Source organism: Stomoxys calcitrans, chromosome 4 (assembly GCF_963082655.1).
Source record: "Stomoxys calcitrans chromosome 4, idStoCalc2.1, whole genome shotgun sequence".
Classification (NCBI taxonomy): domain Eukaryota; kingdom Metazoa; phylum Arthropoda; class Insecta; order Diptera; family Muscidae; genus Stomoxys; species Stomoxys calcitrans.
The window spans coordinates 65,420,126-65,492,214 of NC_081555.1; the positions used below are offsets into that span (position 1 = coordinate 65,420,126).

At 38.2% G+C, this 72,089-nt stretch overlaps 5 non-coding genes across 5 annotated transcripts; 4 read left to right on the top strand and 1 right to left on the bottom strand.

Moving 5' to 3' along the window:
• Window positions 1–10,406: 10,406 nt before the first annotated feature.
• On the bottom strand, window positions 10,407–10,488 carry Trnas-uga (transfer RNA serine (anticodon UGA)). The gene has a single exon. It is a non-coding gene; the product is annotated as a tRNA-Ser (tRNA).
• Window positions 10,489–23,950: 13,462 nt separating this feature from the next.
• Trnag-ucc (transfer RNA glycine (anticodon UCC)) lies at window positions 23,951–24,022 on the top strand. Its single transcript has one exon. It is a non-coding gene; the product is annotated as a tRNA-Gly (tRNA).
• A 504-nt stretch (window positions 24,023–24,526) lies between these two features.
• Window positions 24,527–24,598, top strand: Trnag-ucc (transfer RNA glycine (anticodon UCC)). Its single transcript has one exon. It is a non-coding gene; the product is annotated as a tRNA-Gly (tRNA).
• A 1,013-nt stretch (window positions 24,599–25,611) lies between these two features.
• On the top strand, window positions 25,612–25,683 carry Trnag-ucc (transfer RNA glycine (anticodon UCC)). Its single transcript has one exon. It is a non-coding gene; the product is annotated as a tRNA-Gly (tRNA).
• Window positions 25,684–25,996: 313 nt separating this feature from the next.
• Trnas-uga (transfer RNA serine (anticodon UGA)) lies at window positions 25,997–26,078 on the top strand. The gene has a single exon. It is a non-coding gene; the product is annotated as a tRNA-Ser (tRNA).
• The last annotated feature ends 46,011 nt before the right edge of the window (window positions 26,079–72,089 follow it).

Below are 72,089 nucleotides of genomic sequence, written 5' to 3' on the forward strand. Positions count from 1 at the left end.
ATAGGAAAAATAATCTTTATAAAAGTTTAAAAAAGTGGATCTTCTTACATAGTTTTTGCACCTTAATACATAGTTTTTGCTTTTTCATTTAATCTACAATTTGTGTATATTTTTATTGTATATATATTTAATTTATAATTAAATTAAATTAAGAAAAAAAAGATTTCCTTACGATAGAACCTAAATTGTGGCTACTCCAGTCTTCAAAGCGTATATCGGATGAATATATATAGAAATGGGAGCTATAATTAAATCTGGGACGATTTTCATGAAATTTTGCACGCACGTCATATAAAACACCTCAAGATACATTTTGTAAAGATATAACCAAAGTTGAGGCTTATACAACCTTTCAAGGCCATATCGGATGAAAGATATATACGGGAGCTATATCTAAATCTTGACCAATTCATATGAAATTTACCCGAAATATCAAAGGTTATAAGAGAATTCGTTGCCTCAAATTTTGTTAAAATCGGTTAGCAGTTGACCATTTTATTGTATTATTGCTGCAAATAACGCGAACATATATATGAGAGCTATATCCAAATCTGAACCGATTTTATAGCATTTCAAAAGGCTTTGTATCTACGCAAAAAAATGTATGTGCCAAATTCGAAGACAATCGGATGAATATTGCAAACTGCTCTTTATACACAAATTAACATGAACAGACAGACGGACATAGCTAAATCGAATCAGAAAGTGATTCTGAGCCCATCGCTATACTTATTATCTTCTTTTCCTTCTGGGTGTTACAAACAAATACAAACAAGTAATAAAACCCTGTACCACAGGTATAATTAGAAAGAGGCAGAGATCGTTACCAGTTCGCATTAAAAAGTCCAAGTCTGTAGTCTATAGTACTATACTGGTCGGACCATCTTCTCGATATGTCTAGTCTAAGTTGTTTAGAGTACACCCAAAGCACACCTGATCATCTAGTTTGGAACCATCTGCATAGAAGTGTATGTAACTTCTATTACCAGGGATATTGTAGTTTCAACGAGTTCTATCAGGAATAGTTTTCTGTACTTTTTATCTAAAAGCGGCTCGGGCAATGTGTAATCCATGCTGCCAAGGATATCAAGGATAGCATAGTGTCCGTAGCCACCGCAATGGCCACATCATCAGCATACGCAACCACTTTTACAACTTTTTCTTTCAGAGTCGATAATGTTTTGTTAATGGCTACTTTCCAAAGCAGAGGAGTCTGTACATCTCCTTGAGGTGTTCCTCTGCTGATCCATCTTTTCAGATTTACAGATCCCAAGCCTACCGTAATACATCTTTAAGTAAGTTATTAGTAAACTTTTTTTGCAGCAGTGTTGATGCGTAGAAGCGCCAGCTCCTTCATGACTGACGTCAGTTTTACATTATTGAAAACATCTTCAAATGCTACTATTGTATTGTATATTCCTTGACAGTAAAAGAGCCCTCTATGTAGCAAACTAAGTCGGGAAGGTCTGTTTCAGTGGAGTTGCCCTTGCTATATACATACACTAAGACACGTTTCTCTAGAAACTTCAGGATAAAGGTACGGTTTTCCTGCGTTTGGAATGAAAACTACCATTGTGTCCATCCATTCCACATGTAGATTCGACATGCTGATACAAGCAGAGTATATCTCCCGAAGCCATTCCGACGGGCACAGCTTTCAATTCAAGCGGTGAGACATCGCCAGGGCCGGACTACTTAAAGGAGTTGAAACTTTTTATCGCCCAAAGGAAATTTCGGCTCAGACACAATTTCCCCAATACACTCCGACGACTGCATACCATTGACAACCTCTTCTGGCGCCACGTTGTCCGTTGGAGAATTTCCGGGGAAATGTTTGCCAACGAGAAGTTCTAGTGTTTCCTCTCTAGACATTATCTCTGGCTTTTGAATATATTTCATAGAAAGTGGTCTCGCGGCTAGGATCTTCCCTAACCTAGAGGCCTCTGATGTATCCTCCACGGAGCTGCAGTGTTCCATCCAAAATTTGTTCTGAACCTTTCTCAGTTCGGCGTTGTATTTTCAAAGCCTAGCCTTATAGATGTCCAATCGTGTGGTGCCCTTACAACCATTACCAGGATTCAGAATTTGTATCACTGTTGCGTTAGCCTCGTCTTCTGAGTCCACCTGGAGTTCATCCTTACAAGTTTTGTTCGATCTTTTCATCATATGTTTTCTTGCGCATCCAGAGGCAGTTGAGGAGGCATTGGAAACACTCTTCCTCAGGACACTGGACTCTTGCGGTGTGGATGATTCCTCCTTAAATGCCTCATTAGCTGTTTCTGTCGAAGTGCCTTTTGAGTTCCGTCCTTCCCCGCTGGCGCACATCTTGATCCCACATCAGCCGGATGTTTCAACGCCTTCCCCTCCTGTTTTTATCGTGACAGGGGGAATTTCAGTCTCCTGCAATCCGCCAGTCTTCAGAGATGTGGTTGATAGTTCCTTAGACAAGTTGTCAGCAACAACTTCTGAGTCGTCTCTGGATTCCCCACCCACACCGCTTCTATACACCTTCAGTCTCAACTTGTTGAATCCGTAGGATACAACTCCTTCAGGTCGCCGTCAGCCTCATCCAATCTACCAATCGTCCAGTCAGTGGTTGAAGGATTGGGATTACAGTCCCTTGTGGATGCATGATCTGAGGGAAGCCTTGGTATCCAAGCGTGTGCCATTAGTCGAGAAGGAATATCTTTCTTTTTGACTAAATCCAGTGCTGCGCATGGCCAGATCTCGCCCATCTTTCTTAGGACACAATAATACATTTCAATTGAGCGTCTATGCCCAAAAACAATTAGTTTTTATCGGTCCGATACCAGCCTACATCGTCATAAACTGGAGGAGGCTCAGACAATTCCACAAGTAAAGACATCAGAGTAGACTCCAATTGTTCCTAGGTATGCAGCCTTGTTCTTCTCCCTTGCCGACAACTACCATCAACGACCTATCCTTAGGGACATCAGCAAAGGTTCATGAACCCATATTATTGTTGTTCGCGTTAGAACTTTTGGCCATGGAATGGCCTCCAAGTGACCGCAGTCTTTAGGCTGATTGCGGTGCCGTTTCCGAATCTAGACGAGTAGCATTTGGGTTAGCCTGTGCAGCAAATCTCCGATCCCAATAAAGGGAGCCTCTCTCCTTATCATTCGCACCAAGCCTCTTTACTGCGGCGGAAAGAGGTGCGCAGCAGGTTTTTTTAATAATATATATGGCGTGTCATAAGCGAACAGGACATAACCTTTCACTTCTACAATTAGCACTTACATAAGCCCTGTTAAAAGAGTGTATTAAGAATGCCTTCTAAAACACCGCTGAAAATAGGCCTTTTTTTCTTCACTTTTAGAATGTGTTAAAAAATCAAAAAAAAAACTTGTTTTGTGTTTATTTTATCTTTAATTGTTGTTGTTTTTATTAAACTCTTATTTTGTGGGGTTTGCTAGTCAGGTGCGGTACCAACTCGACCAACCACTTGTTCTTTATAATGTGCGAGACTAACGGTAAACAAATACAATTGGTCTATGTTCAGAACAAACAGCATCGTCTTTTGCTTCCGTCGATACTGCTTATTTCTTGCTTGCTCTTGGAAAGTAGTTATGAATTTGAGTTTTCTCTTACTCTTCGTGTTTGGGTTGCACTTACACTCAACATATCGTTCATATGTAGAGTGTTCAGCCCATAAAAGTAGAATTTTTTATCCAATTTCGATGAAACTTGAAACAGTGAGTTTTGGTAGCCCCTGTTCCTTAGTGGAATGTTCATGGTCAAAATTTGCAATTTTTGAGTTTTGGTAGACATAAATACCTTTTTGTTGAAAGTGGTTCAGATCGGATTATATTTGGATATAGCTGCTATATAGACCGATCTTCCGAAATAAAGTGGTGAGCCTATAAATGGATTCTAAATTTGGAATAGTGAGCTGCTTCAAACCTACCGTGATCCTACCCGAATATGGTCCAAATCGGACCATGATTAGATATAACTGCAATATCCATAATATCCTCTATTATTACCCGATTTCGAGAAAATTAAGAACAGTGAGTTAGACTTCAGATTGGGTCATTTTTACATATGGCTTCCATATAGGCCTATCTGGCGATTTAGGGTCTGAATGCTGCATTTATTATCAATTGAGTTGATATGGTACAGATCGCCCTTTATTTACCCATAACAGCCAAAGTGATTTTGTTTAAAGAAAGAATTTTAATTAAATTTATTCTAAACAAAAAATTCTGTAACATTTTTTAAAATGATAAAATATCATATTTTTAAGATTGAATTCAACTACATATTGCATAAACATTTTTAGCAATCTTTTTAAAAATTTTAAATTTTTGAAACAAAATCTTTTTATTTCCAATGACCCCACAACAAAATAATCATTTTTTTTATTTTTTATAACAATTTAGCTAAGAAAGCTGGATCTAACGATTTTGCCATAAAATTGCACCTGCTGTCAAAGGAAGTAGGTTTATTGCCATAAATATATTTTTTTATATAAACAATGCAACAAGACATTAAAACGGATTTCAGAAATCTCACTCCTACGAATATTGAGACATTTTTTCGTTTGATTTTTGGGATATAAAACATTGCCGACTTTCGCCAAGCCAATTCGCTCCCAAAACATGATGAGAAAAATTGTTGTAACTGGTTCCAATCGTCGATACCTCTTTCCTAGCTCGAGCTAGAATTTTTCCAAGGCAGCTCTATTATTGAGTATTTTCGTCGTTAATGAGTTAATGAATTTTTTTTAAAGACCAAATCGCAAAGTAATTTTTTCAAAAGATAAAATTTTTAAGATAGTTTTAAACGAAAATTTATAAAAAAAACCTTTTTTAAGCCAAAATCTGCAGGAATTTTCTTTCCAAAAAGATTTTTTAAAAAAATTGTACCGAAAGACAAACATTACACAAAAATTTGTCTAATTCTCTATAAATTTTCTCTTAATTCTCGTTGTATTATTTTAATTGAAATTTTATCCGTAGAGAAAATATTATTTAAAAAATGTCCTTAATGAAATATTTTGCTAGTCAGTCTGAAATACTTTTCCAACGAATAATTAGTCATATTTAATTACAAATTATTTGAAATACATCAGAAATGCAATGAGAAATTGTAGAGACTCGGAAATACAATTGTAAAACCTCGAAATGATCACCCAGATTAATTTACATTACAAATAAAAAAATTGTATAAAAAAATAAAACCATTTCGTTTTTTTCGTGGAATTCCACAATTCACAATACAGTATTTAAGATGATTGATACGGAGCTCATGGTGATTAAGGGACGAAAATTCTAGTAGAAATTTGTTGGCTTTGACCGTAGATTGGAGCACAGAAAAATATTATTTAAAATATTTTACAATTTACTTTTTGAATTTTTGATTTTCTTCCAAGAAACAAGAAAATCTTTTTGCATTGAAAAGATTTTGTGAAAAATGATTTTCTTATGTGCTATGCGTTGGTGTAGATAGGCCTCTGGGGGTTGGCTAAGCACCCCCCGCTAGGGTAAACAAAGTGAGTGGGTAAACAAAGAAAAAAGTTTACAACTGCCATAACGTAGAAATATCTTCTTATTTTTAATTCCGTTTCTTATTTTTAATTCCACCACCTCTTCTTATTTTATCACGAATATATTAGGAAAACTTTAGGACTTCTAAAGACAAGATAAAATTATAAGCATACTAGCTGAACCGGGCCCACTCCGCAGCGCCTTCTTTTACTTTATATGGAACAAAATTATCCTCCAAATATTTATTTTTGACAATTAAAGAGCTTTTAGTGAAATAATATGCTACGAAAATAGTATTTGGATGTATATCGCTTGGCGCACAGTTAAATCATTTAAATGCCTTTACCTGAATCCCATATGATTTTTACTGATTTATGACTTCACTCAACGGGTTTAGGTTCATTTGAGTTTGGATGTTAGATGTACTTCATTCTTAAGAGACTTTATTTGAGCCCGATATTCTCATGGGGATTTTGGGAATAAGAAGGCTCCCAGGGTGGCGGTTGGTGGGTTCAGGGGTTGTGTGGACCACCAGAAACGTGGTTCCGAAAGTGGGTATGAATTTCGTGATCTACTCCCAAATACCATTTATTTGAGTCCCATATTGCATGGATCCGGACATATGTATGTCCGATTTATGGGTGTTTTTGGGGTGAATATCAGATTCGTATTTTACTCCCAAATACCTTTACTTGAGCACCATATTACTATGGGCAATAAATAATTGTAGACCCGGTTTATATAGGAGCTATATCGAAATCTGAACCGATATGACCCATTTGCAATCCCCAACGACCTACATACAGCAAGCATCTTTGCAAAAATTCAAGCGGCTGGCTTTACGCGTTCCACCTCTATCGTGATTTCGATAGACGGACGGACGGACATGCCTAGATCGACTGAGAACGCCGAGGCGATCAAGAATACATATATACATTATGGGATCTTAGGCGAATATTTCGAGGTGTTACAAACGAAATGACTAGATTAGTATAACCCCATCCTATGGTGTTGGGATAGGAAGTAATGTTACAACTTCACCAACCTTAATCCTTTGTATTCAGCAATTGATTCCATATCCATTGATTCCCAGAAGTGATTTTCATATGAATACACCAACACAGCATCGTTTTCCACACAAGAGACTACCATGTTTTTGATGTATAATGTCCCTAGAATTTGTTATTTGTTATACTATTTTCATATTCACCGCTTTCGAGTATTTGAACAGTTTTTACGCACTCAAATTGTATTAAAACATTTTATTTATATGTTTAAGAATGCAATTACAGAGTTGCAAGCTGTGAAAAAATTTGTCAACTCCGACTATATGAAAAATCCGCAATTTCTTTTTGGGCAACCCAATATTTTAAGCACAAAGCTCAACAACAATTCAACTTCTGGCGCGATGACAAGAATTCAAATGTGACGCCGTCAATTCTTTTTAGGCTCCTTTGTCTGGTATTGAATTGATACCAAATGGTGTTAAAAATCTTTACCAATGGCGCGAACAGATTAATACTAGGCCGTTTTGGCAAAGTACCGCCATTTTTCTATCAGTATAAAGACCGATTCAGATCATACATACTTGGCACAGGCGCTGGAAGTCATAACAGAAATCGCCAAATTTCAGTCAAATCAGGTGCAAATTGAAGCATGTAGGAGCTAAAGAAGTCAAGCCCTTCCATCGGCTTATATGGGGGCTATTTCAGTATATAGACCGATTCCAATCATATTTAGCACATATGTTGAAAGAAGGAACAGAAGTCGTTGTGCCAAATTTCAGCCAAAGCGGAACCGTTTATATGGGGACTATATCCAAATCTGAACCGATATGGCCCAATTTCAATCCCCAAAGACCTACATCGGTGCCAAATTTCAAGCGAAAATATTTTTTACTCGTACGAACGCTATCGTGATTTCGACAGGCGGACAGACGGGCAAGGCTTAATCGAATCAGAAATTGATTCCAAGTTAATCGGTATACTTTTCAATAGGTCTAGCTCTTTTTTTAGCCTCACAAACAATTGCACAAAGTTGTAATATCCTGTATCACAGGGGTGGTGTACGAAGCAAACTAAAGCATTTGTCTCTTTAGTTTCATTTAGCCATATTCTGAGAAGTCAGGCAATGACTAGTGGCATTTTCATCAACTGATGCTGATGCAAGATGCTAGAAGTTGAATGTGCAAGTGTATAAGCTCTCTTGTAACGTCAACATTTATTAGGGTTTGAGAGAAGGGCAACTGTTTTCTGCCGCGGGGTCAATAAACTTGAGAGCGATGAGTCTTTTATTGTTACAACCTCTTAAAGGTTGTAGGCATGCGAAGGCTAGGTAGGGTCAGCCTTAGCCTTTAGACATGAACCGGGTGTCTTTGTCAAAAACCCCTGCAGTCATCTGTCGGCTCGTGGAGCCTGGCACAGCTGCTCCACCGGAGTATCTATATCTGCCGCTTCACTGGAAACAGACACAGATCATTAACCCCCTAATGGGTAAGACTATCGTAGCTATCCTTCAGCGACCTATATTTTTATACCCTCCACCATAAGATGGGGGGTATACTAATTTCGTCATTCTGTTTGTAACTACTCGAAATATTCGTCTGAGACCCCATAAAGTATATATATTCTTGATCGTCGTGACATTTTATGTCGATCTAGCCATGTCCGTCCGTCTGTCCGTCCGTCCGTCCGTCCGTCCGTCCGTCCGTCCGTCCGTCCGTCCGTCCGTCCGTCCGTCTGTCTGTCGAAAGCACGCTAACTTCCGAAGGAGTAAAGCTAGCCGCTTGAAATTTTGCACAAATACTTCTTATTAGTGTAGGTCGGTTGGTATTGTAAATGGGCCATATCGGTCCATGTTTTGATATAGCTGCCATATAAACCGATCTTGGGTCTTGACTTCTTGAGCCTCTAGAGTGCGCAATTCTTATCCGATTGGAATGAAATTGTGCAAGACGTGTTTTGTTACGATATCCAACAACTGTGCCAAGTATAGTTCAAATCGGTTCATAACCTGATATAGCTGCCATATAAACCGATCTTGGGTCTTGACTTCTCGAGCCTCTAGCGTGCGCAATTCTTATCCGATCAGAATGAAATTTTGCACGACGTGTTTTGTTATGATATCTAACAACTGTGTCAAGTATGGTTTAAATCGGTCTATAACCTGATATAGCTGCCATATAAACCGATCTTGGGTCTTGACTTCTTGAGCCTCTAGAGTGCGCAATTCTTATCCGATTGGAATGGAATTTCGCACGACGTGTTTTGTTATTATATCCAACAACTGTGCCAAGTATGGTTCAAATTGGCCCATAACCTGATATAGCTGCCATATAAACCGATCTTGGGTCTTGACTTCTTGAGCCTCTACAGTGCGCAATTCTTATCCGATTGGAATGGAATTTCGCACGACGTGTTTTGTTATGATACCCAACAACTGTGCCAAGTATGGTTCAAATCGGTCCATAACCTGATATAGCTGTCATATAAACCGATCTTGGGTCTTGACTTCTTGAGCCTCTAGAGGACACAATTCTTATCCGATTTGAATGAATTTTTGCACGAAGTATTTCGTTATGATATCTAACAACTGTGCCAAGTATGGTTGAAATCGGTCCATAACCTGATATAGCTGTCATATAAACAGATCTGGGGATTTGACTTCTTGAGCTTCTGGAGGGCGCAATTCCTATCCGATTTGGCTAAAATTTGCATGACGTATTTTATTTTTACTTTCAACAACTGTGTCAAATAAGGTTCAAATCGGTTCATAACCTGATATAGCTGCCATATAAACCGATCTGGGATCTCTACTTCTTGACCCCTAGAGGTCGCAATTATTATCCGATATGCCTGAAATTTTGTACAACGGATCCTCTCATGACCATCAACAAACGTGTTTATTGTGGTCTGAATCGGTCTATAGCCCGATACAGATCGCATATAAATCGTTCTCTCTATTTTACTTCGTGAGCCCCAATGGGCGCAATTTTTATACGAATTGGCTGAAATTTTACACAGGTCTCCAACATATAATTTAATTGTGGTCCGAACCGGACCATATCTTGATATCGTTTTAATAGCAGAGCAACTCTTTTCTTATATCCTTTTTTGCCTAAGAAGAGATGCCGGGAAAGGAACTCGAGAAATGCGATCCATGGTGGAGGGTATATAAGATTCGGCCCGGCCGAACTTAGCACGCTTTTACTTGTTCTTTCTCAAAATAACAACTTATTACGATTTACCGAATATTCTTGCAAAGCGTTAAACAAAATGTACGCTCCACTCAACGGTTCAAACAAGAAATTCATATAACTTTGATTCTGTTCATAAGACCCCTCCCTTGTATAGGGGTTTTTCATCTCCGCGAGCTGAAATCTAGGTGACAATTTTATCATAGTTTAACTAACCTCCATTTTTTATTCCATTTTTCAATTCAATAAATGGCATTTAATTTTATGAATACACAGTAAAGTCGGTTTCAGATCATTTATATAACCCTCTCAGAGGCAAGCATGCGTTTTAATTTAAGCCATTCGCTCAAAAATAAAAAATATATAAAATAACTACAAATTTATAAAATTAAATTAAGGTAAAATTGATTACGGTTCCGTCTTTCAGAGAGGACACAAACACATCTATTCATATACATACATATGTACTTACCACCGGAGCGCATAGTATTACTATGCAAAAGCCATATTATGTCAAATACGTTCGACAGAAACACTATACATATCTAATCTATGAATATGTTATTGTTGTTCATATAGATAGACCGAATAACTTCGATTACTCATTAAATGCTTTAACAATAAATGCCGCCAGCTGATTTGCGTTTACGTGTTTTTTCTTCCAGAACTTAAAAATTGAAAAAAGAAGATGCGAAAATAAATGCCGCTGCGGACAGGATTCGAACCTGTGCGGGTAGAACCCAATGGATTTCAAGTCCATCTCCTTAACCACTCGGACACCGCAGCTGTTGTGAAGCCGTGCGCTAAGTAATGATTTTTCCCGTTTGTTTATTTTTTTAAAAGCTATTTTATGTGTTGCTGCGCAGGCAGTCGGATAACTAATGCTGCGTTAATGAGTTAACAAAGCTTTGTTGAAATATTCACAAATATGCCACTACGCACTTGTGATGGAAGCTTTTTTCTTAAACGGTACTGCTTGCTTGGGTGAAATGAATATGTCGTGTTTTATTTGGCAAACAAGTGGATTTTTTTGCTTATTTTATACGGAGAAATGGCTGTCATGCCAGCCATATCGAGCCCGCAAAAATCTAAGCAATATATTTTGATGTTTGTTGCTTAAGAATGCTTAAGTTTGTACATTATGCGCCCGTTCGATAGATAGAGGTAAAAAAGATATAGCGAATCGGATAAAGTTTTATTGCAAAATATTTGTATGGCCTTAAAATGGGCAAATGGAGATCCGTTTACACAAAATAAAAAGGAAATGTAAAACTTTGTGGTCATTTTTAGGACAATTTATAAAATAATTCACATAAAGTATGTTTAAAAAAAATCCTTTTTCTGATGCCGTAATATTTAAGTTGATAAAACAAAAATAGTTAAGTTTAAATTGAAAAGGAGAATAACATGTCTAAAACGCCCGTCTACCGACAGCCAACTACAAAATTGTTTATTTTCCAATAAATAATTCAAATTTTTATGCCAGTGGCAACATTTATTTATCGTGAAATGATGTGAAGTAAAATGTTAAAAAATCACTTAGTAAGTTTCGATATATCGAAAGAAAAAGAAAAGTCAAAATTGCCCTAATACGCCAATTATTTATTTAAGTTTTGATCGCGGACGTTAATGTTTCCATTGCACGGAAATGAGAAAAGTTGTAAAAATGTTTAATCGCTTTTCAAATTCGTCTTAGGAGTAAACAGGATAAATTTACATAAAATTTTGCGTTAAATTCCGTCCATGATGACTTTCTATTCAAACCATTTTTATTTTTTAAGAGCTTTAAAAAAGTTTTCCAAAAACACATAAAATTCAGAACAATGCATGAAATCTTTATTTGAATCGATAATGCAGTCTATATACTTAAATGTTTGAGGATTATTTCATGTACTTACCAACAAAATAGTGGCATGTTTGACTTCTATTACAAATAGAAAATCCATTGGAAAAGCATCAGTATTCTTGCAATGCACTAAATATCGTTTTACACTTCTATATTAAAAACTTCTGAAAACGCGGATAAATAAAAGCAAATAAAATTGCTGCAAAAACTTGATATTGCAAGCTATAATGCATACCGGTAAAAGTCAGTCAACTGAGAAATAGTGATAGTTACTAAAGGGTGCATCACTGTCAAACATCTTCAGTTTGGTCTATATAATTCAACCATGAGTCGTCTTACAAACGAACAACGCTTGCAAATTATTGAATTTTATTATCAAAATGCGTGCTCTGTTAAGAAAGTTCGTCGCGCGCTTCTTCCATTTTACGACGAAGCTCATTTTTGGCTCAATGGAAGCAGAATTGTCGATTTTGGAGTGAAGATCAGCCAGAAGCATGCATACAGTAAAAGTCACAGTTTTGTGCTGTTTATGGGCTGGTGTTATCATTGGACCGTACTTCTTCAAAGGTGATGCGAATCGTAACGTAACTGTGAATGGTGAGCGTTACCGTGAGATGATATCCAACTTTGTTTCCCAAAATGCAAGGGCTTGACTTGCATGACATGTGGCTTCAACAAGACGGTGCCACATGCCACACAGCACGCGTTCCTTATTGAGAGACTAGTTCGGTGAACATTCTATTTCACGTTCGGAACCGGTCAATTGGCCGCCTAGGTCGTGCGATTTAAAGCCCTTAGACTATTTTTTGTGGGGCTATGTTTAAGCACATGTCTATGCACACAAGCCCGTTTCATTTGAAGCATGGGAAAACAACATTGAAGCATCTTACCGCCCGAAATGTTAAAAAGAATATGCTAAAATTGGACTAAGCGGATGGACCACGTCACGGTCAACATTAGCATGAAATAATCATGAAACATTAAATTCAAAGGACCATACTATCGAGTCAAATTAAGATTTCATGCATTTTTAGGAATCTTAGGTGCGCTTTTTTTTTGAAAAAAAGTGCATTCAAACAGAATTGCAATTTTATTACTTAAAAGAATTTGTATATAGGTTAGGTTGAAAAGAGGGTGCAGATATAAATCCGCCCCATGCCACTATGGACATACACCTAAGCCAGTAATCGACTTGTTGTGCGCTCTAAAAACTATAAAGTAACCTCTTAAAAAAAACTATAAGTTAGGAATTCCGTGCTACTTACAAAATCCCTAATAGTTTTCAATACCACTCCCCTAAGTTGGTTCACGTCTGATATTGTGTGTCCACCTAAGTGCCGGTATCTATTGGACTCGAAGCCGGGCAATGACAAAGGAAATGCTCCAACGTCTCATCATCTTCCCCGCATGCCCTATACATTCTATCACTTAGCGCACAGATTTTATATAAATGAGCTCGTAGTCCTATATGTCCCGTTATGATACCAATAGCTATACTGACCTCCTTCTTGCTTCCTTTCAGTAATAGCCTCGTTTCCTCACGATCTGGATCCCCCATAGGATTTTCGCCGTCCTACTGACCGTTTCGCTGTTCCACAATGTTGCATGCGCATTCGTCGCCCACTCCCTTAACTCGGACTGCGTCGACCCGAAAGGCTACGGGTTAACCAAGTTTATTGACGGCAGTCCTCTGGTCTTCACCGCCAAATCGTCTGCCCTTTCATTTCCCCTTACTCCGTTATGGCCCGGCACCCGAACGATGCGGAAATTCCCATCCTCAAAGAAGGCGTTAATCTCCTTCTTACACTGCAAGATTGTTCGTGACCTTACCGTCCTGGTTGTTATTGCCCTTATGGCAATTTTACTGTCAGTAAAGATGTTCACAATAGACGTCCTCGCGTTAGCACCACACCACTTCACGCATACCGTGATGACTTGGATCTCCGCCTGCAGGACCGTGTTATGACCAGGCAGTCTAAAGCAGATATCAGTCCCTGGATTCTCAATGTAAACCCCCAGGCCCACTTTGTCCTCTAGCTTTGATCCATCCGTGTATCATGATCTTCCAGATGGCAATACTAGGGTTCCGTCAATCCAAGACTGTGCCGATGGCAGCAGTGCCTCGCGCTCGACTTCAAGGTTCATCTCAGGTATCCGATCGGAAACCTCTTCTCTTCCTTCCAGGTTTCCTATCTGCGCCTCGATTATACCGCGGGGGTATGAGCTGCTCCCATTCTCAATCTATTCTCCCATCGCCTTAAGTCTCATAGCCGCAGTGGCTGCCTCACACTCAATCTGTATGTCAATGGGTCGGATATCTAGAATAATCTTCAGTACCCAAGTGGGCGTGGTCCCCATCGTTCTGCCTATGCTAAGAAAACATGTTCTCTGAACCTGTTGTATGGTCCTTATGATGCACTTTTTCTCCATAGCAGTCCACCAAACTACTGAGGCGTAAGTAAGTATTGGTCTGATCACGCTCCTGTAGAGCCACTGAACTATTCTCGGCTTCAGGCCCCATTTCGAGCATACGGCCCGTCTACATAGTACCCAACATCTGTGAGCCTTCTCAGCACGCTTCTGAATGTGACACTTCCAATTCAGTTTCCTGTCCAAGATCACACCTAGGTATTTCACCTTGTCAGATATCGAAATCGTCTTATTGAGAAAACGTGGTGCGTTAAATTGGCCCATCTTCATCTTCCTCGTGAAGAGACATATTTCAGTCTTCTCTGGGTTAAGATTGAAATCTCTGGGTCTAGCCCAGTCATATGCCATATGCAAGACCCTTTCGGCCCATCTGCATAGCTCGTTGGGATCCTTACCCTTCTGAAGTTTTATAACATCGTCCGCGTAGCAGACGGGTCATTATAGGTCATTTATGTGGTCACCCATAGGAGTGGCGATAAAATGCCTCCCTGCGGTGTGCCCTGTGGCACTTTCTCCCTTATATTTATGCCATGGGACACATAATTTATCCACCTGTTCCTTAGCATATGGTTTATAAAGTCTCTAAGGACCGGGTCCTCCCGGTACTGGTCTAAGTATTGGATCAGTGTGTCGATCTGCACATTGTTAAAGGCCCCTCGATATCAATGCATACCGCCAGTGTGTACGTTTTAGCATCGAACGATGCACAACCTCGTGCAGAGCAGTCTCCACCGACCTTCCCTTGACATAGGCATGTTGTTTGTATTTGAGCAGTTCGCTGGATGTTCTAGTCTACCTCTTTCTGTAGTAACGCCGGAAATAGTCCATCAGGGCCGGGTGACTTAAATGGTTTGAAGCTCCTTAAGGATTCCTTTACCATAAATTCCGTTATTATAAACCTTCGATCAACGTCTTTATTCCAAGATTCCGGTGTCTCCGTGAGTCCCTTCGTATCCTGTGATCAATGGGTTTTCATCAAAAGCCTTAACATGTCCTACGTTGTCTCTGCTGTCACTCCCATGTCGTCTACTAATGTTTCAATTTGGACATGGGTTTTTGAGAGAAATTTTTTATCTTGGGGGTGTCATTAACGCTACCGAATTGTTCGCAGAAAAGCTTCCAGAAGTCACGTTTTGCCGCTCTGGTAATCTAATTGTATTCCTTGAGCCGTGTGTAATACACATCCCAATAAAATTGCGCATTTTTACGACGCGCTGTTAAAAAAATTTGTATATATGGTGCAAAATAGGATAGATTAGTGATAATTTGCAGAGAGTAAGAACAACGTTTATTCTTGTTCGTTATTTATTTGAAAAAAAGGGCAGATTTCTACGAAGCATGCCTCCGAAGCTGCGAATTTCTGCTGAAAAATGTCTGCTTTTGGGTTATAAGCAGAAATTTTGCAGGCCATCATTTATCAAACTGTCAAAATTTTTCTCGCTCTCTACTGGCAAGTAAAGTACGCACACATTTTTGAGTACACGAACACATTTACTCTATTTCAGCGTCAAGACTCTGACTCCAGACGCGGCGGTGTTTTAATTCCCACATAAAAAGCATGTGAAACAACTTGACGCTGACTCTTTGATTGGGTTTAGACACTAAGCCGCACAAGCCGATGAAAACGGCGGCGGCGCACTATGGGCGGAAATGGGAAAAATGTGGCCAAAATTCGATAAAACCCTTAAATGTGCTCCGATTACGGAGAAATTAGCTACCATAAGTATTTTGCCCGATTTTGACTAAAAGTGCTATGTCGAGCACATCTATCAACCAATCTTCACGACTATATCTTAAGACTCTTAAAATAGCTGAGGAGTTTTATAGCTATCGGTTCAGGTTTAGATATATATTCCATGTATATGCGCGCCCGATTTTCACTTACATAGCCATTGTGAAATTTTGTAAATTGTTTTCATAAGCATCTGCCTCCATGCGTGCTGAATTTGGTAGATATCCGTTCAAATTTGAATATAGATGCCATATATATGTAACAACCAAAGTGCAATTGTGGATCCATAATACGAAAGTTTATGAAGCGATTTTCACGAAATTGGCCACATAGATGTTTTTTGCACCTCTTTCGTTTCTTTACAAAATTTGCCTCATTGAAGTCTTTTTTACCTCGCACTATACATGATTTCGGTAGCTATTATTGGAGGTCATCGTAGTGCAGGGGTTAACATGGCCGCCTATGACACTGAACGGTTCAAATTCTGGCGAGACTATCAGAAAAAAATTATTTCTGCGATGGTTTTCCCCTCCTAATGCTGGTGACATTTGTGAGGTACTACGCCATGTAAATGCTTTTCTCCAAAGAGGTGTAACTCCGCGACACTCCGTTCGCACTCGGCTACAAGAAGGAGGGCCCTTATCGTTGAGCTTAAGATCGAATCGGACTGCACTCATTGATATGTGAGAAATTTGCCCCTGTTCCTTAGTGGAATGTTCATGAGCAAAATTATTTAACGTATTGGAAGTCATAATTTTGATTTAAATACTTAACTTTAGCAATTTCTAATAACCTAACCTAAATCACAACATAGACTTATATGGGAGCTATATACTAAACAGACAGATCACGTGGGATTTCAGACATGGTGTCAAAGAGAAAGATGCTCAGTATGCTTTGACATTTCATCATGAATAGACTTACTAACGAGCAACGCTTGCAAATCATTGAATTTTATTACCAAAATCAGTGTTCGGTTCGAAATGTGTTCATTCACCGTTCAGCGATGAGGCTCATTTCTGGTTGAATGGCTACGTAAATAAGCAAAATTGCCGCATTTGGAGTGAAGAGCAACCAGAAGCCGTTCAAGAACTGCCCATGCATCCCGAAAAATGCACTGTTTGGTGTGGTTTGTACGCTGGTGGAATCATTGGACCGTATTTTTTCAAAGATGCTGTTGGACGCAACGTTACGGTGAATGAACACATTTCGAACCGAACACTGATTTGGGTAATAAAATTCAATGATTTGCAAGCGTTGCTCGTTAGTAAGTCTATTCATGATGAAATGTCAAAGCATACTGAGCATCTTTCTCTTTGACACCATGTCTGAAATCCCACGTGATCTGTCAAATACTAATGCATGAAAATCCTAACCTCAAAAAAATCACCCTTTATATATATGGACACGGCTCATACGAATATCGGATGAAAAAATGGTTTTAAAAGAAAAAAGTTGTTTAACAAAAAAATATATTTTAATTTCAAAACCAAAATTTTGTATAATTTCTAATAGAGAACAAAAAAGTATCAAAATTTTATTTTTTTTTAATTAGTATAAAAGGACATAAAATTCTAAGAAATTGTATAGTTTTATATAAAAACAAGTAAAAAGGCGTTAAGTTCGGCCGGGCCGAACTTTAGATACCCACCACCTCGGGTGTATATATAAACCACCTTTCATCATAATTCGGTGAAAATTTCATACCTTATGTCCCATATCAGTTATATCAAAATATGTTCCTATTGGGACCAAATACTAATAAGTACAGAAGCTATATCTAAAAATAAACCGAATCTGCCATATACGACACGGATTTCGAAAAGCCTAACATAAGTCACTGTATCAAATTTCAGTGAAATCGGATTATAAATGCGCCTTTTAAATCGAGATATCGGTCTACATGGCATGTCGAAGAGCCAAATTTCGGTGAAATCGGACAAAAATGGGCTCTTTTATGGGCCCAAAACTTTAAATCGAGATGTCGGTCTATATGGCAGCTATATTCAAATCTGGACCGATCTGGGCAAAATTGAAGAAGGACGTCGAAGAGCCTAACTAAACTCACTGTCTCAAATTTCAGCGACATCGGACAATAAATGCGTTTTTTATGGCCCCAAAACCTAAAACCTAGATATCGGTCTATATGGCAGCTATATCCAAATCTGGACCGATCTGTGCGATATTGCAGAAGTATGTCAAGGGGCTTAACTAAACTCACTGTCCAAAATTTCGGCGACATCGGATAATAAATGAGCATTTTATGGGCCCAAAGCCTTAGACCCTAAATCGGATGATCGGTCTATATGGCAGCTATATCAAGATTATCAAGATTAACCTGCTTATGGACAAATCTGTGCAAAATTTCAGCTCGATATCTCTATTTTTAAAGACTGTAGCGTGATTTCAACAGACGGACGGACATGTCTAGATCGTCTTAGATTTTCACGCTGATCAAGAATATATACTTTATAGGGTCGGAAATGGATATTTCGATGTGTTGCAAACGGAATGACAAAATGAATATACCCCTTCGGTGGTGGGTATAAAAAATTGGGTAATATTCATGTTAAATTTTAGATATTTCGTTTATATTTTGAAATAAGAGAGATCAATACGTGCTTAACGCAATTTTATAAGCTAAATTTTATTATATGAAACATCAAACATTTCTCATTTTAGCCGTTTCAACTATTGCCATTTGATTTTTTGACATTTGTTAACAGTCACATTTTTCAACTCGACGCTCCTTAACACTCTCATTCTGCTAAGGTCCTCAGAGTCGGAAGAAACTGCTAGCGGCGAAACCAAATAAAAGACGAGGAGTCTGGAGTCAATTTTTATACTTGTTAATAACTTTGTAGTGTACAAAAATTCATTTAAATTAAAATTCATCTAATTAAATTTCATCTAATTAAATTTCATCTCTTAAAATAATTGGTATATATTTTTGTGAATTTAGCCCGCAAATATGTGCAATTTTGTAAATATGTAAATTTTGTCATGTACGGTTACCATATTTTTAGTACAATATTTGCAAAAAAATTGTTGGCAAACGTAACGAATTTTCACAGATAAATGTTCTGAGAGAAGAAAACAATGAGAAGCTGCTAAAATAGAAAATAATCTATTTCAGCGTCATGACACTAGACTCCGACTCTAGCCGCTGCGGTTTTTAGCTTACCCATATGAAATGCATTTAAAAAAATTTTACGTTGACTTTCATTGTTTTAAGTTTAGACTCTAAAGTGAAAATATTCGGTGGCGACTTGACTTCGATCCGTTGATGCGTGCATATCACACGCATCCATACACAATACTTGATACTTTAACGTTTATAATCGAACCGTCGAACCTGCACTAGTAATCCAAGCACGATACCAACTCGGCTACCAGGGCGCCCTAATAAAGGCCCCAAAAAATATTTTTTTTTAACTTTTCCGCTTTGTTGACGCTCAAACCAAAGCTCAACACGCTCATTCTGTTTTGGCCTTAAGATAAGTATGGTAAAGGTACCATCACACTATATGTTCTTGTTTTAAAACATGTCAAATTTTGCTATTGTTAAAGTTGCACACATAGTGTGAAATGAATGGAACAACCCATAAAGTATATATATTCTTGATCGTCATGTCATTTTAAGTAGATCTGGCCATGTCCGTCCGTCAGCCTGTCGAAAGCACGCTACCTTTCGAAGGAGCCGCTTGAAATTTTGCAAGAATACTTCTTATTAGTGTAGGTCGGTTGAGATTGTAAATGGGCTATATCGGTCCATGTTTTGATATAGCTGCCATATAAACCGACCTTGGATTTTGATTTTTTCAGTCACTAGAGGGCGCAATTTTTATCCGATTTGGCTGAAATTTTGCATGAGGTGTTTTGTTTTGGTTTTTAAAAACTGTCCTAAATTTGGTTCAAATCCGTCCATAACCTGATATAGTTGTCATATAAACCGATCTGGGGTCTTGACTTCTTCAGCCTCTAGAGGGCGCAATTCCTATCCTATTTGACTGAAATTTTGCATGAGGTGTTTGGTTATGACTTCCAACAACTACGCTAAGTATGGTTTAAATCGGTCTATAACCGAATTGGGCTATATCGGTTCATGCTTCGATACAGCTTTAATTTAAACCGATCTTGGATCTTGACTTCTTCAGTCACTAGGGGGCGCAATTCCGATTTGGCTGAATTTTGCAAGAAGTGTTTTGTTATGACTTCCAACAACTGTGTCAAATATGGTTTTAGTTGGTCCATAACATGATATAGCTGCCATATAAACGGATCTGGGATTTTGACAACTTGAGCCTCAAGAGGTCTTAATTATTATCCGATTTGGCTGACATTTTGTACAACAACTTCTCTCATGACCTTCCACATACGTGTCATTTATTGTCTGAATCGGCCTGATACAGCTCCCATTTTTACCTATCTCCCCATTATACATCTTGAGCCCCTAAAGGGCGCAATTTTTACTCGAATTGGCTGAAATTTTCTACTATAGTCTCCAACATTCAGTTCAATTATGGTCCGAATTGGACGATAACTTGATATTATAACTCCAATATGATAGCAATTCTTTTCTTTTATCATATGTTTGCCTAAAAAGGGATACCGGGAAAAGATCTCGACTTACCCATGGTAGATTGTATATAAGATTCGGCCCGGCCGCACTTAGCACGCTTTTACTTGTTTTTTTTTTTTCGATTCGAGCGGTGCTCTATTCCTTCTGACAAAGACATTAAGAAATCAACCGTTTTTGTTGTAAGTTAAATGAAAGCAATTCCAAATTAAATTGTTTTGCATCACTTCAAAAATTTGTAGCCATAAAAAAATCAGTTTTTTATCACATTTTAAGTTTAGGTCATACAAAAATTACATAAAAGTGTGATATTGGGTTGCCCAAAAAGTAATTGTCGGTAATATAGTAGTAATATAGTCGGCGTTGACAAATTTTTTCAACGGTTTGTGACTCTGTAATTGCATTCTTTCTTCTGTCAGTTATCAGCTGTTACTTTTAGCTTGCTTTAGAAAAAAAGTGCGCGAAATTTTGTTTACATTTGTTTGTTTGGCGTCAATTTTAATATGGGTACCACATGTATTGAAAGAAATTCATTTAACAAACCGAATCAACGCTTGTGATATGCACCTTAAAAGCAATGAATTCGATCCGTTTTTAAAACGAATCATAACTGGAGATGAAAAATGGGTTGTTTACAACAACGTTAGTCGAAAACGATCATGGTCCAAGCATGGTGAACCAGCTCAAACCACTTCAAAGGCTGATACCCACCAAAAGAAGGTTATGCTGTCTGTTTGGTGGGATTGGAAGGGTGTGGTATATTTTGAGCTGCTTCCAAGAAACCAAACGATTAATTCGGATGTTTCCTATCAACAATTGGACAAATGGAATACAGCCTTCAAGGAGAAGCGACCAGAATTGGTCAATCGTAAAGGTGTCATATTCCACCAGGACAACGCTAGACCGCACACATTTTTGGTCACTCGCCAAAAACTGAGTGAGCTTGGCTGGGAACTTTTGATGCATCCACCATATAGCCCTGACCTTACACCATCAGACTACCATTTATTTCGATCTTTGCAGAACTCCTTAAATGGTAAAACTTTTGGCAATGATGAGGCTATAAAATCGCACTTAGTTCAGTTTTTTGCAGATAAAGGCCAGAAGTTCTATGAGCGTGGAATACTAAATTTGCCAGGAAGATGGCAAAAGGTTATCGAACAAAATGGCAATTATATATTTGATTAATGTTCATTCTTAGCTTTATTAAAAATGCATTTACTTTCTTTTAAAAAATCCGCAATTACTTTTTAGGCAACCCAATAGAAAAACTGTTGATTCGTATGTTAATAGGCAATTTTGACACACATAATGAAATACCAATGAACATAAAAAGTGACATGTCATAAGACAAGAACATGTAGTGACATGGAGCCTTAAACATGTTAAAAAAAAACAAGTAAGCGCGTGCTAAGTTCGGCCGGGCCAAATCTTATATACCCTCCACCATGGATCGAATTTGTCGAGTTCTATGCGCGGTATCTCTTTTTAGACAAACATAGAATATTGAATAAGAATTGTTATGCTATTGGAGCTTTATCAAGTTATAGTCCGATTCGGACCTATTGGAAGTCGCAACAAAACACCTCATGCAAAATTTCAGCCAAATCGGATGAGAATTGCGGCTCAAGAAGTCAAGATTAAAGATCGGTTTATATGACAGCTATACCAGATTATGAACCGATTTGAATCATACTTAGCACAGTTGTTGAAAGTAATACCAAAACACTACGTGCAAAATTTCAGTTAAAGCGGACGAGAATTTCGCCCTCTAGAGGCTCAAGAACTCAAGACCAAGATCGGTTTATATGGCAGCTATATAAAAACATGGACCGATTTAAACCATACTTAGCGTAGTTGTTGGAAGTGATACCAAAACACGACGTGCAAAATTTCAATTAAATCAAGAAGTCAAGACCCAAGATCGGTTTATATGGCAGCTATATCAGGTTATGGACCGATTTCAATCATACTTGGAACAATTGTTGGATATCATAACAAAACACGTCGTGCAAAATTTCATTCAAATCGGATATGAATTGCGCACTCTAGAGGCTCAAGAAGTCAAGACCTAAGATCGGTTTATATGGCAGCTATATCAAAACATGGACCGATATGGCCCATTTACAATTCCAACCGACCTACACTAATAAGAAGTATTTGTGCAAAATTTCAAGCGGCTAGCTTTACTCCTTCGGAAGTTAGCATGCTTTCGACAGACAGACGGACGGAGGGACAGACGGACGGACATGGCTAGATCGACATAAAATATCGCGACGATCAAGAATATATATACTTTATGGGGTCTCAGACTAATATTTCGATTAGTTACAAACAGAATGACGAAATTAGTATACCCCCCATCATATGGTGGAGGGTAAAAAAATAAGTATGTATATCAGGCTTGTTCCGATTTTCACGGAAGTTTGCGACTACAATCGTAAGCAATTCGTGCGATGCATAGATTGATTATTGTGCGTTTTTCATTTTATTTACATCACATTTCGCTGGCAACACTTAAACAGCTATAGCAGAAACAACTCAAATGTTTCTTCTCATTGCAAACGCCATATGTTTATTTGTGGCAATTACTTTTTTTTCTGTTTTGGAAGAAGCATTTAAAATTACAAAATAATTATACTACATTGTTAATAATTGTTCTTATTTGGATTTGGAAGCGTATGATTATAAATTTCATATTTATAATAAAATCAGTGCAATGATTCTCAATTCGTGAAGTCGAGCCTGACCGATTTGAAAACGGAAAATTTTTGAGATTTTCGATTACCGGAACATAAATTAAAGTTGAATTCGCAAAATTCTTTCGATTGTGGCTATCGGAATAGGCTTCGTTCTTACTATTGGGTTGCCCAAAAAGTAATTGCGAATTTTTCATATGGTCGGCGTTGACAAATTTTTTCACAGCTTGTGACTCTGTAATTGCATTCTTTCTTCTGTCAGTTATCAGCTGTTACTTTTAGCTTGCTTTAGAAAAAAAGTATATTTGATTAAAGTTCATTCTAAGTTTTATTAAAAATGCATTTACTTTCTTTTCAAAAATCCGCAATTACTTTTTGGGCAACCCAATATTTGTCCAAAGTTTTCAATTATTCTTCTCTTTAAGATGAGTGTGCGCCAAAAAAACCTATGCATTTCCACAAAAACAAATGCTTCAATTTCATTTGGTTTCGTGCGAAAATTTAAAGTTCGTTATATTTTTTGTGCAGACCTCGTACACCTGCTTATGGTGACGAGTCATGGCATTATTCTCATGTTCGTCATGAGATGACGACAGATTAGAACAAACAACCTGGTTTTAACAGAAAATTTTACTCAAACTTATATGGCACAAAAAAAAATATGTTTACATTTTTTTCAGTGTGGTTTTGAATAATATATTTTATTTTAAGAACATTGTTTGTATGTCAACTGTGAACTGGTTTTGTTTCCAAGAAGTTTTTTTTTTTTAATTTGTGACGCTTATCAGTATATAATGGGCGTTGTGTAGAACACGAAGGGTTGGAGAACAATGACATGTTTCAAATGCTAAAAATAGCCTGTATAATGTATGACGGCTAAAACGATAGAACAAAGTATTATGAATTAACTAACGAATGAGTGTGAGGAATGAAAAACAGATTCGGCAGCCGCAGAGACAGAGGCGTCGGTGGTGTAATGGTCAGCATAGTTGCCTTCCAAGCAGTTGATCCGGGTTCGATTCCCGGCCGACGCACAGTATTTTTAATATAGATCATTTAAACAATAAATAATTTATTCCTATGCTAACAAATTCCGTGAGAGTTTAGCTGGCCTCTTTTAAGGAATGAAATGTTTTAGGAAAATCGTTCTTGAACCAAAATCTTCTTCAAGGGTGTGATAACTCAAAAATTCAAATTCTTAATAGGTACGAGTACACGGGTCTTGCAACCGAAGTAGAAGTCACGAAAGAAGTTAAAAAGTTAACGTCGTTAAACTCGGCCTCTTTTTATATCAATTAATAATTTTTAATTTTACAGAGATAACTTATTAATGATAAATAAAGGTTTCTGATTTAAACAATAAATAATCATAATCGAATATATTGAATAACAGTATGAAAAAATGTTATATTGAAATATGGTCTATGCAAAAGATTTTGAGTTTCAAATGGAAACTGTTTAATTTAATCTTTCCTGAAAATTTTTTTTCTAGAATGTCAATCCCATTTGGAGTTATTGAAAGCTAGACTCTAGCATGGGCGTCGGTGGTGTAATGGTCAGCATAGTTGCCTTCCAAGCAGTTGATCCGGGTTCGATTCCCGGCCGACGCAAAATTTTTATTTAGCAGAAAAACTAAGAGGTTTTTTTATAAAAAAAAACATCAAATGTCAACGATTCTGAGTATCTGAAATCGGGAGACATTTTTCGAGTCCTTAAAATTGTTCAATTTAATGATAAACTTCGCTGAAATTAAATTTTGGCGGTATTTAAGTTTGTTGCAAATAAGATGAAAATACTATTTAGGTTTTATTGAAAGTGTCTCCAATTTATGCTACTTGTGTCTTAAATATTCTTTCGTAACTTGCATAGAAAACACTCAAATTCTTGAAAATTATGTTTTCGTATTTTTTTTTATTTTATTCTTCTATTTTTTCACTAACTTGGTCATTAAAAAATATTTAGATCAGACAAAAACCCTCGGCCTGCAAAAATGTTTGACAATACTCAACGTCATATTTCTGCCAACCCCAACTCAGAGAAATTTGTCAGCAAAAATGTTTGCTGGAACAACAGAAAATGTTGCTGAAAATAGCAGTAAATTGCTGTTAAAACAGCGACATTTTCTGCTATTTTCAGATGAAAAAAGGAAAAAAATCCATAAAATTTTAAAACTTTTGTATATCTAAATATATGTTTAAATTTTAGGGGAATATGGCGTACAATACTGTCCAATTATCTACCAACGTATAATTTTTAAGGGGTTTAGATAACAGCAGGCAAAATACATGTCTTCAACAAAGAATTTACTGCTAGAATTACTAAAAATTAAATTAAACTAAAAATAATTTAAATTAAAAATTCTATTATCGCTTAGAAGTTAAGAATTTTGGTAAGGTTTATTTCAAAATTACAAAAAAAAAAAATAATTCAGCAGACAACATTTGCCGATATCAGCAAGATTATTTCTTTGGGTGTAGCGTAATATTTCATAGTGTTATTATACACTAAATTATGATTCGTCCGCGGTTTATAACATAGAATGTACCGCATCCCTATTTCAAACCTCTTTTCAAAGACAATGTCACTAAAGAGCACACATTAATAATTCGGATTGGAGACAGAGGCGTCGGTGGTGTAATGGTCAGCATAGTTGCCTTCCAAGCAGTTGATCCGGGTTCGATTCCCGGCCGACGCACACCTTTTTGTAAGAATTTTTACCAAAAAATTTTTGTGTATTAGTATGTCAGTTAATGTGTTGAGCTTCGTATCTTCAGATCGCAATCAATTTTGTTAACTCTAACGATTCGATTTCCGGCCGATGCACATCTTTTTGTAAGATTTTTTACCAAACAATTTTTGTGTATTAGTATGCCAGTTAATGTGTTGAGCTCCGTATCTTCAGATCCCAATCAATTTTGTTAACTCCAACGATATTTAAAAATATAACAGCTGTTAATTTGCGTAATTAAAAAAGAAAGCCTTAAATTTTAAGCAACAGCATTTTCATAGCTGCGGTGTCCGAGTGGTTAAGGAGATGGACTTGAAATCCATTGGGTTCTACCCGCACAGGTTCGAATCCTGTCCGCAGCGAATTTTTATTGTTAATTGGTATACAGTTGAAATATTGACTTCAGCCAAATGCAATGTAAATAATTCTGTTATTGGCCAGCAGCACTATACTGTCACTGAGATAAAGCTTGAATATCACAACACTAACTCATTAACGTAGGGGAAACCTTTATCCGCAATTCCTTAATGCGAGAATATTTTGGGGAATTCTGCAATTATTTTATATATTCTACTAGCTGACCCGGGCACGCTCCGCTGCGCCTTCATTTACTTTATATGGAACAAAAGTCTCATTTGAATGTTTATTTTCAGCAATTAAAGATCTTTTAGTGAAATACCATGTTAATTTGACTATCAGTTTAACAATATATGTGCCTTTATCTGAATCCCATATGATCTTTATTGGTCTACGAATTTAAGTTTGGATGTAAAGTGTACTCCGTTCTTAAAATACTTTATTTCAGCCCCATATCTCATGATATCTGATTTAGTGGTGTTTTCGGGGGTGAGGTGGTCCTCCAGACAATTGGCCGTGAAAAAATATAAGCATCGTGCTCTTCTCTTCTTTCAAATACCATTTATTTAAACCCCATATTGCCATTGGTTGAGGAGAGTTTACACGGCGTCCCTCAAACACATGACCCCAAAATAGGTTATCAAATTAGTTCTCTAATCTTAAATACCTTTCATTTGAGCCACATATTGGGATGGTCGAAATATTTTTACCCCTCTGGTGGGGTGTTTTGGGGAAGGGATGATGCCCTAAATACATGGTCCTACATTTGGATATCAAATTCGTATTCTACTCCCAAATACGTTTATTTGAGCCTCATCTTGCGATGGTTAGTAAAAAATTGCTGTTTGTGGGGTATTTTGGAAAGGGGTATACCCCCAGAAAATTGGTCCCGAAAGTGGGTATCAATTCTTGCTCTACCCCCAATACCTTTTATTTAAGCTCCACATTAACATGGTCGGTAAATATGCCCAATTCAGGGGTATTTTGGGGATTGGGGTGCTCCTCCACGCACTAAGCCTGGAAAATATATCAGCAACGTGCTCTATTCTCATATATCTATATATCATTTATTTGAACCCCATATTGCCATTGGCCTCAAAATTGGATATCAAATTCGTTTTCTAATCTCATTTAACTCCTTATTGCAAAAGTCAGCAAATATGTCTGCTTTGGGGTATTGGCCCTAAAAACTATGAATATTTAGTTCCACTCTTTTTAAGACCCAAATTGTCTTGGTGAGCAAATATGTACTATATGGTGGTTGTTACGGTGGTGGGACGTTCGGTAGATAGTTGGCCCCTAATATTGATATCAGATACGTGGTTTACTCCCACATACCTTTAATTTGAGCCCCATATTTCCATAGTCGGCAAACATGACCAGCTTGGGTGGTGTTTTGGGGAATGGACGGCCACTCAGTGAGTTGGCCTGGAAAATATACATCGGATTCGCGTTCCACTCAAAAAACCCTCATATTTGAGCCTCATATTGCAATAGTCAGAAAATACTCACCATTTGGGTGGTGTTGTGGGGGTGGCGTGGCCCCATAGACACTTTTCCCGAATATTGATATCAAATTCGTGATTTACTCCCAAAGACCTTTCATTTGACCCCCATATAGCAATGGTCGTAAATTTGTCCCCGTTGGGGGATTTTTTTGGTGAGAGGGGGTTGGGGTGGTCCCCCTAGCACTTCGTTCGACAATTCGATATCAGATACGTTTTCTTATCCTAAATACCTTTCATTTGAGTCCCATATTGTCGTGATTGGTCTTAATATATGTTTGGTAGGTTTTCGGGTGGGGCAGCCCCCCTAGGTACCCCATCCGAAATTTGGATACCAAATTTGATATGAGATCACACAAAATTTCGCTTAAATTGCACCACCCATCTCCGAGATCTGGCATTTCTGAAAATTAGGGTAGGGGGGAGGGTCCGCCCCCCTTCAGATATCAAAAAATATAGTATCCTATTTTCACCACGGGGTCATTATGCACCATCTGTGAAAATTTCAAGAAAATCGGTTTAGCCGTTTCTGAGTCTATAAGGAACACACAAACATACAAACAAACAAACAAACCAACAAACAAACACAAATTGATTTTTATATATAAGAAGATTTGTTATCCATTCAAACTCACACGAAAAAAAAAAAACGTTTGAAATATCTTTGGGGCTTTGTGCATCTTTTCCCACCACGTTAGTCGCAAATTTGCCACTTTTTGATGCAAAAGTAATATCGTTAAGGGGAAAACCCTTCAGAAATTTCGGATAGCTCTATTGCGCGTAAGCTCAAAAATTATTTTAAGACAAACATGTTTTGTTGTTACAGGAAGAGGTTCGTTTACTCTCAAATACTTCCCTTCTCCATCTCTCTCTCTAATAGAAGAGACACAAGAGAATAATTATTGGTATGGCAAGCGAAAAACCGTTGCGGTTTTGGAAACACTTTTCTTTTAATGTAGGCGAAGTTGCAAATGAGGGCGCGGGCAGTTAGCGATTTTGTGAGGAGAGTCTTAGTGAGGAGTCAGGTGGCACTAACTCTTACATAAATACTGATTGCCAATGGTACTCGAAATATGTAGCTAAACCTGAATCAAATAGCAAGGCGCCAGATGAAGCATAGGCATCGGGAGAAAAGGAGTGAGAAGATGTGTCTGTTACGCATTAAGAAAAAGTTAATAGAAAGACGTGAGTGTGAGCGAATTGAGATGTACAGGAGTCAGAATGAAGTCCGGAAATTTTACCAAAGAATCAAACATCAAATCCATGGCTTTGGTACAGGCACATCCTCCTGCAGAGATAAATAAGGAAATATGGTAACTGATTGTAATAGTGTGCTTGGAATTTGAAAATAAATTTTTTCCCAGCTGCTCCGAAGATGGCGGCGGGAGGATACCGCAAATCCAATCCCTATTGATGGTATAGAATATTTACCTCCTAGTTAGAATGACGTCCAAGAAACAGTGGCCCGACTGAAGAACAACAAGGCAAAATTAAAGATGGTCTTTGTGAACTGGTCTTACGGCCCTTACGTTTTCGTCTGTAATTTTAATTTTTGGCGAGAACGAAATTTGTTATCTTATTTTCGCTAAACCCAAAATACAGCTTTTAGTACAAGATGTTTAGTACTTAAATTCTTGAGGCAACATTTTCCATCTTTATAGTGCCTACTGGAGCTTAGAATGAAGTGAATTGGTTTTTCTATTTCTAGTTTTCTTTACACATTTCTGGAATTTTGGTGCACATATGAAGGTTAACTCTATAGATATGCTTTTCGTGAAATAACTTTAATGAGGATGGATCCCTTGTACCATCATCAGTTATACATTTTTGTCTAAATTTACAACCCAGCAAAAAACTTGCTGAAAATTCAGCACGTTTGATAGGAATTGCCAAATCGGATAGGAATTGCGCCCTCTAGACGCCCAAGAAGTCAAGACCCCAGATAGGTTTATATGACAGCTATATCAGGTTATGAACCGATTTGAACCATACTCAACACAGTTGTTGGAAGTGATAACAGAACACCTCGTGCAAAATCGGATAAGAAATGTGCACTCTAGAGGCTCAAGAAGTCAAGATCCAAGATCAAAACATGGACCAATATAACCCATTTACAATCCCAACCGACCTACACTAATAAAAAGTATTTGCGCAAAATTTCAAGCGCCTAGCTTAACTACTTCGAAAGTTAGCGTGCTTTCGACAGACAGACGGACGGACATGGCTTGATCGACTAAAATGTCATGACGATCAAGAATATATATACTTTATGGGGTCTTAAACGAATATTTCGAGTAGTTACAAACAAAATGACGAAATTAGGGGGTATACTAATATCCTATGGTGGAGGGTATAAAAAACATACACATGTAGGTACATTTGAAACGTGCATGAAAAAGACTGTCGACTTTCAAACTTGGGTAAAAACCAGTTTTTAATCACAAAATCACTCTCTCTCCTGCTCTCCCAATTTTTTTTTTAATATTGAGAGAAAATCTAAATATTTATTGCACACTCTCTTGCTATTCTGTAAACGAGGTTGGAAACACTCGCTTACAGTACTGCATCCAAGTTTGCGCTAATAGAGTAGCAAGAAAAATATTTCCAGCGGTAAGTTTTTTTAATTTACCAATTTTTTCCCAAAACTTATCGAATTCATCGTTGAAAGGATGTAAAAACAAAAAAATGCACTGATTCCAATTTTAGAAAATTTTCTGCTGAGATGTCATTGCAAACACATGAACGTTCCTTTTAAAAGATTTGTAAACAAGTAAAAAGGCGTTAAGTTCGGCCGGGCCGAACTTTGGATACCCACCACCTCGGGTATATATGTAAACCACCTTTCATCAAAATTCGGTGAACATTTCATACCTTATACTCATATACCTCATACCGATCTGAACTATATACGACACGGATGTCGAAAAGCCGAACATAAGTCACTGTGTCAAATTTCAGTGAAATCGGATTATAAATGCGCCTTTTATGGGGCCAAGACTTTGAATCGAGATATCGGTCTACATGGCAGCTATATCCAAATCTGGACCGATTTGGGCCAAGTTGCATAAACATGTCGAGGAGCCTAACACTAAGCACTGTCCCAAATTTCGGCGAAATCGGACAATAAATGCCTCTTTTATGGGCCCTAAACCTTAAATCCAGAGATCGGTCTATATGGCAGCTATTTTCAAATCTGGACCGATCTGGACAAAATTGAAGAAGGACGTCGAAGAGCCTAACCAAACTCACTGTCTCAAATTTCAGCGACATCGGACAATAAATGCGTCTTTTATGGCCCCAAAACCTAAAACCTAGATATCGGTCTATATGGCAGCTATATCCAAATCCGGACCGATATGTGCGATATTGCAGAAGTATATCAAGGGGCTTAACTTAACTCACTGTTCCAAATTTCGGGGACATCGGGCAATAAATGAGCATTTTATGGGCCCAAAACCATAAATTAAGAAATCGGTCTATATGGTAGCTATATTCAAATTTGAACCGATCTGAACCAAATTGAAGAAATATGTCAAAGAGCCTAACACATCTCACTGTCCCAAATTTCAGCAAAATCGGATAATGAATGTGGCTATTATGGGCCTTACACCATAAATCGGAAGATCGATCTATATGGCAGCTATATCCAAATCTGGACCGATCTGAGCCAAATTAACGAAGGATGTTGATGGGCCTTACACAATTCATTGCCCCGAATTTCATCAAAATCGGATAATAAATGTGGCTTTTGTGGGCCTAAGACCCTAAACCGGAGGATCGGTCTATATGGCAGCTATATCCAAATCTGAACCGATCTGGACCAAATTAAAGAAACATGTCAAAGGGCCTAAGACAACTCACTGTCCCATATTTCAGCGAAATCGGACCATAAATGTGGCTTTTATGGGCCTTAGACCCTAAATCGGAGGATCGGTCTATATGGCAGCTATATCCAAATCTGGACCGATCTGAGCCAAATTGACAAAGGATGTCGAAGGGCCTAACACAACTCACTGTCCCAAATTTCAACAAAATCAGATAATAAATGTGGCTTTTATGGGCTTAAGACCCTAAATCGGCGGATCGGTCTATATGGGGGCTATATCAAGATATAGTCCGATATAGCCCATCTTCGAACTTAACCTGCTTATGAACAAAAAAAGAATCTGTGCAAAATTTCAACTCAATATCTCTATTTTTAAAGACTGTAGCGTGATTTCAACAGACAGACGGACGGACATGGCTAGATCGTCTTAGATTTTTACGCTGATCAAGAATATATATACTTTATAGGGTCGGAAATGGATATTTCGATGTGTTGCAAACGGAATGACAAAATGAATATACCCCCATCCGTCGGTGGTGGGTATAAAAATATACCCCAACACTTAAAATGTAATTTTTCATTTTTCACCAATCAGGAAACACCCCATAGTCTGTCTAAATTTCATCGCTGTAAGATTCATGCGATACGATATTGATGTGATTAATTGAACTACCTCTAGTTTATTTGAACGAACGTTATTAACTTGTTCATAAGTTCTATAAAAATTACCATATTTCTGTTTCGCTTCTCGCAGCTTTGACCACTTGTAATCAAGGTTTCGTATCACTTCTCATTGGCACACCTGAACTTGTGGGCATTTATTTCATTGTTTTAGACTCTGACGTAAGATGTGGCTGTCACAGCCATGCAGCATAAGTGAATTGATAAGGAAATACAAAGTTATGCAATAGAAAACCCAAGTAACAGGTTGTTCCTTCACTCATCTTCATTTTTGCTTCGATAATTCGTTTTGTTACCGCATGTTTATGTCTCCTATAGAGATGTTTTCAAAGAAAAGAGGTAACAGTACTTCGGAATCATTGTTTAGAATTTTATTGCTATTCTACGTAAATTGAAAATAGGCAAAGCAGATCAAAACGGACTCCAATCTTTGAAGCCAAGCTCGAAGGGTAGTTGACGTACAATATGTATAAAAACGTAGTTGTACATATTTTGGGTTAGAAAACAACAACAAATATTTGTATATCCTCCACCATAAGGCTAGTACTGAGTTCTTTGAGTAAAGTAGTAGTGACATGTCGCTGCGTCAGTATAATATATTCGCACACGAAATGGGCACCAATCAACACTGCTTCAATGCTGTTGTTGTGTGTGGCTTGACTTTTGTTTGTATTCTGTCAAACTTTAGGGTCATCCGGACTTCGCAATAATTTAACAGGCATTTTCACGGTAAATTAAGTGAGCACTTGGCTATAGGATGGGAGTTAACTAATCGAAATATTGAGCTGAGATCCTATAAGATGCTTTTGTTGTGATTGCCTTGACATTTGACTTGTTGGAAACCAGGGGAATAGCTACATGATTTAGCCCCATATAAACCAATTTTTCGATTTGTCTTATTAAGCTCGTATACGCAAACAAATTAAACTTTTGGGACTTTTTTAGACAAACAAAATACTTTTATCACGAAGTTTTTCTTTTTTTTGTAACAGAGTAAAGTCTCGCAGACGATTTGGCAGTGAAGGCCAGAGAACTGCCGTCAATAAACTTGGTTAATCCGAAGCCTTTCTGGTCGACGCAGTCCACGTTAAGGGCGTGGGCGACGAGTGCGCATGTAACCCTGTGGAACAGTAGGTAAAACAGCGAAAAATATAAGAAGATCCAGATCGTGAGAAGACGAGGCCATTACTAAAAGGAAGTAGGAAGGAGATCAGTATAGCTTTCGGTATCATAACGGGACAGATTGAACTACGAGCTCATTTATGCAAAATCGGTGCGGTAAGTGATAGCATGTGTAGGGCATGTGGGGAGGATGATGAGACGTTGGAGCATTTCCTATGGCAATGCCCGGCTTTGGCGGCTAACAGATACCGACACTTATGTGGGGACACAATACCAGACATGAACCAACTTAGAGGCATGGCATGGAATACAATAAAAGTTTTTGTAAGAAGCACGGAATCTAACTAAGGTTTTCTTTTTCGAGGTACTTTCTTACTATTTAGAGCGCACAAAAAGCCGATTACTGGTTTAGGCGAAAGTCCATAGTGGCATGGAGCGTATTGATATATGCACCCTCTTTTTAACCTAACCTAACGACTCGCTTCAACATATCAAACGTAGCATTATTGAATGTAAATAACTTTATTTATTGTGAACCCTTTAGCAGCTTCGCCTGCAGGAGCCGACGGGTTACCCGCTAAACTATTTAAGACCGGAGGCGACACGCTGATAAGGCGTATGCATCAGCTTAGCTGCGCAATTTGGCTAGAAGAACGCAAACCCGATGATTGGAACCTCAGCATACTATGTCCCGTACACAAGAAAGGAGACAAGACGGAAAGTGCCAACTACAGAGGAATAAGTCCCCTCCCCATCGCATACAAGATACTCTCGAGCGTACTGTGTGAAAGATTAAAACGTAAAGTCAATGATATAATTGGCTTGGAAAAGGCACGAGGAGGACAAATCAGCACTTACCATCTCTTTGTTGACAACAAAGCCGCCTTCGATACTCTTTTCCATTCAAAGGTATTTCAAGCCATGTCTCAGTTTGGTATCCCTGCAAAATTAATAGGACTCCGCAGGATGACACTTGCTGATACGCGTTCCTCAATAAGAATAAGAAAGAATCTCTCCGAACCATTTAATACCAAACGAGGTTTCAGACAAGGAGATTGCCTATCATGTGATCTCTTTAATATCCTGTTGGAGAAGATTATACAAGATGCAGATGTGAATAGATATGGCACACTAATCACAAGAGAACACATGCTACTCGCCTATGCCTATGCCGACATCGACATCGTAGGTCGGTCACCGGAAGTAGTAACTGCAGCCTTTCCAAGAATCGAAAGAGAGTCAGTTAAAATGGGTCTGGCAATAAATGGAGATAAGACGAAATGGACGGTTTCAACTCCCAAAAAGACTTGCACAATCGAGCAGATAAAGAAAATGCAGAAAGTTGGGAGCCACAACTTTGAGATAGTCAGTAACTTTATCTAACTCGGCACCGCCGTAACCGAAACGAATGATACTGGCAAACAGATGCTACTTTGGACTAAGTAAGCAGTTTAGAAACAAGGCCACCTCTCGACAGACGAAGATAACACTATACAAGACACTGATACTACCCGTGCTGTTATATGGTTCTGAAGCATGGGTACTTATGAAAACAGATGAGACAGTGCTTAAAGTGTTTGAAAACTGATTATTCGTAAAATATACATATGGTGCAGTTTGCGATAATGGAGAATATATGCGACGTATGAACCACGAGCTGTATGACGACGATAGCATAGTTACACGCACGGCTGCGTTGGCTAGGTCATGTTGTCAGAATGTATGAAGAAGCTCCAGCAAAGAAGTCTTTTGAAGGCAAACACGGTGATACACGCAAACCGGGAAGACCAAAAGCCCGATTGAAAGATCAAGTGGTGGGTGACACCTCGAAACTTGGTGTCAGAGATTTTAGATTGAGCGCAGATGATCGAGGCGCTTGGAACGCTATTCTACGTTCGGCTAGTGGAACAAATATTCTGTCATAGCCAATTAAAGTTAAGTAAGTATCATTTTCTACTATGCACGAATCATTTAAAATTTAAATTAAACTTTGCATCCTTTTCAATAAGCACAATCTATTTTAAAATTAGGTCTGATCAAAAAATTAACGTCAAAAAGTATTAATTTATTCATCAATAATTATCTGATCCCCTACAAAGTAATACTGACATCGTCCTTCTGCTTTTAACTCATCGAAGTAATAATCAGAAACCTAAATTAAAAGTAACGGTTATTTTTGATCAGGCCTCGTACAAAAGCATGATGTTTAATTAATTTAAAATAAAGAAAAACCAGCTGAAATCTCGAATATCCCATGTTCTTCATATCAAGAATGAAAGGTATTGTCAGGGTAAAAAAGCTTTATATTTGTCCACAAACACTTGCAAGATTTCTAGCAAAAACATGTACTTTTACCTTTAACAAAGTCCAACGTTTTTCACAAAAGAAGTTTACTTGGCGAAAAGTTCTTTTATATCAAACTAATTATATTTGTACGTGTACAGAATACTAAAAATAAAGTTTGCCTGCAGTAGAATATCGTCCAGCTAACTTAAAGAAACACCATCCATCGTAGAGGGTACAAGACTCGGTCTGGTTGTATTTAATATCTGTTTACTTTTTTTAATGCATATAAAATTTAAGTGGAAAATATCATTTCTGCCAAAGAAAATTTGATTTAATAGGAACTGCTATAGTGCTCTTTGCAGAAAAGTAAACAAATTACCAAGATTAGGGCGGATACACCAGTGGGCGGATGGTAAGCTCGAAATAGGTACATCCAATGACAAAAATCATTAGAGCAACATGGAAGGCTTTAAATATAATTGTGTATCATATTATCGAAATAAATCCAAATATACTCTGTAAGAGTTCAAATTACTAACATAGATCTGCTTAGAAATGGTAAAAATTTGAGTTAGAATTATGTTACCACATTATATTGAACTTGGCATTCTTTTAGTATGCACAATCTATTTTAAAATTAAAAAGAATGTGCATATACATAAGAATGAGGTTAAATTAATTTATACGTACATTAAAAGAAAAATGACGGTACTTTGCCAAAACCTCCTGGTATTATTTTGTTCGCGTCATTGGCAAAGACTTTTAATTCTATTTGGTATTGATTCAATACCCAACAAAGGTGGCTATTGAGAAATGGCGGCGTCGCATTTATATTCTTGTCATCGCGCCGGAAGTGTCGTTGAGCTTGGTACTTAAAATATTGACGCCATTATAAAATATTTGTTAACAAATAAATAAAATGTTTTAATACAATTTGAGTACGTAAAAACTTGTTCAAATGCTCGAAAGCGGTGAAAATGGAAATATTATAAATTCAAAGGACATTCTACATCAAAAACGTGATAGTTTCATGATTGGGAAACGATGCTCTGTTGGTGTATTCCTATGAAAACCACTTCTGGGAATCAATGGATATGGAATCAGTTGCTGAATACAAAGAATTGCTGAATACAAAGCTTGATCACGGTGTAACATTACATACTGTAATTATATACATAAATAATCGAAATAAAATTAGATACAATGTTTTTTTTTGTTCATTACCGGTTGGGATAATCAATAACGGTTTGGTACTAAAACCAGATTGGTATTAAAACCAATACCAGTTCGGTAATAAGGCTAGTGCAAAACATAACTAATCATTTTATGTTTCATCCATACCATCCGGTATTATTTTTGTACCATACGGTGTTGCTTTACTATCAATACCGAATGGTACTGAAATAAGCACGTTTGGTATCAACTTTTCTCTGGGTGTAAAGAAAAATTAGTTGAAAACCCGAATAACACTTTCGATATCAAGAATGAAAGGTATTGTCAGTGTAAAAAAAAATTATATATGTCACAAATTCTTGCTAGAATTTGTCGTAAACAAAATTCAACGTTTTGGAAAAAAGAAGATTAGGTTAGGTTAGGTTGAAAAGAGGATCCAGATATTAATTCGCCCCGTGACACTATTAACGTATACCTTATCCCGTAATCGGCTTGTTGTGCGCTTTAAAAAACTAAAAAGTAACCTCGAAACAGTGACATAGGAAATGCTCCAACGTCTCATCATCTTCCCCGCAGGTCCTACACATGCTATCACTTGCCTCACCGATTTTGCGTAAGCGATCTCGTAGTCCGATGTGTCCCGTTATGACCTGAAAAGCCATACTGACCTCCTTCTTACTTTCTTTCGTCCTCTCACGATCCGGAACCGACTGTTTCGCTGTTCCACAGTGTTACATGCGCATTTGTAGCCCACGGCTTTAAATCGGACTGCGTCGACCCGAAAGGCTTCGGGTTAACCAAGATTATGACGGAAATTCTCTGGCCTTCACTGCCAAATCGTCCGCCCATTCATTCCCCCTTACTTTCTTTGTGATTGCCCGGCTTTCGCGTCTATCAGATTCCGTCACTTAGGTGGAGACACAATACCAGACATGAACCAACTTAGGGGAGTGGTATTGAAAACAATTAAGTATTTTGTAAGTAGCTCGGAATTCCTAACTTAAAATGTTCTTTTTAGAGGTTACTTTACAGTTTTTAGAGCGCTCAACAATTCGATTACTGGCTTAGGTGTATGTCCATAGTGGTATGGGGCGAATTAATATGTGACCCTCTTTTCAACCTAACCTATCTTAATACCCGGCAACCATAGTGCAACGGATAGTGCGACCCTTAGAGAAGGCGTTAATCTCCTTCTTACTCTGCAAGATGTTCGTCACCTTACCCTCCTGCTTTTTATTGCCCTTATGGCAATTTTACTGTTCACAAAGATTTTCACAATCGAGGTCATTGCGTTAGTACCACTCCACATCACGCATTCCATGATCGCGCGGCAGGCAGACAAACAGATCTCAGTCCTTGGGTTCTCAATGTAGACCCCCGGGGACACTCTGTCTTCTAACTTTGATCAATACGTTTAAGATGATCTTCCAGATGGCAATACTAGGGTTCCGTCAATCCAAAACTGTGCCGCTGGCAGCAGTGCCTCGCACTCGACCTCAAGTGTCGTCTTAGGTATCCGATTGGAAATCTATTCCCTTCCTTCCAGATTTCCGTTCGTCGCCTCAATTATACCGTGATGGTATGAGCTGCTCCCATCCGCAATCCATTCTTCCATCGCCTTAAGTTTCATAGCCGCATTGGTTGCCTCACACTTTATCTGTATGTCAATGGGTCGGATATCTAGAATAGTCTCTAGTGCCCTGGGCGTGGTCCTCATCGCCCCGCCTATGCCAAGACAACATGTTCTCTGAACTTGTAGCATGGTCCTTATGTTGCACTTTTTCTCCTTAGCAGTCCGCAAAATTACTCCTTCCTCGTGAGCAGGCATATTTCAGTCTTCTCTGGGTTAGAAGTTGAGAAGAATTGCAGTTGGCAGATTGCACAAAACAGCAATTAGGTATCAGGTATCTTGGACATTGGTATAATGGGAATTTTCGTTGATGGAGGTCCTTTTTTTCTCAAGTTCTTGCTTGTTGGTAGGTTCCCACGGCACCAAACCAGCTTCCAAAATGTTTCTCCGAAATAAGTCGCATTTACTTTGATGCCAGGGTCAACGGAAACGGCCGGTTGTTTGGCTCAAATTCTCGTATAAGCACTTGATTAAGTAAACACAATAATTTTGGGAGTTTACGAATTGCTCAATTGGGAAATTTTTCCTCGTTAGAAAACACAGTATTGGGATTTCGAACTAACGTTCTTTTCTATTTTGGTTTGGTGTAAGATCGTGTGCGTTTTGAAGCTTTAATGCATTACCTATAGCTCGTTTTTCAGTTTATATCATTATAACGATTATTGAGGTGTTTGAGTTCGCCAACAATAGCCGGTTATGATTTTCATGCCAAATATAACACAATCAGACTATTACGCTTATTTTCAAATAAACTCATAACTATATGTTTTAGTTTAACAGATATACTAGATCTGTCAGCTATTCTGCATAGCTCCTATATGAATCGATCTCCAGATTTGACTTCTCGATGAGCGGAAAGTGAAATTATTATCCGATGTGGTTGCAATTTCGCACGTTTTTATATCCAACCACGCGAAGTATGTTTTAAATCTCTTCATTGCCTGATATAGCCCTCATATAAACCATTTTCATGATTTGATTTCTTGAGCCCGCAGAATGCGCAATTTTTCTACGCAATTTACGCAGTTTTCCGTTTACTGTGATCCCCTTGCATAGTGTAACACATGAAACTATGAACACATATTTCGTCACTTTTTTTTTAAGCAAATAAAAACTTCAGAAACAACCTTTATTCCAGAAACTCGTTTCGATCTTTACTTGAGATTTTTTAAAATATAAAAAAAAAAAATACAAAAACTTCCTGAGACTCGTGCTGTTAATGATGTTGCTGCTACTGGGGATGCAATTCTTTGTACCGCGCTCAATAGCAGGTTTCCCAAGAAATCACAAATCAAACACTATTCGCACAATTTTTTGCGAATGTTAAGTGCAATGCCAAGCAGTAACATAACACAACATTCGCATCGAGAACATCATCAATACCACGAGAACATGCATGCGGATATCTGCGTTATTAGGCCAGGACGTAAGGAAAACATTGAAGGAGTTTTTACACATCATAACCAGAAACCAACTCTAATGGCTTGTAAAATACCCTTTAAAAAGTGAAAAAAAACGTGTGCAATAAAAATTAAAAAAAAAAAATTAGGCAAGCAATAAAATTAAATTTCTGCGAATATTCTGTAATATCAGATAAGACGGAAGAGCTATATATGCGATTTTAATTTTACTAAATTTGCAGGGCGACCGCTCAGGGACATCTCTGGTAGAGGTGGATGTTACCAGTATTATGGAAACGATAACCATACTTGAAAAGTTAATCTATGAACATCAGAAAATTAGGAATTGACTAATCCATTTAGGGTTAAAGGCGTGCAACGACGTCAATGCGTTACATTATAAAGGGTGATTTTTTTGAGGTTAGGATTTTCATGCATTAGTATTTGACAGATCACGTGGGATTTCAGACATGGTGTCAAAGAGAAAGATGCTCAGTATGCTTTGACATTTCATCATGAATAGACTTACTAACGAGCAACGCTTGCAAATCATTGAATTTTATTACCAAAATCAGTGTTCGGTTCGAAATGTGTTCATTCACCGTAACGTTGCGTCCAACAGCATCTTTGAAAAAATACGGTCCAATGATTCCACCAGCGTACAAACCACACCAAACAGTGCATTTTTCGGGATGCATGGGCAGTTCTTGAACGGCTTCTGGTTGCTCTTCACTCCAAATGCGGCAATTTTGCTTATTTACGTAGCCATTCAACCAGAAATGAGCCTCATCGCTGAACAAAATTTGTCAAAATTTGAACACATTTCGAACCGAACACTGATTTTGGTAATAAAATTCAATGATTTGCAAGCGTTGCTCGTTAGTAAGTCTATTCATGATGAAATGTCAAAGCATACTGAGCATCTTTCTCTTTGACACCATGTCTGAAATCCTACGTGATCTGTCAAATACTAATGCATGAAAATCCTAACCTCAAAAAAATCACCCTTTATTTATAAAAATTTTACATAGGAGACTTGCAGATAACAGATAATTTAGGCATCGCCATTATCCTGCTTAGAACTTAGTGCTGTTAATAAGTCTTGATCGATCTACATTTATAATTCATATGCCAATTTTAGAAATTGTCCACCTGATGTAGGGTGCATCATGCAAGTCATACAATTATTGCCGCATTTATAAATACATTTGCATGCGCCCCAGCAGCTACTAACTGCGCATGCTTATGTTGTTCATCATCTCCTGATCTGAAAGGCAATCGTCTGCGAAACGTCTGTATGTGTCCATGCATTTGTTTGAGCTCATGCCACTTATTTTCCATTCAACGTCACTCTTTGAACAGCAACGAGTCCTTTTTGTGTGGATGCCCAGCCTGCAGATCGAGGGGCATTTGCAAACTTTGCGCCATGCAACGGTTTCGATATCAAAGCCATTCCATATCACCTGTGACCACCACGTAGAAACTGACTTGCCTCACTTTCGAGTGCTAAGGCTCCCAGTCAGAGTCGCTGTCTTTTATTTCTGTCGTCTGTGATGCACCACCAATGCCCACTAGTCTGTTGTCAGGCGTGGTGTGCGAAGATTGGCTGCTGTCTTGATTTGCAATCATTGTTTTTTTTTCTTACCCTTTTTCTGTGCATCGTGCCATTCATTAACGCTTCTTATTGAACGCGTGTGTTTTGCTCCGCGTTTTCGTCGTTAATTCTCGATATGGTCTTATTGTATGGATTTGAGGCAAGTAGGTATGGGCTTCTTTGCTCGTTGGAAGTTGCCTTGGACCATTGCGTTGACTTGTGAATTCATTTAACGATTAATGGTTAAAAATTTGAGATTACGCAGAATTTTCAGTGTGTAAGGTAATGTCATACACACATTCATTAAATATCGTGCACAGTATCTTAAAATTTATAGCTTTAGACCTTAGGTTTGCTTATCCAAGTAAAGTCTGTTTTGGTATTGACTTTTCGATTTCCTATATCATGAGACTATCTAACGGGAGAGTGGCTATGATGATTATAATAGAAAATCATCGAATTAATTTTTCCTCAATTCATTACATTATTATGCCCTACACACAATTGTGGATCTGGGATCCCACAGAGTATATATATTCTGGATCGTCTCGACATTCTGATTCGAAATCACGATAGCGGTCGAACGCGTAAAGCTAGTCGCTTGAAATTTTGCACAGCTACTTAATATTGAGTCATTGGGGATTGCAAATGGGCCATATCGGTTCAGATTTAGATATAGCACCCATATAAACCGATCCCCCGATTTGACTTCTTGAGCCCCTAAAGCCTCAATTTTCGTCCGATTTGGTTGAAATTTTGCACATCGTGTTCTGTTATGCCTTCCAACAACTGTGTTAAATACCGTACAAATCGGTCTATAACCTGATATAGCTTCCATATAAACCGATTTACCGATTTGAATTTTTGAGCCCTTGCAAGCCGCAATTTGTGTCCGATTTTGCACATAGGGTTCTGTTATGACTCTCAACAACTGTGTCAAGTATGGTCGGTCTATATCCAGATATAGCTCCCACATTTTAGCAGAATCCATGCTGGTGGGTTCCCAAGATTCGGCTCGGCCAAACTTAGCACGCTTTTACTTGTTTCTTCTGCGCTCATTTTAATTTGCTCTCAAAAAAGTCTTATTATTTCAACAACTTTTGAACCGACTAAGATAATTGAATCATTTAAACGCCATGTGATAGATAAAGGTTCAGTCTATTCAATGCAAATTGAAAAGATGCCACGCTTTTTATGTGCTTATTTAGCTTCTCAAAATCAAAATTTGTTAAAAAATGGTAATTTAGTGGAGTATTTTTTTTTAATTTTGAATTTTTTTCTTTTTCAAGACTTCAATACTTTAAAATTACCAACCAAAATTTAAAAAAAGATTTTTATAAAAAATTTAGTTTATTCGGAAATTTTAAGTTATGAAACGTATAACTTTTAGTAGGAAAGGACAATCTTTACCAACATTCGTAGAATTTTGTCCCCTTTCTAATGGTGTTATCAGATTTGCAATTGGCTAAGAAATAGTGAGATGAACCTTGGGGTCGAGGGCGAGGCACTGCTGCCAGTGGCACAGTCTTGGATTGACGGAACACTAGTATAGCCATTTGGTTCAAAGCTAGAGGACAGAGTGGGCCTGGGGGCCTACATTGAGAACCCAGGGACTGAGATCTGTTTTAGACTGCCTGACCATAATACGGTCCTGCAGGCGGAGATCCGGGCGATCACGGAATGCGTGAAGTGGTGTGGTGCTAACGCGAGGACGTCGAGTGTGAACATCTTTACCGACAGCAAATTGCCATAAGGGCAATCAAAACCAGGACGGTAAGGTGACGAACAGTCTTGCAGTGTAAGAAGGAAATTAATGTCTTCTCTGAGGATGGGAAAATCCGCATCGTTTGGGTGCCAACAATAACGGAATAAGGGGGAATGAAAGGGCAGTCGATTTGGCGGTGAAGGCTAGGGGACTGCCGACAATAAACTTGGTTAATCCGAGGCCTTTCGGGTCGACGAAGTCCGATTTAAGGGCGTGGACAAAAAAACGAGCTTGCAACCCTCTGAAACAGCGAAACAGTCGGTAGGACAGCGAAAATCCTATCGGGGGATCCAGATAGTGAGAAGACGAGGCTATTTCTGAAAGGAAGTAGGAAGGAGGTCAGTATAGCTATTGGTATCATAACAGAACACATAGGACTACGAGCTCACTTATGTAAAATCGGTGAGGCAAGTGATTACATGTGTAGGGCATGGTGGGAAGATGATGAGCCGTTGAAGCATTTCCTTTGTCATTGCCCGGCTTTTGTGTCCAACAGCTACCGGCACTTAGGTGGAGACACAATACTAGACACGAACCAACTTAGGGGAAAACAAGTAAAAAGGCGTTAAGTTCGGCCGGGCCGAACTTTGGATACCCACCACCTCGGGTATATATGTAAACCACCTTTCATCAAAATTCGGTGAACATTTCATACCTTATACTCATATACCTCATACCGATCTGAACTATATACGACACGGATGTCGAAAAGCCGAACATAAGTCACTGTGTCAAATTTCAGTGAAATCGGATTATAAATGCGCCTTTTATGGGGCCAAGACTTTAAATCGAGATATCGGTCTACATGGCAGCTATATCCAAATCTGGACCGATTTGGGCCAAGTTGCATAAACATGTCGAGGAGCCTAACACTAAGCACTGTCCCAAATTTCGGCGAAATCGGACAATAAATGCCTCTTTTATGGGCCCTAAACCTTAAATCCAGAGATCGGTCTATATGGCAGCTATTTTCAAATCTGGACCGATCTGGGCAAAATTGAAGAAGGACGTCGAAGAGCCTAACCAAACTCACTGTCTCAAATTTCAGCGACATCGGACAATAAATGCGTCTTTTATGGCCCCAAAACCTAAAACCTAGATATCGGTCTATATGGCAGCTATATCCAAATCCGGACCGATATGTGCGATATTGCAGAAGTATATCAAGGGGCTTAACTTAACTCACTGTTCCAAATTTCGGGGACATCGGGCAATAAATGAGCATTTTATGGGCCCAAAACCATAAATTAAGAAATCGGTCTATATGGTAGCTATATTCAAATTTGAACCGATCTGAACCAAATTGAAGAAATATGTCAAAGAGCCTAACACATCTCACTGTCCCAAATTTCAGCAAAATCGGATAATGAATGTGGCTATTATGGGCCTTACACCATAAATCGGAAGATCGATCTATATGGCAGCTATATCCAAATCTGGACCGATCTGAGCCAAATTAACGAAGGATGTTGATGGGCCTTATACAATTCATTGCCCCGAATTTCATCAAAATCGGATAATAAATGTGGCTTTTGTGGGCCAAAGACCCTAAACCGGAGGATCGGTCTATATGGCAGCTATATCCAAATCTGAACCGATCTGGACCAAATTAAAGAAACATGTCAAAGGGCCTAAGACAACTCACTGTCCCAAATTTCAGCGAAATCGGACCATAAATGTGGCTTTTATGGGCCTTAGACCCTAAATCGGAGGATCGGTCTATATGGCAGCTATATCCAAATCTGGACCGATCTGAGCCAAATTGACAAAGGATGTCGAAGGGCCTAACACAACTCACTGTCCCAAATTTCAACAAAATCAGATAATAAATGTGGCTTTTATGGGCTTAAGACCCTAAATCGGCGGATCGGTCTATATGGGGGCTATATCAAGATATAGTCCGATATAGCCCATCTTCGAACTTAACCTGCTTATGGACAAAAAAAGAATCTGTGCAAAATTTCAACTCAATATCTCTATTTTTAAAGACTGTAGCGTGATTTCAACAGACAGACGGACAGACGGACGGACATGGCTAGATCGTCTTAGATTTTTACGCTGATCAAGAATATATATACTTTATAGGGTCGGAAATGAATATTTCGATGTGTTGCAAACGGAATGACAAAATGAATATACCCCCATCCGTCGGTGGTGGGTATAACAATTAAGGATTTTGTAAGTAACACGGAATTCCTAACTTAAAATTTTCTTTTTAGAGGTTAGTGTATACTTTTTAGAGCGCACAACAAGTGGATTACTGACTTAGGTGTATGTTCATAGTGCCATGGGGCGGATTAATATCCGCACCCTCTTTTCAACCTAACCTTACCTAAAAAATAGTGCCACAAAAAGTGAAATCTTAAAAAAAAATTCCTTTAAATGACTTTTTCCTGACTTTATATCAAGTAATTGACCGATATGAATCGTACTTGTCATGGCTTTTAGAACTTCTGGCAAATTGAGTAATAATGGCGCCCTACAGAGGCTCTGGAATTCAAACTGGGAGATTATGAGATATGAACCGATTTAGACCATACTAGTCACAGTTATTGAAAGTCAACACAAAACGCTACGTTCAAAATTTCAGACAAATCGAATAAAAATTGCGCTCTTTAGAGGCTCAAAATGTCATATTGGGAGATCGGTTGTGTGTCAGCTATATCAGGTTATCAACCATACTTGGCACAGTTGTTGGAAATAATTCCTTAAGGATATATGCAAAATGTACGCAGGATCAGCGAAATCGGATAATAATTGAACCCTCTAGAAGCTTAAGGAGTCTTATCGGGAGATGCTCTCATATAGTACCCTAAAAATAAAAATTTGGTATCCAAATTTCGGATGGGGTACCTAGGGGGGCTGCCCCACCCTAAAACCTACCAAACATATATTTAGACCAATCACGACAATATGGGACTCAAATGAAAGGTATTTAGGATAAGAAAACATATCTCATATCCAATTGTCGAAACAAGTGGTAGGGGACCACCCCAAAATTGGACATATTTACCGACCATGGCAATATGGAACTAAAATGAAAGGTATTTACAATTAGAATACGAATCTAATATCCAAATATGGGACCAAGTATTTGGGGGGCCGCCTCTCCCAAACAACATTCCCTAAAGGGGACAAATTTACGACCATAGCAATATGGGGCTCAAATGAAAGGTCTTTGGGAGTATAGCACGAATTTGATATCAATATTCGGGAAAAGTGTCTATGGGGCCACCCCACCCCCACAACACCATCCAAATAGTAAGTATTTTCTGAATATTGCAATATGAGGCTCAAATAAGAGGGTTTTTAAAGTGGAACACGAATCCGATATATATTTTCAAGGCCAACTCACTGAGTGGCCGCCCATCCCCCAAACCGGTCATGTTTGCCGACTATGGAAATATGGGGTCAAATTAACTGTATATGGGAGTATACCACGTATCTGATATCAACATTAGGGACCAAATGTCTAGCGGACGTCCCACCACCATAACAACCCTCAAATAGGACGTATTTGCTCACCAAGACAATTTGGGTCTTAAAGAGAGTGGAACTAAATATTCATAGCTTTTAGGGCCAATACCCCAAACCATTGCATTAAGGAGTTGAAATGAGATTAGAAAACGAATTTGATATCCAATTTTGAGGGCAATGAGAATATGGGGTTCAAATAAATGATATATAGATAAATGAGAATAGAATACGTTGCTGATAAATTTTTCGGGTTTAGTGTTTGGGGGACCATCCCAATCGCCAAAACACCTCTAAATCGGGCATATTTACCCACCATGTCAATGTGGAGCTTAAATGAAAGGTATTAGGGGGTAGAGCACGAATTGATACCCATTTTCGCATGAACACCCCACAAACAGCAATTTTTTAGTGACATCGCAATATGGTGCTCAAATAAAGGTATTTGGGAGTAGAATACGAATTTGATATCCAAATGTAGGACGATGTATTCAGGGCATCATCCCTTTCCCAAAACACCCCCAAAGGCAAAAAAATTTTCAACCATGACAATATGTGGTTCAAATTAAAGGTATTTGAGATTAGAAAACGAATTTGATAACCTATTTTGGGGTCATGTGTTTGGGGGACGCCTCATCCTGTAAACTCCTCTTAGCCAATGGCAATGTGGCGTTTAAATAAGTGGTATTTGAGAGAAGAGCACGATGCTGATATCTGGGGGACCACCTCTTCCCCTAAAACACCACTAAATCAGACATCATGAGAATATCGGGCTGAAATGAAGTATTTTAAGAATGGAGTTCACCTTACATCCAAACTTAAATTCGTAGACCAATAAAGATCATGTGGGATTCAGATAAAGGCACTTATATTGTTAAACTGCTAGTCAAGCGATATACTATTTTCGTAGCATGGTATTTCACTAAAATATCTTTAATTGTCGAAAATAAATATTCCAAGGAAACTTTTGTTCCATATACAGTAAAAGAAGGCGCAGCGGGGAGGGCCCGGGTCAACTAGTAAATTCAATAAAGCAAATAAAATCGGGTAAAGGTCGGCAGGGCGGAATCTTTTATACCCTCCACCATGGATCGCATTTGTCAAGTCCTTTGCCCCATATCTCTGTATAGGCAAACAATGGATAAGAATTGGTATGCTATTGGAGCTATATCAGGATATGGACCGATTCGGAAAGTGCAAAATTTCAGCCAAATCGGATAAAAATTGTAAATCAAAATATAACATCTTGTTAAAAATTTTAACTTTATCAGATAAGGATTGCGCCCTCTTGAGGGTAAAGATCCAAGATGCGGTTTATGTGGCAGCTATATCAGGTTATTAGCATAGTTATTGAAAGCTAAAGCAAAATACTTTATGCGACTTTTTAGCCAAATCGGATAATAATTGCGCCCTCTATATCAAAACGTTTACCGATTTGGCCCATTTACAATGCCAACCGACGTACAATCATAAGAAGTATTTGTGCAAAATTTCAAGAGCCTAAGTTTGCTCCTCCGAAACGTAGCGTGCTTTCGACAAACAGACGGAGGGACGGACACGGCTAGGTCGACTTACAATGACATTACGATCAAGAATATATGCTTTATGGGGCCTTAGAGGAGTATTTTGAGGTGTAACAAGCGAAACGAGGAAATAAATATACCCCAATCCTATAGTGGATGGTATATATAAACAGAAAGACCCGAGCTTGAATTGAAAAACAACAAAATTAAAAAAAACGATTTATCATTAAAATTTAAAAAAATTAAAGGTTTCTTAAAATGTTGCCTTAAGATGTAATTTCATTGAAATTTTGTCTTAATGTTTTTTTTTTTTTAATTTTTGTCTTAAGAAAATATTTCATTTGAATTTTGTGTTAAGGAAAAAATTTCACACATTTTTTCTAAGTTCGGCCGGGCCGAACTTTGGATACCCACCACCTCGGGTATATATGTAAACCACCTTTCATCAAAATTCGGTGAACATTTCATACCTTATACTCATATACCTCATACCGATCTGAACTATATACGACACGGATGTCGAAAAGCCGAACATAAGTCACTGTGTCAAATTTCAGTGAAATCGGATTATAAATGCGCCTTTTATGGGGCCAAGACTTTAAATCGAGATATCGGTCTACATGGCAGCTATATCCAAATCTGGACCGATTTGGGCCAAGTTGCATAAACATGTCGAGGAGCCTAACACTAAGCACTGTCCCAAATTTCGGCGAAATCGGACAATAAATGCCTCTTTTATGGGCCCTAAACCTTAAATCCAGAGATCGGTCTATATGGCAGCTATTTTCAAATCTGGACCGATCTGGGCAAAATTGAAGAAGGACGTCGAAGAGCCTAACCAAACTCACTGTCTCAAATTTCAGCGACATCGGACAATAAATGCGTCTTTTATGGCCCCAAAACCTAAAACCTAGATATCGGTCTATATGGCAGCTATATCCAAATCTGGACCGATATGTGCGATATTGCAGAAGTATATCAAGGGGCTTAACTTAACTCACTGTTCCAAATTTCGGGGACATCGGGCAATAAATGAGCATTTTATGGGCCCAAAACCATAAATTAAGAAATCGGTCTATATGGTAGCTATATTCAAATTTGAACCGATCTGAACCAAATTGAAGAAATATGTCAAAGAGCCTAACACATCTCACTGTCCCAAATTTCAGCAAAATCGGATAATGAATGTGGCTATTATGGGCCTTACACCATAAATCGGAAGATCGATCTATATGGCAGCTATATCCAAATCTGGACCGATCTGAGCCAAATTAACGAAGGATATTGATGGGCCTTACACAATTCATTGCCCCGAATTTCATCAAAATCGGATAATAAATGTGGCTTTTGTGGGCCTAAGACCCTAAACCGGAGGATCGGTCTATATGGCAGCTATATCCAAATCTGAACCGATCTGGACCAAATTAAAGAAACATGTCAAAGGGCCTAAGACAACTCACTGTCCCAAATTTCAGCGAAATCGGAGCATAAATGTGGCTTTTATGGGCCTTAGACCCTAAATCGGAGGATCGGTCTATATGGCAGCTATATCCAAATCTGAACCGATCTGAGCCAAATTGACAAAGGATGTCGAAGGGCCTAACACAACTCACTGTCCCAAATTTCAACAAAATCAGATAATAAATGTGGCTTTTATGGGCTTAAGACCCTAAATCGGCGGATCGGTCTATATGGGGGCTATATCAAGATATAGTCCGATATAGCCCATCTTCGAACTTAACCTGCTTATGGACAAAAAAAGAATCTGTGCAAAATTTCAACTCAATATCTCTATTTTTAAAGACTGTAGCGTGATTTCAACAGACAGACGGACAGACGGACAGACGGACGGACATGGCTAGATCGTCTTAGATTTTTACGCTGATCAAGAATATATATACTTTATAGGGTCGGAAATGGATATTTCGATGTGTTGCAAACGGAATGACAAAATGAATATACCCCCATCCGTCGGTGGTGGGTATAAAAATAGCATTAAAATTTTGTTAAAAAAAATTATTGAAATCTTTCGGTTGGAAAAAATACCAAAAAAATATTATATTTTGGATAAAATTTCATTCAAATTTTAAGCTTTAGAAAAATTTCGTTGAAATTTTGTGTTAACAAATTGCATTTTTATGTAGATATGCCACAAACGTATCTCCATTAATTTTTTTTAATAAAGGAATGTGTTAAAAATGAAGTTTATAATAATTTGATAAAACGCTACATAAATTTTGGAAAACAAAATTGTTTTTTTCGGAAAAAATTTCGGATGAAATTAAAAAATCTGTCAAAATGACTGGTTGGCCTTTCTTGTATTAAAAAGAACCATTCTGCTCAGTGGAAGTAAGAATTTGTGGCATGCACTCAAAGAGAAAAATATTGGGTTGCCCAAAAAGTAATTGCGGATTTTTCATATAGTCGGCGTTGACAAATTTTTCACAGCTTGTGACTCTGTAATTGCATTCTTTCTTCCGTCAGTTATCAGCTGTTACTTTTAGCTTGCTTTAGAAAAAAGTGTAAAAAAAGTATATTTGATTAAAGTTCATTCTAAGTTTTATAAAAAATGCATTTACTTTCTTTTAAAAAATCCGCAATTAGTTTTTGGGCAACCCAATAGTTGCAGGACAGTTTAAAGAAGTAAGGGATGCAGTAGTTTTGTTTACATAAGGGACCTACATTCACAAAGGAGGTCTGGACTGGGCTCAAAGTGCGCGCCAGCGGGGAAGCACAGAACTCAGAAAGTTCTTCGACAGCAGCAGTTAGTGAAGAATCTAAGGAGAAATCGTCCACACCGCAAGTGCACAGTGTCATGAGGAAGAGTGGTTCCACAGCTTTCTCACCTGCCCATGGATGCGTACGGAAGCTCATCATGACAAGTTTTAACGAATCTTGTGAGGATGAACTCCTGGTGGAGTCAGAAGATGAGACTAACACAACAGTGGTGGAAGTCTTGAATCCTGACTACAGATAAATCTCCACCATTGTACGGCCGCTTCGGCGGCACTAAAGGTCCTCTGGATGGCTTGGGGATTTGACGTGGTTCTTATCCAGGAACCATGGGTGTCTGGAGGAATGGTACGTGGACTAAGAATTTCGGGATTTAAACTTCTCAAGGGTACGGGATAGTCAAAATGTTTTTCTAATTCCGTCACTAAGCAATGAAGATTTAGTAGTAGCAGGCTTGAAATAAACAAGTCTCATTACTGGCTGGCTTCCCTATATTTGGCACACGATTCAGAGATGCCGTCTTCAAACCTTAAGTCGCTGGTTGAAGCTGCTTCTGTAGAGAAGAAAAGCCTCATTGTAGGATGTGATGCCAATGTACATCACCAGATATGGGGAAGTTCGGATGTCAACAAATGGGGTGAGCTGCTTTTTGAATATATTATATGTTGCAATCTGCCGATTTGTAATAAAGGGGATAAACCGACCTTCATTGCCAGGAATAGGCAGGAGGTACTAGATATTACCTTTGTATCGGAAGATATAAGTGGAAGAATAGGCGACTGGGAAGTGTTGGATGATCATCGTTATATTAGTTTTAGCCTTGGAGAAAATACTGGAGTAGTGGTCCCTCGGCTAAACGGAAGAAAGGCGGATTGGGATAAATTTCGGCACTATCCCATCTAGACTAGAAAGGGAAGTGGAAACTACGGAGGATATGGACATAGTGGTCAAGGCTGAGCTAAGGCTCAGAACAAATCCTGGGTAGAACTCTGCAGCTCCGTGGAGGATACATCTGAGGCCTCTGCAAATGCAAATTTTGCACATGAACATTCCACTAAGGAACAGGGGCAAACTTCTTACATATCAATGAGTGCAGTCAGATTCAAGTTTAAGCTTAATGATACGGGACCTCCTTTTTGTAGCCGAGTCCGAACGGCGTGCCGCAGTGCGACACCTCTTTGGCGACAAGTTTTACATGGCATAGTACCTCACAAATGTTGCCAGCATTAGGAGGGCAAAACCACCGCTGATTTTTTCTGATGGACTCGCCAGGATTCGAACCCAGGCGTTCAGCGTCATATGCGGGCATGCCAACCTCTGCGCTATGGTGGCCTCTAGGCTAAGAAATATTCTGTCCTCGAGACCTATTTCGGTGGGGTATATCCAGAAGTCCGAGAATGTATTGCCAATGTCTAGAGAGGTAACACTAGAACTACTTGTTGATACACAATTCTCCAACGGACAATGTGGCGCCACAAGAGGTTGTCACTGGTATGCACTCATCGGAGGCTATTAGGGAAATTATTTCTGAACCGGAAATCTCTGGGGCGATAAGTTTCGACTCCCTTAAAACACCAGGCCCCGATTATGTATCACAGGTTGAACTACAAGCTGTGTCTGATAGACTGGTTTTCTGACTAAGGGAGATATACTCTGCTTGTATCAGAATGTCATATATAAATATGGAATGGAGGGACACGAAGGTCATTTTCATTCCGAAAGTAGGAAACCCCTACCACAAGAAGGCGAAAGATTTTCGTCCTATAAGTCTGTCATCCTTTATGTTGAAGACTCTTGAGAGGTTGATAGAAACATATCTTAGGGCAAAGATCCTTGGAGATTGCCTGTCGCAGCAGTAGCATGCATATATTAAAGGCAAATCCACTGAAACAGCCCTTCTCGACCTAGTCGGCTACATGGAGGGTTCTCTCTATGTTAAGGAATATAAAGGGTGATTTTTTTGAGGTTAGGATTTTCATGCATTAGTATTTGACAGATCACGTGGGATTTCAGACATGGTGTCAAAGAGAAAGATGCTCAGTATGCTTTGACATTTCATCATGAATAGACTTACTAACGAGCAACGCTTGCAAATCATTGAATTTTATTACCAAAATCAGTGTTCGGTTCGAAATGTGTTCATTCACCGTAACGTTGCGTCCAACAGCAACAGTGGACCTAAGAAGAGCAGATCAGCAGAGGAACACCTCAAGGAGGAGTACTGTCTCCTCTACTATGGAATATAGCCATTAACAACATATTATTTTCTCTGGAAGAAAAAGGCGTAAAAGTGGTAGCGTATGCTGATGACGTGGCAATTGCGGTTATGGGAAAGTTTCGCTGCACTCTAAGAGATATACTTCAGGAAGCTCTACGTGCAACAGCAAAGTGGGGTACCGAAAGTGGTCTGGGTATAAATCCGTGCAAGACAGAAATAGTTCTGTTCAGCAGGAGATGAAAGTTGCCTGCAGTGGAGCCTGTCTCTTCATTTACAGAAAGTGCAGAATACCTGGGTGTTTTGCTGGACAGGAAATCGAACTTCAAATGAAACATTTTGGAAAGAACAAGAAAGCCCACTCTTGCCCTATACACCTGCAAGAGAGCCATTGGCAAAAGTTGGGACTTCGACCGCGTGTCACGCATTGGGTATATACTGCAATTGTCAAACCTATTATGCTATGTGGTGTTGTGGTTTGGTGCACGGCGGTGAAAAAATCCACCTACTGCTCAATACTTAACCGGATCCATCTGATGCACTGAATTTAATGCTACCTCTTATGCCTATGGACATTATAGCTACCCAAATTGCAGCAACCACTGCCGTGAGGTTAAGGGAGCTTTCTCATTGTTCATGTGGCGGCCACGGACACTGTGTTATCCTTGATACAATATCCGGTGTTCCAGGCAGTGTGGATAACACGCTACCTGAGCTGCTTTTTGATAAAAATTACTGTACCAATATTCCTGATAGAACTGATTGGTAACTACGATATCCCTGGTAACAGAAGTTACATAGACTTCTATACGGATGGTTCCAAACTAAACGACCAGGTGGGTTTTCGGGTGTATTCTAAAGATGGAGAACTGGTTATATCGGAGAGGCAATTAAGGAAGTGATGGAATGGCTAAGATATAATGTCATTACGACGATTGACATAAATATCTTCTCAAACAGCCAGGCAGCCATTAAATCCCTGGAGAACGTTTTTCTGAACACAGGAACTACCTTACACACTCCAGGGACACTGGAATCTGTGGGTATGCCTCCAGCGACATGTAAGCTAAGTTTTCAGGGCCAGGCCCGAAGGGCAACGTATGATAGATGGTCACAAAGAGGGGGCTGTGAGCATTGCAAAACTATATGTGTGAAGAGGTCTACTGCTGTTGCTGTCATTGACTAGAACAGACGTCCCAATCATTGTGCCTGTCACGACAGACAGAGGGTTGTCAGCAACGACTTTTGCAGAAGCTGTGAACGAAATGAGAACCGCACTAGGTTCTCATTTCGTTGAGAACCTGTCTGAATTAGCGTATGTGAACATTCCCAAGTTATTCGGTTTTTAATGCGATATGGATGGTTCAACGGTTGAAACTAGAAGGCATCATTCTTCTTCTGTTCCTGTGGTATCACAATAGACGAAAACGTCTAAGTGAGTCTATTGGCAGACTGCTACTTAAACCTAACCTAACCTATATCAAAACATCGACCGATTTGGCCTATTTCCAATCCCAACCGACCTACACTAATTAAAAGTATTTGTGGAAAATTTCAAGCGGCTTGCTTTACTCCTTCGAAAGTTATCGTGCTTTCGACAGACAAATGGACGGGCGAACGGACGGACATGGCTAGATCGACATAAAACGTCATGATAGGATGTCACATGCTATCCTATGGTGGAGGGTATAAAAACATGGAGCTTAAATAAAAGGTAGAATTCGAATTCGATGGTTTAACTACGATCAGCCCTAAAGACGGATAAGAATGTAGACCCGAAAACAACCTTGAAACTATTTTTGCGACATTGTACTCAGTCGGAACTTAGGCAAGTTGATTCGGTCTGTTTCATCTTTATAGGAACGGTCGCAATGTACAAACATTATATAACACTATGTAGGAAATCGAGTTGCTGATCCACAGAGACTAATGAATAAAATTCATTCGATTCCTCCAAATTTATCCTAAATTGTCGTTATTTATACTCCTAAAATCCCGAAACAAATACGTTCCTTCATCTATATTAAGGTTGAAATCGTTAACAAAGAATATCAAATCATGCTTGGAGAAGCAAGAAGCATAAAGAATTGAATTTTTTGGGTTATTAATAAAAAATAGAGCAAGCAATGTGCTTGAGGAAGAAGAAAAGTGAGTGGGGTGTGTTCTGTAAGTGGGGTATAGACCAAGCGAGAATATATTATCCGTCAAAGATGGGTCAAAGATAATATTTGAGAGTCTCCAATATACCATCGAGGTGACCAAAACCAATGGTATTTAAATGCATTCCAATAGAAGCGTTGGGTATTGATGGTGACATCAATTTTGCAATGATTACTCCATATGGCAAATTTATATTTTTTTTGTGTTATTCCTGTTTTGTAATCTACAAATGGATTTAACACATGGTACAGATATTCTCATAGAGTTGCATATGTTTCCAAAAATATTAATCAAATTCTCATCGCCATCAAAGGGGACACCGTTAACTCTAATATCGCAGGCGACTTTTCTTGTTTGAGGGCTTGCATACGAAAATCTTTTATTTCTTCAACTTCAACAGAGAATTTTTCAAAATGGCACACTCGGTCATTAACGTCGTTTTAATCCGATCATAGTTCGCCAATTCTCTTATCCAGTTCATTTAGGATGCGATTCTCTGTTTTCTTAAGAAAAGATTTAAACCGTTCCATAAGACGTTCACTTAATTTGGCAAATCGATCATCCGCATCCAAATTATTCGGAGTGGGAATCCGATAAACATGGCGTTTTGGGCGAACGGATCTTCACGAAATTTGGCACGCAAATTTTTTAGGACTCTTGAGATTACTGGTGAATTTTATAGAAATCAGTTTATTTAGCTCACATGTAAATGCTTCGGCCAGTTTTTCTTTTCTAGGGCTTTTGCAAGCGCATTTATCAACCGACATTCATTAAATTTGCACAATGTCTTTTTCTATGACCACGTGAATGGAATTTGGTTGAAATACGTTCAGATTTACATATACATAGCTCCTTTATATATGTTTGTCCCATTTTAGCTTATATTGCAATAATGTGATTGTTCACCGATCCTCATAATTGAAATTTCTAGTGAATTTAATAGAAATCGGGGCACAAAATTTTGAATTATGAAAGAAAAGAAGAAATTCTTACGCTGACACTTTATCTTGATGAAATCGGATCAGACTAGGATATAACTCCCAATGTATCTACCGTCGGGTTTTCACTTATAGGGTCGAACAATTTGTGACCGATGTGCATGAAATTTAGTGGGAATTGACTTTTTACTTGTCACCATATATCTTACATATTCCATCAAAATCGGTTCAGACTTCCGTATTGCAAATGCAAATTTGCCCATGAACATTCAAGTAAGATGTTCTCACATATCACTGAGTGCTGTCCGATTCATCGATACGCAGCCTTCTGAACAACTCCGCCATAGTTCACTTAAATTGGTGTGGATTTAGGTGAAGACAAAGAGATGTGGCCTAATTTAAACTTATAGTGTCGGTGTAAGGTATTATTTCTCTTACTATTCTTACTTTTTCCTCGTTTTGCATTTACATACATAAGCCGTAAACTTATAACTAACGTTATAAGTTACAAAACTTATTTTATAAAAACCCATATCTTGTTAAAATAGTCAAATTACTTCACACAATGTTAATGTGCCATTTTGATGTAAGTGACATATCGCGATCACGCAAAATCATAAACAAACCTTTAATGGCGCTTAAACCAAAATCATTTTCGCTCTCAAATTTGGAGAGGAGACGTAATTCGATATACTCTGTCGATATCCATCAAAATCGACAATGGGAAAAATGTCGCTTACATCATTTTCACGGGAAGGGCTCATATGCATCTGAATTTATGTAAAAACAAGTAAAAGCGTGCTAAGTTCGGCCGGGCCGAATCTTATATACCCTCCACCATGGATCGCATTTGTCGAGTTCTTTTCCCGGCATCTCTTCTTAGGCAAAAAAGGATATAAGAAAAGCTTTGGTCTGCTATTGGAGCAATATCAATATATGGTCTGGTTTGGACCACAATTAAATTATTTGTTGGAGACCTGTGTAAAATGTCAGCCAATTCGAATAAGAATTGCGCCCTTTGGGGGCTCAAGAAGTAAAATAGAGAGATCGATTTATATGCGAGCTGTATCGGCCTATAGAGCGATTCAGACCATAATAAACACGTATGTTGATGGTCATGAGAGGATCTGTCATACATAATTTCTGGTAAATCGTATAATAATTGCGACCCCCAGAGGCTCAAGAAGTCAAGATCCCAGATCGGTTTATATGGCAGCTATATCAGGTTATGAAGCGGTTTGAACCTTATTTGGCACAGTGGTTGAAAGTAAGAATAAAATACGTCGTGCAAAATTTCAGCCAAATCGGATAGGAATTGAGCCCTCTAGAATCTCAAGAAGTCAAGTCCCCAGATCTATATCAGGTTATGAACCGATTTGAACCATACTTGGCACAGTAGTTGGATATCATAGCAAAACATATGCAAAATTTCATTCCAATCGGATAAGAATTGCGCACTCTAGAGGCTCAAGCAGTCAAGACCCAAGATCGGTTTTTATGGCAGCTATATCAAAACATGGACCGATTCGAACCATACTTAGCACAGTTATTGGATATCAAAACAGCTATATCAAAACATGAACCGATATGGCCCATTTACAATACCAACTGACCTACACTAGCAACAAGTATTTGTGCAAAATTTCAAGCGGCTAGCTTTACTTCTTCGGAAGTTAGCGTGCTTTCGACAGACAGACGGACGGACATGGCTAGATCGACATAAAATGTCGCGACGATCAAGAATATATATACTTTATGGGGTCTCAGACGAATATTTCGAGTAGTTACCAACAGAATGACGAAATTAGTATACCCCCCATCCTATGGCGGAGGGTATAACAAAGTTATTCGCTATGGAGTTCAAGCCTAATAGAGTGATTGCTTTTTACTGTTGGCAAACTCAAACATCTTAAAATAAGCAAAGTGTGTAATTTTTATCCGAGTGAAGGGACGAATGCAAAGAAACGCACGCCGTACTGGCAATAAGGATGCTCAAAGTATTGCCTTCCAAGTTCCAAAATGCACACGGTCTAACACCAGAAGAATTAAAAACAAGTAAAAGCGTGCTAAGTTCGGCCGGGCCGAATCTTATATACCCTCCACCATGGATGGCATTTGTCGAGTTCTTTTCCCGGCATCTCTTCTTAGGCAAAAAAGGATATAAGAAAAGAGTTGCTCTGCTATTAAAACGATATCAAGATATGGTCCGGTTCGGACCACAATTAAATTATATGTTGGAGACCTGTGTAAAATTTCAGCCAATTCATATAAGAATTGCGCCCATTGGGGCTCACGAAGTAAAATAGAGAGAACGATTTATATGGGATCTGTATCGGGCTATAGACCGATTCAGACCATAATAAACACGTTTGTTGATGGTCATGAGAGGATCCGTCGTACAAAATTTCAGGCAAATCGGATAATAATTGCGACCTCTAGGGGTCAAGAAGTCAAGATCCCAGATCGGTTTATATGGCAGCTATATCAGGTTATGAACCGATTTGAACCTTATTTGACACAGTTGTTGAAAGTAAAAATAAAATACGTCATGCAAAATTTCAGCCAAATCGGATAGGAATTGCGCCCCCTAAAAGCTCAAGAAGTCAAATCCCCAGATCTGTTTATATGACAGCTATATCAGGTTATGAACCGATTTCAACCATACTTGGCACAGTTGTTGGATATCATAACAAAACACGTCGTGCAAAAATTCATTCAAATCGGATAAGAATTGTGCCCTCTAGAGGCTCAAGAATCAAGACCCAAGATTTCATTCCAATCGGATAAGAATTGCGCACTCTAGAGGCTCAAGAAGTCAAGACCCGAGATCGGTTTATATGGCAGCTATATCAAAACATGGACCGATATGGCCCATTTACAATACCAACCGACCTACACTAATAAGAAGTATTTGTGCAAAATTTCAAGCGGCTAGCTTTACTCCTTCGGAAGTTAGCGTGCTTTCGACAGACAGACGGACGGACGGACGATCAAGAATATATATACTTTATGGGGTCTCAGACGAATATTTCGAGTAGTTACAAACAGAATGATCTTATGGTGGAGGGTATAATTAAACTCGAAGGAGTTGCTGGCTTGCACGAACGTGGTGAATTTCCGACCATAGCGATCTCTGACGGAAAATGTTCCCAATTGAGCAATACGTAAACCTTAAAAATGATTGTGTGTACTTAACCGAACGCACGTACGAAATTTTGAGCCAACCGCATTAAATTTCAAACTCGAAACTTGCGATTATAGCCAATGAAATTTAATTTTTCGTGCAAGTAATTGTTTAATACGTGTTATGTTAAACAGAGAACAAAATCTTATTACCATATTCATAACCTATTTACAATGTAAATATATTGAGAGCACTAACACATCACTCGTTATTTTATTCAATTACAAAGGAGCCAATTTCGTTTGCTGATGTTTTGGAAACACCTTTGCAATTTGCTACAATTAAAAACACATTTAACTTAAAAACGCCCATGTATGGCAACGTGCACTATAACTTAGATATATAATTACAAGAATACTAAAGTTTTTGTGTTTGTGAATTGCTTCAACAGATCCAAGTAATCCTTGAAATATAAATATCTACCCTTTGAGCTCTCATTCACCCTTCAACTGTGTGGAACCCGCCACCAAACTGAAAAAACGTCTAGTTGCTATTTAAATTAAAAAAAAATTAAATAATAATAGCCATACCGAGTACAGTTTTTAACAATAACTCAAAATAAATTCATAATCACTGGTTTCCAAAACACTCAACCAATAGTCTCTTAAGGTACAATAAATTTCACAGTGTGTAGGCATTTGCGAATGCCCAACAAACATATTGGGCATGTGTTTTCTAATTTTGCCATATAAAGGTCTTTACGCTTGAAACCATCGAAATATTGATCTACCACGCCATAAAGTATACACATTTGTGTTCAAAAATATATGAGTGCGCCCAACTAAAAAACAAATATTGTTTTTTTTTTATAAAAATATTTTGCTTTATTTAAATGTTTGTAAATTTTGTAAATAAAATTTTATAACAATAAATTATGTAATTAAAATATTTCAATGAATAAATTTTTCCCCAAAAATTTTCTTTTCGAAACACTAGCAGTATTCATACATAACTCAAAATTTTTGAAGCAAATGGCGCAAAAATTGTAAAACTTTAATTATTTCGGTTGCTAGAGTAATAACCTATTTTTTCATAACTTCTGTACATCTAGGACGCAAGAAGTCCAAAATATATCCTGGCATCTCTTTGCAGGGACAGAATATGTATCAGGCATAATAATTGTTTTCCATAGCTCTTCCGCATTCTGCTCTCGTGTTGCTTTAACATAATATCATATGTCTCCCACATACGTTCTGTGGGTTTGAGGTCAGGAGACTGAACAGGTCACGACTTAACCTGAACCCCATTGACCTTTAGCGACTCCTTTGCCAATTAACTAGTATATTTCATTTCAACATAGACGTGTATATTTATGATCTACACCATTGTACAAAAGTCAACAATATGTCCATACTTTTTCCTCCACCATGTTTGACTAGTTTTATACCCACTACTGAAGGATGGGGGTACATTCAATTTGTCATTCAGTTTGCAACACATCGAAATATCCATTTCAGACCCTATTAAGTATATATACTCTTGATCGCCGTAAAATTCTAACCCATGTCCGTTTGTATGTCAGTTGAAATCACGCTACAGTCTTCACAAATACAGATATTGAGCTGAAACTTCGCACAGATTTTTTTTGTCCATAGGCAGGTAAAGTTCGAAGATGGGCTATATCGGACTATGTATTGATATAGCCCCCATATAGACCGATCCGCCGATTTAAGGTCTTACGCCACATTTTTTATCCGAATTTGCTGAAATTGGGGACAGTGAGCTGTGTTAGGCCACTCGATATACTTTTTCAATTTGCCTCCGATCGGTCCAGATTTGGATGTAGCTGCCATATAGACCGATCTCTCGATTTAAGGTCTTGCACCCATAAAAGACGCATTTACTGTTTGTCCGATTTCGCCTAAATTTGGGACAGCGAGTTGTGTTAGGCCCTTAGACATCTTTCTTCAATTTCCAGATGTGGATATAGCTGCTATATGGACCGATCTTTTGGTTTAAGGTCTTGGGCTCATTAAAGGCGCATATATTGTCCGTTGTCGCCAAAATTTGGGACAGTGAGTTGTGTTAGGTGCCTCGACATCATTCTGCAATCTCTCCATTCAAAGTCGTGAGCCCATAAGTGAGTTGTGTGAGCCCCTCCGACATCCATCTTTATTTTGGTTCAGATCGGTTCAGATTTGGATATAACTGCCTCGATTTAATTTCCTGGACACATAAAAGGCGCATTTATATTCGGACTTCGCTGTAATTTGACACAGTGACTTATATTGGGCTTTTCGATATCCGTGTCGTTATGCTTCAGATCGGTCTGTATCTGGACATAGCTACCAAAAATACCGATATATTGTTCTACGAAATTGAATAATGACTTGTACTTATGGGACCACTCAATTTGATCCAAATCGGACCATATTACGATACATGGGGGCATAAATTATGCATTTTTCACCGGATTAAAGCTATCACCGATTAAATATATACCCGAGTTGGTGGGTAACCAAAGTTCGCCCCGGCCGAACTTAACACCTTTTTTACTTTCTTTTTTTTTGTATAATGTGCTTTTTATTATGTGTTGGGAATACATCTGGTTATTGTCAAGACCCAGTTCCACCACATAATACAATTTTACATTCGTCGGTTAACAATATGTTCCCTTGTTTTCCATTAACCAATCGATATATGATTTTCTAATAACTTACTTTCCAAAGTGGTTTGCGAATATTGGGACCAACTATAATCAGATGTAGCCCTCTTTGAATCTTCTTTGAAGATGCAGTAGGGTTTGCTTTAGTATATCACACAAACATGATCATCAATAGTTGATGTTTTACGTTTGAGCGTAAAACAAGTGTTTCAGACTTTTTTTATGTGCCTCATTTGCAATGAATATATTAAAGCATCCTATTATTTCCTTAATTTCTCTATGTATTACGCAATAATTCTCGCCTTTCTTGGAACAGTACTTTCTTCGTACTACAATCACAGACATAATTGTAAAAAATTGATTAATTATAATGATTAATATTGTTTAATTTTTTTATTACAAATCATTCTTACTCCTACTTTTTAAACAATGCCATGAAGTGGCCAAACGAGAAAGCAATCATGACAAACATATAATATGTATAATAAACTCATATTTGCTACTTTACTTCTTTCATGCCCTTCGAAGTACCCTTAGAATATCACTTAATTTGGATAATTATATGCCAAAAATTTTAACTTTTCAAAATAAGTGGAGGTGGTACTCCTATTATTTTGAACACAGCTGTATATTCACTTAACTCTCTATCCCAAATTTAGGCAATATCGGTCAATAAATGCGCCTTTTATGGGCCCAAAACATTAAATCGAGAGATCGGTCTATATGGCAGCTATGTCCAAATCTGGACCGATCTGAGTGAAATTGAAGAAGTATGGCGAAGGGCCCAACACAACTCACTGTCCCAAATTGCGGCGACATCGGACAATAAATGCGCTGTTTATGGCCCCAAAACCTAAAAACCGAGAGATCGGTCTATATGGCAGCTATATAACAATCTGGACCGATCCGAGCCAAATTAACGAAGGATATCGAAGGGCCTAACACAGCTCACTTTCCCAAATTTTAGCAAAATCGGATCATAAATGTAGCTTTTATGGGCCTATGACCTAAATCGCAGGATTGGTCTATATGTCCCACTGTCCCAAATTTCAGAAAAATCGGATAATAAATGTGGCTTTTATTTGCCTAAGACCCTCAATCGGCCGATCGGTCTATATGGGGGCTATATCAAGATATAGTCCGATATAGCCCATCTTCGAACTTAACCTGCTTATGGACAAAAAAAGAATCTGTGCGATGATTCAGCTCAATATCTCTTTGACTGAAGACTGTAGCGTGATTTCAACAGACTGACGGACAGACGTGTCTAGATTGTCTTAGATTTTTACGCTGATCAAGAATATATATATATACTTTATAGGGTCGGAAATGGATTTTTCGATGTGTTGCAAACGGAATGACAAAATCAATATACCCCCATCCTTCGGTGGTGGGTATAAAAAGCTTAAATTTGGCTGAAAATTTGCATGTTGTGTTTTGTTATGACTTCAAACAACCATGCCAAATACGATCCAAATCGGTGTATGTCCTGATATAGCTATCCGATCAGTCTCCTACGACGCCTAGAAGGTTATATTTTTGACCGATTTAGCAGAAATTTGTAGGTAAAGTACACATGTTTCCATCAACTGTACAATATGTGTAAATTTTGTAACTTAAATAATTCCCTATAGCAGACTGTTCAACTCACTTATGAAGCTTCATTTCTCTAAAAGAATTAGGGCTTAATTTCAGATGAAATATAAGATTAAAGATCCTAGTTTCAACTGTTACGCGTACGCGAGTTTAAGTGTTCTTTAAGTGCCTCGCCGTTTTGGGTCTTGTTTTATTTACACAATGGCAATGTTTGCTGGATTATGTAATGAAATTGTAGTCAGTATTTGAGAAGAAAGAGAGAGAGAGAGATAATAATTAGTCTTTTGCATTGAAGTGCTTAGACAGCAACAATTTTTCCACGTATCAACATTAAATTGCAATTTTTCACATTTGCGGACAACTCAGATCGCATCGGCCACCCCCCTGCAGCTCCTGAAACTCAAGACGCGTATGAGATAGCACCAGAACGGAATAGTAATATGTTCTTGCTGGCATTCATCATCGCTGTCCATGGCAAAGGCTTCTGTTTAGGTTTGGAATATGATAGATGATTGTCGGCCGGTCCAAAAAATTAAAAAATACAACAAGAAAGTTATAAAGTTCCTCTCCATTTCGCTGTAGCCTTAGTAAGGCAGCCAGCCAGTGAAGCTGCCGCCAAGAAAGCACATTGGAGAAAATCAAAGAACCTTTGCCATCCCAATGTGTAAATATTATTTATGTTAAGTGAGTTTAGGAACTATGAGCAAAGCTTCTTTCACACTGCACTATATCGTGTAGATAGATTGGCGTGTTGTTTATAATCCAGGCGCATGCGCGCACTTTCTTCTGAGCAGACAGTTGATATCATGGCCATGTGTAAAATTTAAGTATGCGGCGTTAGCAAAACTATTCGAATTGCCAACAAAACTGACAGCCTACACGCTCTCAGAATGCAACCCCTTTTTTTGGCCGACTCTTCAGCCGCCCATAGCCGTGAAGGCTAGCTTACACACATTATGTGTAATAATTAATAACTCAATCCAAGCGGAAATGCAAAAGCCATCAACTCTAGAGATTAACTGCTGGTTGCCACTTGTTGTTTAATATCATTTGGCTCAGAACAAAGTTTTAACATGGCCTCTCATTGATGTTGGTTGAATGGTCTTTGTTTCTAGACGTAGCGATTATCGTAAAGTGATGATTTATGTTGACAGGATATAGAATTTTAAGTGGATAACATAGATTTTTCAAAACATAAATTAACAATGTGTCTAAAATAGCGAATACGGTTAAGTTTCAGAGTAAAAGTGAGGGTGATTCTTGTTTGGGTCGTTGTATGGAGCGGACGTTTTGTTATTTCACTCCGCAAGAATTTTCTGTAGCTCTTAATAGCAAGCTATATTTCGGTGAAAAACTTAAATCACTCAAGGATGGCTACGATAGTGATTTCCACTGGCTATAATTAAAAAAACCAAACCAAACTTTTGTTTCTCACTAATTTTCTTCAAAGCTGAGAATCATAAAAACAAGTCGTCAACCGTTTTTCCAAAGATGATTCCAATAAGGTACCTTCACAAAATCTTATATATAAAAATCCATTTGTGTTTGTTTGTATGTTTGTTTACATTTTTGATATCTGAAGCTGGGGGCGGACTCTCCCCCTATCCTAATTTTCAGACACGTCAGATCTCGGTGATGGGCGGTGTGATTTAGGCGAAATTTTGTTTGCTCTCTTATAGTAACCTAAAAATAATGATTTGGTATCCCAATTTCGGATGGGGTACCTAGGGGGTAGCCCCACCCCAAAACCTACCATATATATATTTGATATCCAATTGTCGGACTAAATCAGACATATAATTAGCGACCTTGGCAATATGGGACTTAAATCAGCGATATTTGCGAGTACAATACGAATTTGGTATCCAAATGTTGGACCAAGTTTCTGCAGATGCACCCCTTCCGCAAAACATCCCCAAACAGGACTTGTTTGCCGATCATGGCAGTAGGGAGCTCTAATAAAACGCATTTAAGTGGGACCATGTGGGACCAAGTGTATGGGTCGCCGCCCCTTCCAAAAACAACCCCCAAAGAGGACAAATTTACTACAATAGCAATATGGGGCTCAAATGAAAGTTTTTTGGGAGTAAAGCACGAATCGGATATCAATATTCGGGAAAAAATGTGTATGGGGCCACTCTACTCCATAACACCACCCATATAGAACGTATTTGCTGACCATTCCAATATGGGGCTGTAATAAGAAGTATTTTAGAGTAGAACACGAATCTGATGTATATTTTCAGGGCCACGTCACTGAACGGCCGCCCCATCTCCTAAAAAACCCCCGAAACTGGTCATGTTTGTCGACTATGGAAGTATGGGGCTCAAATGGAAAGTATTTGGGAGTAGACCACGAATCTGATATCAACATTCGGGACCAACTGCCTAGAGGACGTACCACCTCCATAACAAACCCCTAAAAGACCTATTTGCTCACCATGGGTCTTAAAGGAAGTGGATCTCGATACTCATAGTTTTTAGGGCCCCTACCCCAAACCGGATATATTTGCTGACTTTTGCAATAAGGAGTTGAAATGAAAGGTATTTGAGATTAGAAAACGAATTTGATATCCAATTTTGAGGCCAATGGCAATATGGGGTTCAAATAAATGATATTTGAGAGTTAAGCACGATGCTGATATATTTTCAGGGCTTAGTGTTTGGGTGACCACCCCACTCACCAAAACACCCCTAAATCAGGCATATTTACCAACCACGCCAATGTGGGGCTCAAATGAAAGGTATTGGGGGTCTACCCCTTCCTTTAAACACCCCTCAAATAGCAATTATTTACTGACCATCGCAATATGGGGCTCAAATAAAAGTACTTGGGGTAGAATACGAATCTGATATCCAAATGTGAGACCAAAACACCCCCGAAAGAGTAAAAATTTTGGGACCAAATGTTTGAGGACACCTCATCCTATAAAGTCCCCACAAACCAATGGGAGTTTGGGGTTACAATATATGGTATTTGAGAGAAGAGCACGATGCTGATGTTTTTTTTTAGGGCCAAGTGCCTCAGGGACCACCTCACCCCCGAAAACAACCCTAAATCAGACATCATGACTACATCGAGTTGAAATAAAGACGTTTAATAATAGAGTTTATCTACCACCCAAACGTTAATGACCCTAAACCCTCCGAGCGAATTCATAGACCAGTAAAACTCATATGGGATTTAGATAAAGGCATTTATATTGTTATACTTTTGCGATATACATATATTATTTTCGTAGCATGGTATTTCATTAAAAGCTCTTTAATTGTCGAAAATAAATATTCAAAGGATAATTTTGTTCCATATAAAGTAAAAGAAGGCGCAGCGGAGCGGGCCCGGTTCAGCTAGTTGTTAATAAAACTGAATATGTAAACCGATTTTTACAATCAATATTTAATTTTATTCAAAGGTTATCCGTGTTTCCGTGAAAGTTATAAGATTTGACACATTTTCCTGTTTTGGATTTGTATGATTAAAAAACAAGAAAAAAATTAATTTTTTTCACAAAAATGCAATTTCAAATTGGTTTGGGCGTGGTCTGTATTCATTTTTTTCATTCGTGCAGCAGGAAATATAAAAAAAAAAACAAGTAAAAGCGTGCTAAGTTCGGCCGGGCCGAATCTTATATACCCTCCACCATGGAGTGCATTTGTCAGTTCTTTTCCCGGCATTTCTTCTTAGGCAAACATGATATAAGAAAAGATTTGCTATGCTATGCGCGATATCAAGATATGATCGGGTTTAGACCACAATTACAATAAATTATATGTTGGGGCCTCAAAAAGTAAAATAGAGAGATCGATTTATATGGGAGCTGTATCGGGCTATAGACCGATTCTGACCCTAATAAACACGTATGTTGATGGTCATGAGAGGATCCGTTGTACAAAATTTCAGGCAAATCGGATAAGAATTTTTATGGCAGCTACATCAGGTTATGGACCGATTTGAACCATACTTGGAACAGTTGTTGAATACCATAACAAAACACGTCGTGCAAAATTTCATCCCAATCGGATAAGAATTGCGCACTCTAGTGGCTCAAGAAGTCAAGACCCAAGATCGGTTTATATGGCAGCTATATCAGGTTATGAACCGATGTAAACCATACTTGGCACAGTTATTGGATATCATAACAAAACACGTCGTGCAAAATTTCATTCCAATCGGATAAGAATTGCGCACTCTAGAGGCTCAAGAAGTCAAGACCCAAGATCTGTTTATATGGCAGCTATATCAGGTTATAGACCGATGTGAACCATACTTGGCACAGTTATTGGATATCATAACAAAACATGTCGTGCAAAATTTCATTCCAATCGGATAAGAATTGCGCACTCAGAGGCTCAAGAAGTCAAGACCCAAGACCCAAGATCGGTTTATACGGCAGCTATATCAATACATGGACCGATTTGAACAATACTTGGCATAGTTGTTGGATATCATAACAAAACACGTCGTGCAAATTTCATCCCAATCGGAAAAGAATTGCGCACTCTAGAGGCTCAAGAAGTCAAGACCCAAGATCTGTTTATATGGCAGCTATATCAGGTTATAGACCGATGTGAACCATAATTGGCACAGTTATTTTATATCATAACAAAACATGTCGTGCAAATTTCATTCCAATCGGACAAGAATTGCGCACTCTAGAGGCTCAAGAAGTCAAGACCCAAGGTCGGTTTATATGGCAGCTATATCAGGTTATGGACCGATGTGAACAATACTTTGCACAGTTGTTGGATATCATAACAAAACAAGTCGTGCAAATTTCATCCCAATCGTTTAAGAATTGCGCACTCTAGAGGCTCAAGAAGTCAAGACCCAAGATCGGTGTATATGACAGCTATATCAAAACATGGACCGATATGGCCCATTTACAATACCAACCGACCTACACTAATAAGAAGTATTTGTGCAAAATTTCAAGCGGCTAGCTTTACTCCTTCGGAAGTTAGCGTGCTTTCGACAGACGGCGATCCATGGTGGAGGGTATATAAGATTCGGCCCGGCCGAACTTAGCACGCTTTTACTTGTTTATTTTGTGCTTGTAAAGATAATGGTTTCGAAGTGAAATTTTTAGAAGATATATTAACTTAAATATATGCTATATGTACTTCAATGTACCCCAATTGGACACATGATTTCTTTCTCCATGTTTCCTCTAATCTCAGCAACAAATTTTTTGCCCTAACAATATGTGAAGCCTCCACAGCAAATTTTCAAAAAAAAATTAAGATTTCGAAATCATCTTTGCCCGAAAGGGGTATTTTGGGGATTTTTGTAAAAAATGTCGGGCAAAAGTAATTTTTGGTTTTTTAATGACACTTTTATCTGTAAAATTCAAACAAAAAATGACTAAGTTATCTTTATTCGTTTTTTAGAAATAAAGAATTTTGAAAATCGGGCTAGAGTGGTCCAGGCGGGCAGAATTTAGCGCGTATTTTCTACAACACCTCAGCTCTAACAGTTTTAAATTTCAAAGAGATATCTCTGCCAGTTCTCACGCGGCATATTTTTTACTAGTTATACCCACCACGGAAGGATGGGGGTATATTCGTTTTGTCATTCCATTTGCATCACATTGAAGGATCCATTTCCGACCCTATAAAAAAATATATTCTTGACCAGCGTAAAAATCTAAGACGGTCTAGCCAATCTAGTCCGTCCGTCTGTCTGTTGAAATAACGCTACAGTCTTTAAAAACAGAGATATTGAGATGAAACTTTTCACAGATTCTTATTTTGTCCATAAGCAAATTTAGTTGGAAGATGAGCTATATCGGACTATATCTTGATATAGCCCCGCATATAGACCGCTCCGCCGATTTAGTGTCTTAGGCCCATAAAAGCCACATTTATTATCCGATTTTGCTGAAATTTGGGACAATGAGTTCTGTTAGGCCCTTCGACATCTCTCTTCAATTTGGCCCTGATCGGTCCAGATTTGGATATAGCTGCAGATAGATCGATCTCCCGATTAAAGGTTTTGGGGCCATAAAAGACGCATTTATTGTCCGATTTGGCCAAAATTTGAGACAGTGAGTTGTGTTAGGCCCTTCGACAACTTCTTCAGATCGATCCAAATTTGGATATAGCTACCATATAGACCGATCTCTTGATTGAAGGTTTTGTGCCCATAAAAGGCGCATTTATTTTCCGATGTCGCCGAAATTTGGGACAGTGAGTTAAGTTAAACCCCTCGACATACTTCTGCAATATGGGACAAATCGATCCAAATTTGGATATAGCTGCCATATAGACCGATCTCAGCAATTATGGTTTTGGGGCCATAAAAGGCGCATTTATTGTCCGATTTCGCCGAGATTTAGGACAGTTTTGTTAGGTTCTTCGACATTTTTCTGAAACTTTGCGCAAATCGGTCCCAATTGAACAATGAATTGTACTTATTAGTATTTGGTCCAAATCGGACATATTTCGATATAGCTGCTATGGGGCATATGGTATGAATTTTTCACCAGATTTTGACGAAACGTGGTTTACATATATATCCGAGGTGGTGGGTATCCGAACTAAATGCCTTCTTAATTGTTTAAAAAAGCTTTTGTAGCGCTTTTATTGAAACCCCCGATACATATGTATGTATGCAATGTGTGGCCCATGAAAAACGCGCAATCGCTTTAGGATGCCATTAGAAAAATTGCGACACTTTTAGGTGTGCTAAACTGTAAACAAAAACTTCCAAAACCTATTTTTAAGGTAGTGCAATGCACATCGAGCCAGTAAATGCTAATTTCCAAAAAATTGTCGAGGACCCTATAATATCGATAAAAAAAAGCACGCTTCCATTTAAATGAGTAAGTCTAGCTACTCGATATTTTTCTCTATTATTTATTACAGCGGTCAAAAAAAGTATTCATCATTAGCAAAATTGATAATAAATTCACTTATTTTGGGTAATTGCAGAAAATTTAAAGTAAACAAATAATGCAGTTTTATGCAATAGTTTATTTTTCGTAATATGTTTTAAAATAAATTCAAAAAATAAATTTAATTAGCGCAAAAAATGCAATTTTATATAATAACACCAAAAACAGAACAAAAAAAGTATTCATCATTGATGTGCTATCATCAAAGTCAAATTCAAATATTATTTGGGAATCCCCCTTTTCTGTTTTATTTAGTAAAGGAGGCTTTGCCCTTGACAGCAAATATTTCATTTCATTGAAAATATAGTTTTTGTCAAAATGGGTCGTAAGCAAAACGAGGTTTCTGATGAGGTAAAAGTTTTGATAATAAAACACCACAGGAATGGTTTAACTCAAAAAACTATCAGTGAAATATTAAATAGACCACGATCTACTATACAATCCATCATCAGAAAGTGGACAGAAACGAAAACTGTTGACAATAAACCAAGATCTGGTCGACCAAAAGCACTTTCAGTTGGAGATGTGCGTTGGCTAGTGCGGCAAGTTCAGAAAACTCCGAAGACAAATGCGACCATTCTTCGTAAAAACACTATGGAATATTTAGGGAAGGAAGTTACTACACAAACAATTCGAAATACACTCAAAAGGCATAGTTACAGAGGAAGAACTGCACGTAAGAAGCCATTTATAAATAAAATAAACCGAGTGAAAAGGCTAAACTTCGCAAAAATGTATGTAAAACAGCCCGAATCATTTTGGAAAACAGTCATTTTTGCAGACGAGAGCAAGTTTAATCTTTTTGGGTGCGATGGAAAGGTCATAGTGTACAGAAAACCAAATACAGAGCTTGAAAAACGAAACACAGTTGCTACTGTAAAACATGGTGGAGGTGGTTTAATGGTTTGGGGGTGTATGGCGGCTTCAGGAGCGGGAAATCTTGAAATTATTAATGGAGTAATGGATCATAAGTATTACATTGACATTTTAAAGAGGAATTTAAAAGATAGTGCTGTAAAACTTGGGCTTGGTAATAACTTTCAATATTATCAAGATAATGACCCCAAACATTCTGCTTTAAATACCAAGATGTGGATGCTGTATAACTGCCCCAAAGTCATTAAAACTCCTCCTCAAAGTCCCGACTTGAACCCAATTGAACATCTTTGGGAACATCTCGAACGCAAATTGAGAACGCCCAATTTTTCGAGCAAGAGTCAAATGCAACAGGTGATAATGGAGGAATGGACTAATATAGACCAAAATATAACCGCTAAATTAGTCCAATCGATGTCAAACCGTTTAAAAGAAGTTATAAGACGCGGTGGTCGAATAACAAAGTATTAATTTTTTTAAATTATGTTATTTATTTTTATGTTTTTTTGCAATGATGAATACTTTTTTTGTTTAATTTTTTGTGTTCAGCTGTAAAATGGCCCTTTTTGTTCCAATAAATACTATTTTTTTCTTTAAAAACAATGAAATTGTGTACATATATATCACACAAGCACTACTGCATCATTAGTTTAATATGTTTTTATTCCAATTGTCTTTTGTAGACTTATTAAAAAAAAAAAACATTGAATGATGAATACTTTTTTTGACCGCTGTATACCCATCACCGTCGGATAGGGGGTATATTCATTTAGTCATTCCGTTTGCAACACACCGAAATATTAATTTCCAACCCTACGAAGTATATGTACAGTGAGT